The 72089-nt window shown below is 38.3% G+C and overlaps 1 long non-coding RNA gene across 1 annotated transcript; it reads right to left on the bottom strand.

The window, feature by feature from the left end:
• Positions 1-34521: 34521 nt before the first annotated feature.
• Positions 34522-40187, bottom strand: LOC103678377. The gene is made up of 3 exons (XR_572672.2): positions 39915-40187; positions 36438-36669; positions 34522-35000 (listed from the first exon to the last, which is right to left on the bottom strand). It is a non-coding gene; the product is annotated as an uncharacterized LOC103678377 (long non-coding RNA).
• Between the last annotated feature and the right edge of the window lie 31902 nt (positions 40188-72089).

The raw sequence follows: 72089 nt of genomic DNA, 5'->3' as shown, positions 1-72089 counted from the left end.
AAATGCTTTATAATTTTCATTACCCTCGTCTTTAACTTGTGAATTATTTATATGTTGTGGGCTGTCTTTTGTTTGTTGATTTTTAATTTTATTGACATATGAATAATATATTGTTGCAATATGAACATAACATTTATTCTATATTATATTATATTTATATTATAATATTATGATAGTGTAATATTATTATCAAATTTTTGCAATCTGAACAATACTATAAGAATCAGCAGGTGGAGAGGTATGAGAAGGTTATACATTTTCATTGTTTTGCAGGTATAGATATCTATAATATTATTTTTTTTAGCTTTATTGAAGCCTAAGGGACAAATAAAATTGTAGGCTATTTAAGTATACATAGTACTAGTATACATACACATTGTATATACATACACATTGAATCAGAGTAGTCCTCCATTGAGTTAATTAACAAATCCATCATCTCATACGTTTGCTTTTTTTTTTTTTTTTTGATTCCACATATAAGTGATACCATATGCAACATCTGTCTTTCACTTTATTTCATTTAGCGTAATGCCCTCCAGGTTCATCCGTGTCTCACAGAAGACAGGATTTCCTTCTTTTTTGAGGCTGAATAGTATTCTATTATGTATATCAGATTTTTTTATCCATTAATCTGTTGATGGGCCCTTAGGTTGTTTCCATACCCTGGCTATTGGGAATAATGTTGCAATGAATATGGGGTTACGTGTATCTCCACAAGAGGATAATTTCTGTTTCCTATGGAGAGAAATCCAGAAGGGGGATCACCAGATCATATGGTCGTTCCGTTTGGAATTTCCTGAGCAAACTGCATAGTGTTTTCCCCAGTGGCTGCCCCAGCTCACATTCCCATCGACAGTGGACGAGGGCTCTCTTTCTTCCGCATCCTCACCACCATCTGTTAACGTCTTGCCTTTTTGATAACAGACATGCTAATAGACATGAGGTGATGATATCTCATTGTGGCTTGGATTAGCATTTCCCTGACGATGAGTGATACTGAACATCTTTTCATGTACCTATTGGCCATTTGCATGCTATCTTTGAAAAATGTCAGTTTGGGTCCTTTACCCATTTTTCTTTTTAATTTGGGTTATTTGTTTTCTTGCTATTGAGGTGTGTGAGTTCCTTATGTATTTTAGATATCAGCCCCTAATCGGATATGTGGTTTGCAAATATGTTCTCCCTTTGTATAGATGACTTCTTAATTTGGTTGATGGTGTTCTTCTCTGTGAAGAAGCTTTTTAATTTGATGTGGTGTCACTTGTTTATTTTTACATCTGTTGCCTTTTTTTTTTTTTTTTTTGCTATCAAATCCCCCCTAACGTTGTTGTCAAGACTGATGTCAAGGAGTTTACCTGCTGCTTTTCTCAAGGAATATTATGGTTTCAGGCCTTACATTTAAGTCTTTAATTCACCTTGAGCTGATTTTTGTGTATGGTGTAAGAAAGTGGTCCAGTTTCATTCTGGTACATGTAGCTGTCCAGTTGTCCCAACACCATTTATTGTAGAGACTATCCTTCCCCTGTTGTATATTCTTGGCTCCTTTATTGTAAATTAATTGATGATATATGCATGGGTTTAGTTCTGGGTTCTGCATTCTGCTCCATTAATCTATATTTTACGCTCACTTTATGACATTACTGTGGTGATTACTATAGCTTTGTGTTATAGTTTGAAATCTTCTTTCTCAAGATTGCTTGAGCTATTCAGTCTTTTGCGGTTCCACACTAATATTAGATTTATTTATTTTTTTATATTTCTGTGAAAATGCCATTGGAATTTTGATAGGGACTGCATTGAATCTGCAGGTTGCTTTGGGTAGTATGGACATATTAACAAAATAGATTCTTCCAATTTATGAACATGAGACATCTTTCCCTCTATTTGTATCACCCTCAATTTCTTTCATCAGTGTCTTATAGTTTTCAAGGTATAGGTCTTTCACATCCTTGATTAAATTTATTCCTAAGTATTTTATTCTCTTGGATGCAACTGTAAATAAGATTGTTTACTTAATTTCTCTTTCTGGTAGTTCATCGTTAGTGTATAGAAACACAACTGGTTTTTGTATATTGATTTTGTGTCCTGTGACTTTCCTGAATTCATTTATCATTTCTAATAGGTTTTTGGTAGAATCTTTAGGGTTTTCTATATATAATATCATGTCATTTGCAAATAGTGACAGTTTTACTCATTCCTTACCAATTCGGATACCTTCAATTTCTTTTTCTTGCCTACTTGCTCTGCCTAGGACTTCCAGTGGTTTTGAGTAGACAAATAACAAAGTCCTTTTATAACAACTGCACAGCTAACATCATACCCGACAGTGAAAAGCTGAAAGCTTTTTGGCAAGATTGGGCACCTTAGATACCCTAAACACTTAAGACTCCTACGTGCTGGCACCTACCTGTATTTCTACAGTGTTGAACTCTTGAATGAAATTGTTGGATTGAAAGGACATTTTGTATTTTTAATTTTAACATATGTTATCATTTTTTTTTTCCTAAAAAGACTGTAATGCTTCACATTTCGTCTTTCTTTGGATAAGCATGCTCTTTTGTCTATAATCCTGACAAGGAGGTCTTTTCTTTTTAATTTTTGCCAGTTTATTGTGTATAAATAGTCACTTTTTTGTTAACTTATATATTTTTATTGATCAGACTACTAGAAAATATGAAAATGTTTTAGTGTATTTCTTTTCTATAAGGTTTTAGTTTTCTGTGGATTCTTTAGTTATGGTTTTATCCATTTTCTATTGAACTATTTGTTTTTCTATTTTTAAGAAATGATAAATATTAACTCTGCATGTCATCAGATTAGAAATAGTTTCATAGAGTAGTTTTTTTTAATATGAGATAAACTGTATTTATTTGTAATACTTTCTAGTCTTCCAGAACCAATCATAATGGTCACCCAACCACTAATGTCTTGGTATGTATAGTCTTCTAGATTTCTTATAAAATTTTTAGTTTTTTCTTTGTTTGTTCATTTGTTTTTCATTCTAGGCTTTGGTCCATCTGGAATATATTTTTGTATATGGTGTAAGATGGGGTTTCATTTTTATTTCCTTCCAGATGGTTGGCCAGTTGTGCCTGTGTTGTTTGTTTAAAAAAAATTGTCTTTTTGTCATTGAATTAATTATTGCTTTTCTCTGTATTAAAACTCTACAAGCTAAAATCCTCGTTCTATGCCTATTTCACTAACCTATGTGCCTTTTCCTACAACCATCTCATATTTACTTCATTTAGTGACAATATGCCCTATGTGATATGATAGGCTATTTTCCGTGTGTGTGTGTGTGTGTGTGTGTGTGTGTGTACATGCATGTTTGGCTGTTCTGACCCATTTTTCATTGTTGATGTTCCGCCGTCTAGTCTCTTCTCTGGTAAATGGCCCTATTCAGTTTTCTACTCTGTCATTTTTGGCTAACTGTATTAATCAAGTAGCATTCTCTTTTTAGCCTATCTTTCTATACTTGGTTTTGTTTCTTTTCTCATACTTAATCTTATCCACTTTGGCTATCCCCTTCTAGATAATCAGACTTCCAGGGGCTTATCTATTTTACTGGGTTTTCTCCTAGGAGAATGGACTTATTGATCCACACTTTAAATGTTTTTGATTGTTTTCTATTTCATTAACTTAAATTTCTCTCTATTAATTCTTACCTCCTACATTTTTATTTTCTAATTTTTTAAAATGCATATTTAGTTCCCTTCTTTTCTTTAATTTTAAAGGCATTTAAATCTCTTTATTTCCTTCTGAGAAAAGAAGGAAATACTTAGGTATTGTTTTGCTATGTTACATAGATATTCTTTTGAAGTGTCCTTTTCCTTGCTTTCTAGATAGTTTTTTTTTTATTTCACCTTGAATTCTTAGATTCAGGATTTCTTAATTACTATTCATATTTACCTTAAAAACTGGTTATCTTGACTTTATTCTTTCCGTTTTATTGTATTTTATCTTTTATTATGTATTGCTTTTTTTCCTCCCCTCTTTCTTTCCTTGTTTCTTGCTCAGTTGACCAAGTTCCTTCCATGCTTCCCTTGTTCATTTGGGAATTCTACTGAAACCTTCCAATCAAAAGAGTTACTATTCTTATAATCAGACACTTTAGTTTACTGAAACTAAAATAGTTACGATTTTTCCACCAACCTGCACTTACATCCCCACAGAGGCCAAAGCCAGGATGTTTTTTTCTGTTTCAAAAGTCCTTAAAATCTTCCAGGAAATATTTTCCCCCAGCAAATGGGGTCTAAGTATAAGATTCGTAGACAACACTTTCTCCACTTCACTCCTCTCCATGTTGCTATTTCATTTTTTGTTACTCACAGTCTTCCAGTATTAGAGATGAAAAGCCTGCTAATGGCCTGTTTTGGGTCCCCCCCCTCTTTGGGGGATATTTTATTAATTATGCTTGGATAATTGCCACTTACAAAAAACTGTACTTAGAGTCAGAAATTTTATTGGGATTTTCCTAGATGTGTCTTTTTCTTATCCAGATAGCTTGGTGCAAAATCAGAACTTTTTATTTCAAGGACATTTGATTTTTCTTATTTGTTTCAGTAATGCTTTTTTCCATAATTGCTTTTGTTCCCCCCTTCTGGAACTACTATTTTTATTTATTTCCTATCCACTATAATTTTCATTACACTGTATTTTTGCTCTGCTTTGAGCTAGGTTGGCACTTGGTCTCCCAGGCCTCTCATGCGTAATAACCAACCTCAATTTTGACTCATCTAATAAGTTACTGTGGGCAGTTGCATTGCTGCTGGCCACTATTCATTCTTCATTCTTTACAAGAGGATGATACAGTCCTGTCCCACAGCATTCGGGTTTGGTTATGCGGCATGTTTGCTGGATGATGATGAATTCATGGGACAGCGCTGTGTCTGAGCCTCGCCCGTGAGGGGAATGGGCTTCACTAGCACCCAGCACTCTGGCCCAGCCCTTCTGAAGGGCATTTTTCAGAGCAGCACCTGCTTCTTCTGCTTGGGCTACAAAAGGAAAATACAGGGGGAAGACGGCTGCAGCTCCCCTGCAGAGGAGTCCATGTAATAGGAGCCAGAAACAAATCTTTGTGACTTGGAAGCCATGGAGGCTTTTGGGGGGTGGGGGTGTGGAAGGCTTGCAACCGCATGCTTGATCAATGAATTCTTCTCTTCCAAATGTACACAGCTGCAGGTAATAACATAAGTAAATGCTGTACCACTTCATGCTTTGGCCCCTTTACCACTGGATATAGAACCAGTGATGCCTTTAAATCTAAACAGAGAATCAATTCTAGAAAACTCTGGAATAATTTGGAGAAACTATCAGTTTCAGATTCAGCTCTTCTGGAGCCACGGCCAGTACCAAATTCTGTATCACGGTTTGTTCAGGGAAGTAGAAACTCCAGGGATGATATCTAACCAAGGATTGATTTGTGGGGATTTGACTTTATGAAACTATGAGAGTGTCTGAAGCTATGACTCCCAAGTCTAGATGTGGGGCCCACCACCGGTAGGGCAGGCAGCTCTGAAGGAAAGATGGGTGTGAAGTGGAGAGTGGGGAGTGGACAAGGATCAGTGGCGAACTGGGAGGATAAGCTGGAATCCATAAGGATGGATTGGAACTCACACTGGTCTCTAACAGTCTACTTTGGTGGCGTTGGACCAGCAGAAGGAGCACGGACGTTTCAAAATGGTGGTAAATCTATAAGTGGTTCAGGAATCTGAGAAAATGGAAGAATATATCCAACTGAATCTGGAAGTGCTAAGGCTTTGGCTGTTGTCCCCTTTCACAGGGTGAGCCAAGTGGTAAGTGACACAGTGCCCGAGAGGACATGGCTGTGTTTCACTGCTGTCCTCCAAATCTCACATAAAACATCTCTTGTCTTACGGCTCACACGAATCTGGAACTATGCAGAGAAGGGAATTCTGGAAACGTAATTCCAGCTCAGCTAAAGGTGGACAACCATATGGCTGATGAAAACGTCTCAAATAGTTAATAAATGAAGGAATGCACGAATGAGCAACTGTCCACATTGAAGATTTAACCACAGGGCACTTTGGATGTGTAAATGATCAATTATCTTCTTTTCCTCAGGAAAATTTAAACTTTCTTTTGCTGGGAAATGTATTTATTACCATTTTGTTTGTTCATTTGTTAGCATCAAGTCTCTCACCTAACTCCTTCCGTAAAGCGTCATCTCAGCCCATCGGGTAGAACTTACACTTGCATCTGTCTCAACCCATTTGTCTGTGTCAAGGAAGCTGTATTGCCATAGATTAAGCAAGCATCACTTTCTTGATGTTTTGATTATTCTAAATGTCTATCTCAACATGCAAGAGTAATCAAGTAGCATTTATAGAAAGGGTTCGGGAAGAGATACAAGATAATAAAAACTGCATCTTGTTTAATGGAGCGTGTGATGTTCACTTCTTTAGATAATGAAAAAGAGAAGACAAGGATAGATAAGGAAAATAAAGATTAGCTGCTTTCCCTCATCCCAAACCTCAATCGTAATACATTTATAATAAGCCACCATCTATCAGAGTAAAGGTAAATATGGAAAAATTAAGAATGAACTGATAGCGTTTTATTAATATGAAATGATTTTCCAGTATGGTCCAATTTGGATATAGGAGGTTAATTCATTAAGAGTAATTAGAAAAGTGATTCACATTGAATTGTTCTGTGCCAAAATAGAGTGTGTGTGATCCCAGTGTGTCGGGGACTCTCTTACTAGCTGTGGTTCTCAATCTAGCATGGGAAAGAATCACGAGGAGGGCTTGTTAAAGCGTACATTACCGGACCCTGCTCCCAGAGTTTCTGATTCACTGGGTCTGGGATGGGGCCAAGAATTTGCATTTCTGACAAGGTCCCGGATGATGCTGATATCGCTTGTCTGAGGACTGAACTTTGAGAAACACTGCTAGACAAAAACCACTGAAAGGGGGTGGATAGTCCGTATTTTATTTGTCAGGATTGCTTTAAGGTATGTCTTGCAGGTACCTGCAATTAACTCCACAATTAAAGTGCTTATTATCACAAATGGCTAAACACTAAGCTATATGTCAAATCATTGCTTAGCACAACCTTAAGTTAAAGCATCCACTGTATGTCTTGTTATCCAGCCAATACAGAGAGTTGAGCCAGGCATTTAAAACCCTGTTTAAATAGACACAGTTACTATATCTAATCAACACAGCAGTGGGGCTTGCCAAAAACCTATAAAACTAATGGATTTGCAAGAAAATTACATCACCTTCAAATCAATGCTGGTAACACAGGTGGCATTTGTAAAAAGTAAAGAAATTGACATTAACACAGCCCATCTCTGCTGCCTGCCAATGAGTATTCCAGCTTTGTTAAGGAAAGATGGTCTCCCTTCCAAGAATTATATTTAAATATTCCAACTTAAATCATTCTAAAATGGTGTAGTAGAAAAATCTGTCTACTGATAGGTTGGGAATATTTGGGTCGGAGGACCATAGGGCTGTCCTTATCCAGCAATGGGTGAATGCTTTTTAAAATATGTGGGGTTTTTTTTCCCCCTGTTGAAATGATAAATAAAAGAATGAACGTCTAACTCAAACATCCCTTGCTCCATCACCAAAGAGCCCCACAGAAATTGCCGAGCACAGTTTAATGAGAAAGCAACTGAGGACATGCATAACCTCTGCTCTGGGGACCTGCATTGCTTAGCAGGTGGAATTAAAATTCTGATAAGTGATATAAGAGGTTTGTAAGGGAGGAAATTGGTGTGTGGTCACATTGTCTGCCTTAATCCTCTTCACTTTGCACTACCCAGGTTGTTGTTAAAACCAATCCGCGAGGAATCATTTTCACCTTGAACACTACAGATGTTCATGTGAAGCTTAGAAATAAAGCTCTCTGGAAAACGCTATCCCGGATAATCCTGGAGAAATAGGAAGCACGTGGGGAAAGTGCACGCATGCGCGCGCGCGCACTCACACGTGCATGCTTGAGCACCACCATCATAAAACAGCAATATAAAATTAGCATATTTCCTAGGAAGAGATATTGTGATATTGTACGCTATGATTTAATCAGCTACAAATCTATTCAAGCATAAAAAAACTCATATTCCACTGACTGAGCTGCTTAAATGTTCTACCTACGTGACTAGATATTGACATAGAAATATTTGGATCACTTGGGTTTAGAAATACCTGTGCATTCTGCTACGGACATTTTGTTACCTCCTTCAAAAAAATAATAATTAGAGGGAGAAATTCACGAGCATGAGCCAACAATGGAAGGACCAAGTAGTGACACTAATCCTATTGGGTCCGGGTCCCACTTACGATATCCATTTACCTTAATTACTTTCCTTATTCCAAATACAGCCACACTGGAGGTTAGGGCTTTACCACAAGAATTTCGTAGACATATACATTCAGCCCATAACAGGCATAATGCCCATTAACAATGAATTTACTCAGCATTCACCTGTATGTTTCTCCGAATGTAATCATGCAAAGAAAAGACAAACTATGAATTTTAAACACATTTTATTTTCATCATTATGTTTCTTTACTGGGCTTCTAAGGTTGCTATTTGGAAACTAAATGTGTAAGTGTAGCTTTTGAGGAAATGTTGCTTCCTGCTTTAGACTGCATCATTTGGTTCTCCCACTGGCCCAGAGAGGATGCTGGCATCATCTCCATGTCATACCGGAGAAAACAGTCGCAATTCTCGCAACCAAACTCCTTCAGAACTTGAAAAAAAGAAGGGGTGGGGCATCGGATCTTTCACAGATTTCTCCTTGGGCATCATCTGAGCTAGAGAAACTCCCTTTTTCCAAATTAGGTACTAATACTTTTTTGACATAGAAACACAAAATACTTGGCTTCTTTTCTGGTCCAAGTATCTTCCAATTGTGTTATCTATGAAAGAGGCAGATGATATCACCACAAAAACAATCAAGTGAATTAGGACCATTTTCTCACTTCAAACCCAAAGCAAGCACCCTGCCACTCACCCATTTCCCGTCTCTGATTTCAGATTCACCTTCCAGTCACTCTCTCCTTATGTCTTAGCCTTTGATATGCCGTTTATTCCAATGACTCACATTCTTCTCAATTAACCAATTTCCACACACACAAAACGATGGGCATCCTCATGTCCAATACCGTCCTTTTCTCATGTAAGTTGGGTGTCACTTGGCCCCTGAGGTGGGGGTGATGATTAGGAAGCCTTTACCCCAGAGCTGCTGCCTAAACCAGGCAGTTTGTGCACTGCAATGTCAGGCGCCACCCTCCTCCTCTATCTGCGATCTGAACGGTGCCCTCTGGAACAGCACACGGTCACTGTTGCAGCCTTCTGAAAAGAACATGTGAAAAGATGGCGGAGAAAGGTGGAATAAAACACTACTGGACAAATCTCAAAAACCAATATTTGTTAGGTTCATATATGTTATTGCTTTCATTTATTGATGCAATTATATTTAATAGTGTGCTACAGATTTCCCAGTTATTGATCCCACAGATAATCCTTCTGCACACGTATATGTTGGTGCTCTCAGAATGAGGAAAGCAGTAACTTCGAAGTACAGATGGAAAACTTTGAACATGGGGCATAAAGCATATATAACAGAACATCAAGTGTATGACTGAGCTAACATTTTTCTGGTGGTGAGTGTGTCAACACAAAGCAGATCAAAGACTAAAAGACAGAGTGATAATGGTTTTCATCAGCTATATTCACACAATTCAAGTAAAGGCACAGATGGAAAACATTCCAATTGCAAAATGTTAACAGGCGGTATTGAGAGGAGAAAGAACAATTAAGTCGAGCAATGAGCTATTTATGATTTCAGCTGCCTTGAATCTTGAATTTTCTTTACTACCATGTGGCTGTGGTTATTTCTTGAATGAGTTTTGGCCTAGTGTATCCTAATGACAGGTTTTCAGTTTGATGAAAAAATGACACTTTTTTGGTAAAATAATAATAATAATAATAATGTGTTGCTATCAATATAGGGGACTTTTAGTATCTTTTCATGTTCCCTGATGTCCTTCTACTCCACTTTTTTTTTGTACAATGGCTGTGAATCCATCATCTTAGCCAAATGTAATGGTAAATGAGCCAGAGTGATACGACAAAACCAACAGGAAGTTCTAGTTCTAATATATCAGATTTTAAGCTTCTGGAGGGCAGGGGCCAATCACTTTATTTAACTCCCAGCATCTAGCATACTGCCTCTCAAACAGGGGAAAAGATGCTTTTTTAAATAAATGAATGAATATATAACATAAACACGTTTAACCAATATTCAAATAAACAGAACATTATCAAACATACGAAGCAATAAAATTGTTCCAAATTTAATTTTTATTCTGTGATTCAGAAAGAACTATGGTCTTATCTCTAGTCTTCCATCAATGGTATGAGTCACGGTAGCAATCAGATCTGGATTATTTTAGCTTTTGGTTATTGGTACTCTTGAATGGCACTGTAAAATTTAAGTTATCTTCTGATGGTCTTTAAAGAGCATTAAAAGCCTTTAAATCCCTCCCCTTTCCTGTAAAATGGCTAAGAATGCCTTTCTTTGTTTTTTAACATGGCCTGGGATTTGAGGAATGTCTCTAGCAGTAATTAATAAAGATGGAGCACAAGGCAACCTTTCTCCTAGAAGCCGTTGTAAATAGATCATTACTAAGCTTTTGGTTTCCCACAAAAACTCTTCTCTCATCAAAAGAGTTATCAATCCGTATCCACAATGAATATCTACCAAGCCCAGACTGACGTTTTTTATTTGTTTGGAGTTTTTTTTTTGGGGGGGGGGTCAATTTAAGCTATATGTATAGAAGGGCGAGAACTGTCAGTTAAAAAGGAGGCTAGCCTACAGGGAGGCTCTCTCATGCTGAAGAAGGCCTGTTTCAGCAGCTCTCTTCACGGTCCATCCAACCGGAATAGCCTATCAGCAGCTGGGCCTATTTGGTAGGTCCTTTTACTTCTAGGACCTTCACTTAACAAGAGCTGAAGGGATTATTTTAATATGGAGTTTACAATAACCAATAAAGGACTAATATGGGGGAAAGAAAATTACCTTGTGGAATAAACAATTTACGACATACTCATTCACTCCATAAATATTTATGGAGAATTGTCCATATGCCAAGAAATGTGCACCTAAACATTGTGCCATTAGCCCCTGTGCCCATACATTAAATAAAAAATGAGCAACGTGTGGGCATAATTGCAACCCAGGGTATGGGACTGCTTCCTTACTGTGGTGTTTGCAGACTTAATCTAGAAGCAGTGGGACAAGGGGTCCTGACTAGTGTGTCCATTCAGATCTTCCTTCATCATTACAATTCTATGGCTCTAGTTTCTACAGTTGTCTGTGCAAGACTGGCTGTGTTGTGGTGTGAAATCTTCTAAGATAACGATGGAGTGTTCTCGATCTCTGCCAACTACAGCTCTTTAAGTCTCATCCATATGTCCTCTGTGCGTCTACTGGTGACAGTTCTTTGCTTGTACCACTCCTGATCCCTAATTACCACTGCCTAAATCTAAGCAATGTTTGTAACCATTAAAAGGTACAAAATCTTTGCGGTGGCTTGAAATGTTTGTCAATATGTCCCAACTTCAAGTGGGTGTTGGGGAGAGATTTAGAAGCCTCTCCAAAGTAAGAGGAAATAAAAATAACTTCTGAGATGAAAGCTCAGGTCATTTGCCCTCATGTTTTAGCTTTGATCCAGGAGAAAATTCTCTTCATTCTTCACCCCTTCCCAACACCATGGTCACCCTCCACTATTGCAGCAGAAGTCAAGAGATGGATTGGACCAGTTTGACACTTCATATTTTTCTGCTCATGTACAAGGCAAAGCCCCTTTTCTGGTGAACTTCTCTTTACTGGTTAAGGCCAAGTTTCTTCTCTGTAAAACTATCAGTAGGTTGTAAAGTCTTTATTGTTTTACACAGTATTCATTCATATTACTGCAAAAGTACTTATCATATCCCACTGTAACTTAATTTTGAGTGTCTTCTCCAAGACATTATAACCCTCTTGAAGGCAGAAGGGATGTTTTTGTATTTGCACTCCTATTGCCCAGGTCGGTGACAGATAAATTGTAAGTATCAGTAATAAATATTTAGAAAAGTAATAAGCAAGTTAATTAAAAATACAACTTTTTGGAAAAAAAAATCTGTCTTCCTGGGTTTTGCAGCTTAACCGTTTCATGCCTTTTACATATGGGATACATTAGTAACTAGAAGCAAAAGGCAAACACTTATTTTTAATTAAAAAATCATGATGTGATGAAAGTTAAGAGGAAATCATATTTTTATTTTGAATAGCTTTGTAGCACTCAGGATACAGGCAAAGTTCAGATCATGAAAAGTCTTGGTATTTTCCACTTGGCATTCAAGCAAATGTGAAGACTAGATAACCGAGTGGCCCCACTTCCCTCTGCTTCTTTTGACAAATTTAGCCAGACCACACTGTCATGGATCCACACTGAACAATCTAGGGTAACCAGAGGGCTAATGCAAACGGCCAACTGCTTGACCGAAAATTAGTAAATGTAGACTACGCTGCTATCCCACTGATAGCCATTACGAGCTGATTAGGTCAAATGCAGACCTTCCTAGAAGAGTGATATTTCCCACTGCATTCCTCATTCTTACAATGTGTTGAAAGACACCTGACTTCACATTTGCATCCTACTTAACACGGTGATTTAGTAGTCGGAAACAAAGAGCCAGTATAATATTGCTTGCAACTTGGGATAAATATTTTCTGCAAATGTGAAATCATGCTTCATGTGGGAGGAGGATATTTTAGAATAACGTCAACTGAGTTATGTTGGCTGATATTCACTTTGTTTTCAACTTGGGCATAAACAAATGAACAGACTTATTCCTTCTGTCACCATTACCCTGACACAAGTCATAATGCTCCAGAAAGAACTTAGCACTTGGAAGAGTGTATTTTAGAATAGGAACATTATACCTTATTTTTATTTTATAAAATTTTTTTATAACCATTGGAGTTTTGGGGACCATGTGGCTCTGGAGGCATATGAACGTATCGAAAGCTCTTCACGTCATGGGCACTGACTGGGACATACTTTCATTCATGATTCAGTCAACAAATGCCAAAAAAAAAAAAAAATCTTAAATCTTAATCACCTTTGGCTATCTTTTATGGAATTCTCTGGATTGATGCTCTAACTATATTCTAAACCTCTTTTCACCGCCTCTGGATTCTGAAGGGAATGTTCAAGCACTTTTGGACTGAAGAGTGTTTGCCACTCATTCGTGGCCATTTTTCATAATCCTCTCTTTATACTTTATATTGAAACTGTTCTCCATCCTATGTCCATATTACAGACTGCTAAGGAAAAGAATAGGCTAGTCCTGGGAAAAGGGATCATCTTCAAACTGGGAGGCTTCTTGCTACTAATATTTGAAACAGTAAGAATAAAGTTTCAAGGAATGCACACAAAAGAAGAATGGATGAAAGACAAAGCTAGGATGAAGCATAATCCCAGAGCAGTATAAGATTGAGATTTGCAAGGACAACAGAGGGGTTAGCAAGCAGGACTGTGGATTCACATCATCTGCCTTCCAATCCCTACTTTGCTTCTCTGTGTGCGTCAGTTTTCACATAGGTAAAATAGAGATGACAATAATAATGTCTTGTAGTTGTTAGAAGAAATTAAATAAATTCATGCAAAGTAATAAAAATGTAACCCAGGGGTGCCTGAGTGGCTCAGTAAGTTAAGCATCTGACTCTTGATTTCCCCTCAGGTCCTGATCTCAGGTTCCTTAGATCAAGCCCTGCATCAGGCTCTGCACTCAGCATGGTGTCTGCTTATCCTTCTCCCTATACTCCTTCCGCTACTGTCAATCTTTCTTAAATACATACATACATACATACATACATACATACATACATACATAAAATCTTTTAAAAATGTGCCTGAGAAAAATATTAAGACCTTAATTAATATGTTTATTATCAGTTTAAAGAGCTAGGTAAGAAATACAATGTACTACTTGCTATTTGGCAAATGCATATCATTGAACAAAAAGATTAAAAATACGTGAAAGCACATACATGAGAAAGTATAATCACAATTATAATAATGCATTTTAGATACTTGACCTGTATTCACTTAAAAACTATTATTGAGCATTTACTATGGACCAGGCATCGTGAGCTACTAAAAGACATGGTCCCTATCTCCTACCAAGCAGCTTATGGAGAAGGGAAAAGACGAACACCAAGAACAGTGCTGTGAGGAAATGCTCTGTCAGAGACAAGAGAGGAAGGGACTGTACAGGCAAGTTAGCATGTGTTCCAGACTGTAGGGTAGAAAGGCAAGAAATGACAAAGAGCCTTTACTGTCATATTAAGTGGTTCGATTTTTAACCTTACTAGTAGGAAACATTTTAAGACTGTTTTTCACCTCATGGTCTACACTGGGGGAAAGGAATAAAGGAACATATAGGTGAAGATAGGAAAACCGCTCAGTTTGCCATTTCAGGAATTCATACTCTGGGAGGGAGCCGATTGGTCTGAACTAAGACAGTAGAGTTGAGACAACGAACATTTGGGAGACATTAAAATGGAAGAATTGGTCGCCAATTGGATTGAAAACTTAAGGGGGAGGGAGAAGTTCAGAATATATCCCTGAGTTACCTGATTGAGTTAACTGGACGGTTGAACGTGTCACTAATCAAGAGGAAGAACATGGGAGGATTAGGTAGATTTAGGTAAAATGGTACTGTTTCCGGATTTGCGTCTAGTTAGACAGATTCATATGTAAATTTTTGCAAAATAAGCTTAGTTGACAGGAAAATATACTTGTTTATTACACAGAAGAGAGCTCTGCAGTTGGGACTTACCTCATAAAAATGGTAGTTGTAGCCATTGAGAGCCATATTTTCACCCAAAGGGAGTGGGTGGAACGGGACAAAAATAAAGTCTCATGGTGAAATCCTGAGGAATGCCAACATCTCACAGGTAGGAATGGGAATGCACTGAGACTTGTCAAGAATGACTGCAGGAAAACTGAGACAAAGTGGTGTCACTGATGCACGTTCTTTGTCATCAGCATCTGCAAAGTCATGGACAGTTTGGATGGAGTGTCAGGTGGGGTGGCAGAAGTGTGTGTTCACAGGGAAGGGGCGGCAGTGTGGAAGAGCTAGAGTGCAGGTTGCTCTTTCGAGAAGTTTGGCAGCGTAGGGAGGGAGATGTGTGGCCAAGTGAGGTTTTTTTGCTTTCTTCGGGCAGTTAGATTTAAATTTGAGCACGTTTGGCTGCTAGAAGGCAAAGGCTGTCTGAGCAGAGTGGACAGTGTTTGCAGTAAAATGCAATGGGATCCAGAAAATAGAGGTACAGATATAGGAAAGGAAAGCATGACGGTTTAGGATACAGTTTGTAGTGTTCTTGACTGACGTTCTCTATGAAAAAGGGAACGATGCTTATCTCTGGAGAATGATGATGAAGGAATGACGCAGAGGGTTTGAAAGGAGGGTTGACCGCAATAGTTGGTGTAAAGATTAGGAAAAAGAACCGATGAGGAAAGGATCACTGGTTGGCATCCCAAGCCCAGCTGAGATGGTTTTGTAATGGTGGCACCATTCCTTGGGCTAGACTAGAACGCAGATCTCACTTGCAGGCTTGGAGGTCTAAGAAGGTACAATAAGGCAGTGCTATTTGCAAGCTATGTGTGTCCAGGGATAGCTGGGGAATGGGCCTGCTTTGATTGGCAGACTCCATACCCTGCTGTAAACACCTGGAGGTAAGTGGTTAAGAATTTGGGTATTGCTCTTGCAGAGGGAACTGCAGACACCCCTGAGTGATCTCAGAAGATCCATAGCTGGGTATACCTTGGCTACGCCTTCCAAAGCCATCGGCACACAAGACTTCCTTGAGAAACATCCATTATTCCTGACTTAAAGAGATGCCGCTTTTGAAGTTAGGTAAAGACCATGAAGTCTTACCCGCCGTGAGTTGTTTACAAGCATCATATTGTGACATTCAATCTAATTATATCTTTACATTTGGGGAGGAAGCCTTATAAAAACATCATAATCACTTACAGCCTTGTCCCATGATATGTCTGTCCTTCAGTCAGAGAAGTCTGGATGTTCATATATACCAGGCAATATGTTTTGTTTTCTGTTATTAAAGCATTTTTCAGATTCATATTTTTGTCACATTTTCTTAAACACATTTATAACATTTCTTGCAGTCACCATTTTTCTTTCTCAACAAAAGGCAGCATCCTCAAGGGAGACAGGAGCAGAGTACTAAGGAGCAGAGGAATCCTAAGATAGAGTCCCAGTCCGACCACTTATTAATGTGTGTCATCTAACCAGCCAGGTGACCCCTTAAGCCTTGGCTTTCTTCCTTGTTCAAAAAAAAAAAAAAAAAAAGGTTTGACTAGATATCATGATGGTTTCTAGTTCTAAAAATCTTGTATGAGATAGAAATTTCGCTTTGCCCATTTGAACTGTAGCATTAGAAGTCCAACAACCAGGAACACCTGCCATCAGGGTAGGTAGCGGACCGTGGCCGTGTATTCCAGAAGCCCAGTACTGACACCAGAGTTTTACACGGCAGCAGCATAATCGTTCCTACCAGCATGTTCCATTAAAGCTTGACTTACTGCCAGGGGATTCACCTGCTGACACAGTAAAACTTCTAACTGGAAGCATTAACATTGCCATGTCAGGTGGGGGAAAATTGTTCATAAATTCCACGAACGTGCGCTGCTTTATTTGGGGTCCTGGTTGCAAACTCATTATTTATGCTGTGTACAGTAGGCCATCAACATATCCCACTGGGAAATTAGTTTGCAATTTAGAATCGTTTCAAAGTACAAGTGATTCTCAAGTCATTTTCCGAGGTTAAATGAGAACTCTTATTGCTTTCCGTGGGCTCAGAGGGAATTTTGACTCTACGTGTTCCCTCCTCCCTCCAGCTCTGCTGTACTCCCTTGATTTTTCTTCCTTATGTGTGTGCTTCCATGCTACATCTTTTTTTTTTTTTCTCCCAATTTTTGAAAGCCAGTAAATGGAATGATATTTGTTGCCTTTTCTCGCTTGCTGGAACGGTGGAAGTACCTCACTCCTGATTACTGCTTTTATTCGTCTGAAACTCCTAGGGGGTCGCCGTGTGCTCTCTAGATGGGATCCCTCCCTAACCCAGGACTGATTTTGGAAGATTGGGTGGCATCCACTCTAAGAGGCAGTGAATCCGAGCCATCATCCCTGAGCGTGTTTCAGCCTTCTCACTCCAGGGGCCAGGCTGTGGAGGAGGGATGTGGCAGATGGGCTGAGGGCAGGAGGGTGTCTAGTAACTCCAGGTAATGGGAATCATAGGTTCAACTTTGCTTATGAGCCCAAAAGCACAGAGCAGATTATTAAGATAAAAAGGTTCCACTGACCCTTTCCACTTTCATACACCCCTCTGGCTGTTCAATTCTTTCTTTTAGAACTTCCTTAAGCATTTTTTTCTAAACTTGATTTCACTGGTAAAATGTGGGCATACTCTCCCCCTGCCTCCAGTCTTACCCTAACCTGGGAAAACTAGCCTCCAACCTCCTGGTAGGTAATTTATAACCTGAAATTATCCTTAGGGAATAAATAGCATTATTTTAAGTGTATCGGTTTACCCTTTATCATTCCCAGAAAGTAAAAAATAATCCATAGGGTGAAGATCTTGTAGGATTGTTTTTCCTTTCCTCTGTTCCCAGCAAGTGTCTGAAATTATTAGATATAATAAACCAAGATCAAACAGAAAATAAACCAGTGTTGTCAAGCCACATCAAGTGGCTCTCTTCTCCCCCTGGCAAGAAGCACTAGAATTTATCTGAAACCAGGATTTCAACATCTCTAATGCATTGGGGGAGTGCTTCCATAGGCACAGGCTCGAAAGTATACAAACCAAAGGAGATTAAGTGTTTAGTTTCAAAACACATGAAATCACTAGTTTAAACATAGAAACTACACACAAAGAGCGCAAAGAAACAATGAAAGCAAGAGATCAACAGAGTAAATATCACCTAGAAAATACTAACAGTCTTAAAGGTCAGAAATCCTTAGTCAAACAAGCAGACCCATTCATTAAAAACAATCAGTTAGGGGATAAGCTGAGAACAGCACACTGCAAATTCCCTTTAAAAGCAGAAGTTATTCAGCAAAAAGCTATTAGCTACGTGCCCTCGAGGTAACTAAATAGAGCAGGAAATAAACAGAAACTGAAACCCAAAGAAGAAGGAGCCAAAATATAGGTGAAATTGGGAACTGCTTAAGGCAAAACTTCAAAAGCACAGGAGGAAGGCTTTTGTTGTGTGGGTATCCATTCCGAAGGATGCTTCGGGGTTGGCCAAGCTCTTTCGTACTGCACGGAGGAAGAACCAAACTATTCCCTCAATTCAGTGTCCTGAGTCAGGCTTCACGGTTGACATTGGCTTTACATGCTTTCCTTGATCATTCGAGTCTTTTTCTATCACTATTTGAATGTGAAAATACTTCAAAAATATTCCCCCTTTTCCTTCAAGCCCTGAAAGAGGAAAGGTTTGAGGTTAGATTGGTTTGCTGGTGTTTGGGGTGTGTTTTTGTTTTTGTTTTTCAACTCATCTTGGCCCTTGCTCAGTGAAATCATGCTAGATATGATACCTGGCATAGACAACATCTTTGAACCTTTACGAACGCTCAAGTTAGATGGTATTTGTAAAGACATTTCTCATGTGTCCGGCAAGTCCTTTTCCTAGGCTTTCATGTCACGATTTTTGCTTTTAGGTAGCATACTAGTTATTTATCATGAAAGTCCCAAGTCTTCTCATGGGTGTGGAGATAGGCCGAACCCATTAAAACCTTTCAGCTCACAAGGATAGTGTCTTATTATTAAGGCAACTTCAGAGATGCCCACATGTTGAATGTTTCATGAGAAAGTAAGTAGTTTATAAATAAGTGTCCTACAGGGTAGCAGATTTTTTAAAAAAAAAACGCAGTAAGGCCTGCTCTCAGGACTTTTCCATTTTCATTTACATTTTTGGAGCAAGGGAAGAATTAGTTCTCTAGAAGGAGGATCCCACTTCTAGCCTCTCAAACTTGTAACCTACTGTGGCTCTGTGACAGAGCTTTCCTTGGCAGGTCAATCATAAATTGCAAAAAATGGGAATAACTATTTCTTCCTTTCCTGCCTCCGCAAAATGTTCGGCTTTGTTTAAAAGCCTGATTCTCAACCATGTGCCAAAGGATGCTTTCTCTACCTAAAGTAGAATCTGAAAGATTATAGACCCAAATCCTTGAAAATAATTCCATAGAGGCAACATCCATGGTGGGCGAATGTTTTCTAGATCACTAAAACCTAGTGTAAAGGTACGCTTGCAGATGAACTTTTCTAAAACGTATTATTGAAATCACTAAAAACTCAATGACTGCGGAGGAACAGAAGAATTATTCTCATGTAGGTGGGTTGCACTGAGGCCGTAACAATGCTGCTGAAAGTCAGGAATCCTCTTCTTTAAGGTAAATATCCATCTAAATCTAAACGTAGGTGTAAGCCAGTGTAAGCTGACCTTTTTTTTTTTTAAGTTCATTAGCATTATTAGGCCATCCCTCTGACAACTCAAGCATTTTGTTGTCAGTTATGAATGTGTCATTTCTGGGGATTATTGATTTTCACAGGAGATGTAATTCTACATTTTGTAAATTGGCTTAATTGTCCTGACATCTTCCACCAATGGGAAAGGAAGAAAAGAGGACACACACATCCTCGATCTAAAGCAGGGATTTCCATCAGCTGTGCATCCTTCTCTTGTCAATCCTGTGGTCAGGATCTGGAGCACAGACATTGTACACAAACTGCCTAATTGTGAGGTTCTCAGCAATCAAAGTGATTTTTTTTTTTTTTTAAGGACAACATAATTGGGCTCAAAACCTGCAATTCTAACGTACACACACATGGCCAAGGATCTGGAAGGAACGATGAGGTTGTAACATCTTTAGAGCAAATTGTTGAAATAGGGAGTTGAAAAAACACAGAACATCTTTTTCTTCATCTGGTGTTCACAAGTCTGTCCATGTCAGCAACTTGGTCTCAAGACAGTCAAAACAGAGCCCTTGAGTTGACCTCATTCCCTCAAAGCTTGCTGCTCTGCCACTCGGGGATCAACATTTTGGTGAATTTTTAAAAGTTTTATTTCTGAGGGCAGAGATCAGGGGAGACCGTAAATGCCCTGCCACACTGATTGGTGGGTTGCTTTCTTCCTTTTTCAAGTTTCGTGGAAACATGGTGGCCCTCCCTGTATAGATTTTCAAAGATCTTCTGTCTGCATGCCCTTGGAAAATGAAAAAAAGAAAAAAAGGGAAAGAAAAAGAAATAGCAAAGTCTCTGTGGCACGTAGCCAGAGTTGGCTTTAGAAAGTTGCTAATTTTGAACTCCCTTCTCCCCATTAAGACCGTGTAAGAATTATGCACACAAGGCTGAGGCTTTTCTCTGCTTAGAAAACATCTGCATTCAATTAGAAATATGCCTGAGTGTCGTGTTAATTCTGCAGAACCAAACAAAGTCATTTTTGTTTAAACTCTTTCCGTACTACGAGGATGAGAGGTTACAGGAGAAAAAGGAAAAAAAAACAAAAAACAAAAAACAAGCAGTAGAACAAAACTGCCATGTTGTCCCTAAAGGGACCTAAGAGGCAAATAAGAAGTTCCTTCTCCTTGAGAATATAGACTCTGCCATTTTTTTCCAGAATTTTCTTCTCTGCCATTTCTCTCTTGGGGATTGGAGGTGGGAGGAAGCCTACTCTTTCCTCTAAAAATGCACCTCTTGAAGCAATGGAAGTGATGAATCACTAAATTCTACACCTGAAACCAATTTTACCGTATATGTTAACTAACTAGAATTTAAATAAAAACTTGAAATAAAAAAAAAATAAAAAAATAAAAATAAAGCCATGGAACATTCTCCAGATTCCTCCAAAATGAATTTGCCCAAAGAGTTGATGTGTTTGGCAAATGAGCAGTAGCATTTTATTTTTAATTTTGTGGAAAGCCATACAAATCAAAAACTATATTTGCAGTCCATTGCATGCATTTCACATCACTTTCACAGTTACTAAATATAATCAGTGTGCTGACCTCAAATATACTAAAAACAACGATTTCTGTTGAGACCCCCATCTCGCGGTGAACATCGGTACCCATGCCTGCTTTTTGTTCCCATCAGTAACACTGTTTCTACTGGAGTTTGAGTTCATCGCTCTCAAAGAAGTCTTAGGCTAACCATAGATTTAGTTTCCACACAAGCGCACTGGAGCTTCACGTTGGTGAAGCTGATGGTCCCTAGAAAAGGAGACTTCATTTATTCCTTTGAGCTCTTAAAGTTAGGTCTTACTGTTTCTCAGGTAGGAAAGGCAGATGAAGACCCTACTTTTGTTGGATTGCGTGTTGAGGGATAGGACTCAGCCCTTAATCCCCAGCACCCAAGACTGCCTTCCGTTTCTTTCAAGCAGGTAAAAATATTTCAATCTCTGCTGTTTAATCCTTATCAAAATGCGAGCTGTGAAGAAATGTTTGCGGATGGACACTTGATGGGCATGCTAAATATTTATTCTTTCATGTATTTTGACTCTATCTTTGGATCAAACCAAAGAACTGGGCATTGTACCAAAATGTTTTGCCATCTTTTTGGTTTTCACTAAATTGTCCAGTAACTTTTTGCCAGTTGTCTGTATTGAAAACACCATAAGGAACAGCCCAAAAAAATGTGTCATTATACTTACCGTAGGATTATTTCTATTACATTTTTTGATACTTGTTTATGAGAAGCCATGAGAGAAATTTCTCGGATTTGGAGTTTGGGGTATTTTTTTCCTGAATTATGGTTTTCTCTGTTGTTTTTATTTTTGAGTCTTAGAAACACTGTGATTCTTGTAACTGATACTAGGTCCCTTTTTGCTTTAACTGCTAAAAGCTTTGAGGCCAAATTCGTGACTTGCCTTTAGTAACCACGGTGTGTCCATTCCATGTATTTATATTTCTATATATCAGGGGTTAATTAGAGCAGCGCCTGAGCAACCCCCTTACTCTGTCTCTCTCAACTGTTTTTTTAAATCTTTTTTATGTTTATCTTTGTAAACTCTGGCAATGCCTTTGTGGAAAAGAGTCAGAGAATTTATAAGTAAGTAAATAAGTAAATCTAGGTTAAGCCCTGATGTTGAAGTGCAAGACTATTGAACCGAAGCCTTACTTGTGAGTTCGTGCTATGTAATAGTTATACAAAACTATTTAATTTTTGTGTGATGTTTATACCAGACCACTTTTTGTTTCATGTCCAAAATGTTAAAGAGCGAATGAGATGAAAAAGTCAATTCTGAAGGCATAAGAAACTCAAGTACAACATCTGAAATGATTATATAATTGGCAAAAGGACATAAAAGAATAAGAAACAAATTAAGATTACTTGACTTTAAGGGGGGAAATGATGATAAAGAAATTAAATAATAGTATTCGAGATGTCAGCCATCGTGACAACTGTTGTCTATCTCTTTAGAAAATAAAGCCTATGTAAAAATAAGAGGAATTAAGCTTTGAAGTCTGAAATGCCATTCCATTCCATTGCAAAGATGGTGTTGTGTGCTTAAATAATATTTTACTTGAGAACTTTGTGCTGGAATTTGCCCATTACCTTCCGTGTTATCTCCGTTTGCTGGAGTCTTGCTAGTGTTGTCACCATGTTTATAAGCATGAAAGAAGTGTACGACTGAAGCACAAGGGAGTTAAAATGTTCACATTATTCTACTCGTCTTCAGATGTGAAAAGATAGGCCCAATCTCTTGACTATGGTCCAAACTGATTTTTCTTTAGTTTTTAGGAAGAAGAAGATGGCGATGTAAGCTCTAGCCTAAAGAGAAAAAAGAAGAAGAAAAATGATAAATATTAAATATACAGTCCATGTTTTTGTGTCTGCTCTACTGTCTTTATATATTATATATAATATATATACTGTCTATAATATATATATATATATATATATATATATATGCTGTCTTTAGATTTTAGAGTGCAGAGAGATAGATTCATATTATTGAAAATAAATAATAAGAGCAGAGATGAAGGTCAGGTCCATATTGCCATACCCTCTCTGAATTTCCCTCACAGAGGTATATTTTGATCCAACGGCAAGAGAGAGAAAGCCCAAGTGGCTGCTGGTGAAGCTGACATTAGTGATGAAACATGCAGAGGCCACAGAGTTCCCACCATTTTGTCCAATCACAAAGGACTATTCTATTTCTCACTAAAAATTCCTTCTGTCTTCCCACTGTCTCGTAATATTTCATTAAATATTGAAATGAAAAGGGAAAATGGAGTATCAGTTATTTAGCTCTTTCCAAAATCTGCAAGTACTGGTCCTATGCCACCCAAACTCCATTTCTATATGATATCAAAAAGGGATTTTTGCTAAAGAAATAATTGGTGTATAAGCAAAAAGCCATCACCTATCTTAACATGGAAAGTGGTGTTTAGTAGACAAGTATTTAAATTCATATCTTCCTGGAGACTGAGGTAACCACAAAAAACTATCACTTAAATGACTTATCCCACTTTATCTCCAACAACAATCTAGGAAGTATTACCTAGTAATTGTATATGTCCCTTTATATTTTTCAAGGAATACTAATATTTCATCCTGAATCCATCTTTTTTTTTTTTAAAGATTTTATTTATTTATTCGACAGAGATAGAGACAGCCAGCGAGAGAGGGAACACAAGCAGGGGGAGTGGGAGAGGAAGAAGCAGGCTCATAGCGGAGGAGCCTGATGTGGGGCTCGATCCCATAACGCCGGGATCACGCCCTGAGCCGAAGGCAGACGCTTAACCGCTGTGCCACTCAGGTGCCCCCATCCCGAATCCATCTTAACACAAAAATTTTTACAATTTATGGAGAAGGGTAAGAACAGTAGTGGGGGGAGAACACTGAGAGGCAAGAAGATATCAAATCTTTCATGTTTCCTATGTGAATTTTTTTTGTCATGAGTTGCCCTAAATTTGCCATTATTCCCCACGTTAGTACTACCTGGGTAAATTATGGCTTACATGGCCCTCCACTTGAAACGAAAAGTAGATTGCATGGCAGACTTGAATTATCCTCTAATATTGCATGATATATGATCTATCTGGATGGGAAACTATGGTATATATTTCATAGTTATGATTTCCAAGGTATCAAACTCCTCATTATCTTCCCGTGCTAGCCAGCTATAAATGCCAAAACACTCTAGCTTCTAGTATGCGCTTTTTGAAACTTATGGTCCTATGCTCTGTGTATGTTTAGCATTTTACGGTGCTGCATGATATAGAAATGTCATAATACTTTATCAAAACCCCAGCAAGACTATTGACAGTATAGGTTTCATTTAATTTCTGGATACAGCAGACGTTCTTTGGCATTTTCTGTATAATATAATAAACACCAAATGCAGTGCTTAAAATGAATATTTAAAAAATCAATCAGGCTTGAAATTTAATTTTATCTAATTGGCTTGCTATATTCTAACAAAATTGAATGACATAAAAGTTTCACCTACCCTATATAATTTCATATTTTCTCCAATCATAAAAATAGATTTTTTTCTCTTTTAACTTCCTTTGATATGATCTTTTAATTTACTAAGTTTACTTAACCCTCTCTTATATAGGCTGAAGAAAGTGTGTATCATCAACCCAGGGTAGTAATCACACGTGCAATATAATTTTACATCAGCCACTCTATTCATGCTTCGTTTCTGCTGTGAATCTCCAAGACAATTAAAGCACTTGAGGAGGACTTTGGTGCAGATGGCAAGAACTGGTTGTTTTTTATATACACATTCCTGGAATTGGCTGAGCTAGGAGATATGTACACCATCTCTTCTGCTCCCCTAGAACCTTCTGGAATTAGGCATCTCACCTTTGGTTCATTCTCAGACAGAAAGGAGCCATTAGCATGACTCACACCACAGAAAATATTACCAATGTCTCCAAGAACAAGTAGGTCTCAACGAAAAATATGAAAGCAACAACTGCAGGTGGCTTTTAAGCAGACCACGGAGGGAACTATATTTTTTACATGTAGTAAGTATGTCTGCTTGAAAAAATAAATCTGTGGAAGTAGAAGAATATCTACATACAAACCCCCAGAAGAGTATGAAGCTCATGTGTGTTTCTGATTAGCTAACATTTCTGATTTAGCATACTGACATGGCTGTGTTTCCTTAGCCAGCTGGGTTTATTGAGTTTTTTCTTAAAATTAAAAAAAAAAGACAAAAAGTGCATTTGCTGAAACCATTTTATTATTGCTATTTTACCATCATACCAAATAATTACTTTGCTGGTGTTTTCTCTTTTCATTTCTTTCAAATAGTAATATTACTATAAACTTATATCCAGAAACCACAAGGTAATGAAAATTCAAACATGTTGAGCCTGACCAATTATCAAACATTGCAAACCACAGTTAACATATTCAGGACAGGTAAGAAACATCTCCCTGCCAATCCTACTGTGTAAACACAGTAAACTCTTGGAATTCTCCTGCTTAATGTAGAAAATAAGTTTGAAAATGTCATTACCCAAGGATCTTTTTAAAATCCTGAGACTCAACACAGGGCTGAAAACTCTCCCAACCAATTCTCTATTATTGTCTAAGATGGTTCAGCCAGTTAATTGGTTGGCACAGGGAAACATGGGTCACCGTGTTTTCCTCAGAACGAAAATTTCTGTGATGAGCCAGACAAACTAAATGAGTTTATGGAACTAAAACGATAGCCTTAAGGTATGCTGGTTGTCCAAGCCTCTAATGGTATGACTAGACAAAACACTTTGAGAAACAAAGTCCATAGATCCCTCCCTCACCAAGATTTTGCCCTGACCAGTATCACTAACAATCCCGAGAGCCCATGTTTCTGGTTTATTTAATTAAGAAAATTCTTATTTAGCTCTAAGGACTTCGGTTGAAATTCTGCAACTGAAAATTATAGATAAAACGAAAAGGACTGTGCGCAGACAGTGTAAGAAAATTATTTTCTCTCCACTGACTTCATGTAGCTGTTTTTGGACTAACTGGGAATGTCTCAGTTTTACCCATGTATCTGATCCACGTTCAGATTAATCCTACTGTTGTGATTTATGATGCCCTCGGTTTCATATTTACTGCTAGCTCAGACTAATAAGCCCTCTCTGGACCAGTGCCATGACGCGAGGTCAACGCCCAGTTAATCACGCCACTGTGTTTCCATACATTTTGCCCTCTGAATTATCTACAATGATAATTGATTAAAAACACATCTTGTATGATGTCATTTTTTTAAAAGGAGCAAATTCAATTTTTCAAAGAAAGCTTGTTTTAGGTTTGTACAAGACTCTTGGAACATCTTAAATCATCTTATTAAATACGTTTGCATTCGTCTAAATATATATATATTTAGAATCAGCATTAATCACCATTAAAGTTTCTTCTTAGTCTCCACTTGTAAAACCACAGTGCTTTGAGTTCCAAATGTCAGCAAGAACTAGATCATATCATAGCATAAAGATAGAGAGAAGTATATGGACAATTTTATTTTTGACATAGTATTTCACACTACATAAATCTATTCTTCATATTCCACATTTTATTGAGAGTAACCATTTTTCTTTTTTTTGTAAATCACATTAAAATGTTCAGGATAACAGCATTACAATGTAGGATATTATATGTACTACTGATTTTTCAGTGTTGAGACTGATTTCTAGTAAATCTTTCCACATAATGCATAAATAGTGTATTCCCCCCCTTAAGAGAATGCCTTATCTTATTTTGCAATTTTCTACCATATTCAGCAGATCGTAGAAGGAGAAAGTCCATTTTGGACGCATCTTTTCCAAGTAATCCAGACCATTTCAAATGCTGCAGATGTATAAAGATACTGCCAAAATATGAAACCGGGAAACAAAAGGTTTTGTATCTATTTCTGATTTTCTACATCCTGACCTTAGGAGAGCTGCTTTGCTTTTGTGCCTATGTTCCTTAGAGTAAATATGACCTCTGTGTACTGACAACCCCAAATATATTACATTACGAAGATAATTATGAAGTTTAGCCACTGGCTGCCAGAAACGATCAGATCCACGAATACTGCGTGGCTGGTTTAACTACATTTATATTGTTTACATGGCACAAAATTAAAAGAACAAAGAGAACAAATCCATGTTCTATTGGCTTAGGGGTCTGCAGGAGTGCCTTGAGCGAATAGTTTTTAAATCAAACTGAAGAAATTCTTTTTGGAAAGGGGATTGAGTATGAGGAAGATGTGGGAGAAATTAAAAAGAGAAAATAGAGAAGTAGACCTATGCAGAGAGTACTGGGAAAAGTCCACCAGTAATGCAACATTGGCCCCACTATTGGCCTTCGTTTTCAAAATTTTTTTTGCTTTATGTCCATATTCAAACTCACCATTGCTTATTTTTGTAAAAACTATTAGCTCTGGGTAAGCCAGCAATCGTAGGCAAACCTTGATCGCTAGTATCAATGTATATTTTCCCTTGTTTGACTTTGTTTTATCTGCAAAATGACTGTTAGGTATTGATGACAAAAACTATCCTATGTTAATGGCTCCATGCACTCTACATTGCCATTTCTTTTTGTTTTTCCTTTCAAAGATCTGTTTTGTTTTACAGAGAGAGAGAGAGAGAGAGAGAGACAGCACAAGCAGGAGGGGTAGAGGGAGAAAGAGAGAGAATCTTAAGCAGACTCTGCAATGAGCTCGGAGCCTGATGTGGGGCTGATCTCATGACCCTGAAAAAACAACCTGAACCAAAACCAAGAGTTGGCTGCTTAACTGACTGTGCCAGCCAGGCATTCCTCCATTGCCATTTCTGTAGCAAACCCATTTCATATTATAAAGTCATTTAACTTGAGGCTCATAATATACAACTACATATACCATCATCTAATTGCTATCCTCTTTCTACGGAGTTCTCGGTTAGACCCCCATACTTACAGGGAACTGAGCAAATGTACCTCCAAGTTTCCGTCCTTCTCTCTGGATCTACAGTAACTCTTCAAATCTCAATTTACCATTTGGATCATTCAGTCAAAACCCTAGTTATTTCATCCCTGAGATGAATTACCTGAGACTTCAGTTTTAGTAAATCTGAGTTCTAAGATGATCTTTTCTGCTAATTCTATGGATTACTTGAGATTTGGAGGCCTTAGTTATTTCCTGATTAATAAGAGAATAGCTTGGGTTGGATGATCGCTAAAGTCCAGTCAATTTAAAGTTGTACTGATAACCTTCCTTGCCCAAATTTTCCTTCCTCCTTTTATCTCCATTTTGTCACACAATCCTATCAATCACCCCCAACTCCACCAGTATGAAAAACATAGCATTGTCTTTTCCCTTGTCTACAACCAATCCACCATTAGCTAGGTTGCATCTAATTTCATAGTATAGCTAATATCTGTTCCTAAAATATTATGATCCACTCTCATACTGGGTTCAAATATAAAGTCATTGTCCCCATCTCATGTCCCTGGCTAGCTCTGAGGAATACACTAATCCACATTGACCAACTGACCCATCCTCCATCCACCAGCAACCCACTCATTAACAGGTCCAACTTTAAGAGTCAGAGATATGTCTTCATAACTTCTGACCTTCAAGCCTGCCTCAGCATCTCCCATCTAATTGTCATTCCTCAATCCAACTTCCAGAATGTAGTTAAAGTGACAGATTTTTCCTCCTAAACCTTAATGAATACAACTGATAGTGAATACTCAAATTATCTGTTAGGTTTTGTTATTCAACTCAAGAATGTTAAGCAAACAGAGCTCATAGATCACCCTTTCAAGAATCTTGCCCAACTCTGGAGGAATCTCCAAGCTTTATTTCACTGGTCAATGACACATCACTGCCGCAGAAACCGTCATCCAATGTAAATGTGAATATTTTTTTTCTTTATTAAAGCAACATTTTAAATTCAACAAGTCATCAGTTTTGAAGCTTACTTTAAAGCATGGGTGAGCCCTGCACAGAACGAGCATGAGGATGGCTATGAATCCACTGATAAGGACTCAGGCCAGATGCTGCAAAAGAAGTTGAGTCAGCGGAACATCCCAGTCTCTGAGACTTTCTATTCTTTGCCATTAAAAATCTTGCTCAAACCAAATATTTTTCACCAGTCATTGGCATGGCTCTTTCTGCCAGTTTCTCAAGTTTCTGTTAGCAATTAGCTTGTATCAGTGGTTCCAAAGCCTGTTTATTTGAAAATCCCACAGCAATTTCCAAGTCCCCAGGGATCCAGTTTCACTTGTGGAACTAGAAACTTCGAATTAATGCAAACTTGGCCACCATCAATCTTCTCCACACTTCCAGAAATGACTCTAACTTCTTAAAAACTAGGGGTTCCATAGAGATTGGGTTAAATACTCCCAGGCAGCAAATGCAGGAAAGAATTTTTAAAGATTTCTTCTAGCTGGTGAACACATACACAGACTCATAGAATCTGTTCTCTCTGGAATATAAAGCCTCAGCAGCACATTCCCTCTTGTACAGCACTTTTGACCTCAGTGTAAACTCCACTGTATCTTTTTTGTTTTTATCATGTATGTGTGTGTGTGTTTTAATGTGTGTATTTGGGGATGAGTTTATGTGTATATGTATGTGTGCACGTGTGTGCGTGCATGTGCTTTAATTGGTTTTTTTTTTTTGAGAACTGTTATGCTTCAAGAAGCTTGCCAACCCCACCCACTCCTTTTCCTTTACAGTATTTTTTCCCCAAATCTAAAAGTCTGATAAAAATAAACTCTTGTCTCAAACCTAGTGTAACAATTTAAATTGGAGGTAAAACCAAGAATCTGAAATTCACCAACCCAGAGGTTGGGCCTCATTAGTTACCCAAATAAAACTGGGCTTCATGGTTGCTAAGTGGACCTGGCTTTCAAAGGAATATAGCCTGGAAAACAAAAATTAAAACCGGATCATCAACTATCTACATTGAATCACAGGACATACGAAAGTCCCAGTATAGGTACATGCAGTACTAATGCACGGGATATTATCCCCTCACTGTCGCCCCAAAAGTATTCACTGGAAATTCTGAAATTATCTTACCCACAATGCAACCCTGAAACAGAGGATTCTTACCTACAGCCAGTACAGGCATCCTTCTTTCTCTTTTCTCTCTCAGTTCTTGTTAAACTTATTCTAGTGCATGTTAACCAGGCCTCTATAACTTAATATTTTTTCCTTATTAACTAGAATATTACAAATAAATTTACTTCATCTTGACATGCCCCAAAAGTCTCATTCCATTACGCAATCATTGCAAAGTCCAAAATCTCATCTATGTCTCATCTCAAAAGTGCCAAATTTTGGGGCACCTGGGTGGCTCAGTTGGCTAATCATTCAACTTGATTTCAGCTCAGGTCATGATCTCAAGGTTGTGAGGTTGAAACCTGTGTTAGGCTCTGCACTCAGCAGGGTGTCTGTTTGAGATTCTCTCTCCCTCTCCTTCTGCCCACCAGCTGCCCACCCCCTGATGGCACACACGTGATCTCTCTCTCTTTCTCTCGCTCTCTCTCTCAAAAAAAAAAAAAAGTGCCAAATTTCATCATTTAAAACAAGTCTGGGTGTAATCTATCCTGAGGTACAATTTGTCTGGAAACTGAAGATATGTTATCTTTTGACAAAATACAAAAGGGCAGAGTGCACACAGGATAAGAGTTAGAGATATTCTTACTCAAAATGAGAGAAAATGGGACACACAAAAAAATAGGACTCACTAGACTAGTCCAAAGCACTTTCAAAATCTAGTCAACCAGACTCCATTGGGTTTCAAGTCCAAGGAGCAACACCACGTGGCCCAGCTTCACCTGTTGAGTAATTCTTACTTTTTCATGAAAATCAATGAACACAATACACTGTATCAATAGAATAACAAACAAAGCACACACGATTATCTCGACTGGAGCAGGACAAATATTTTGACAAAATTTAACACTGTGTCATGATAAAAATGCTTAAAAAACTAGACATAGAAGGAAACTTCAATTAAAAGGACTGTCTGTGGAAAAACCACAGCTAAGGCCATAGTTATTGAGGGAAGACCAAACACTGTTTCCCTAAGATCAGGAACAAGCCAAGATGTCCATTCTTGCCACTTCTTTAAGGCCAGAGCAATTAGACAAGAAAAAGAATAAAAGCTATTCTGATTGGGGAAAAGAAATGAATATCTCTATTTGCGGATGGTGTTCTCTTGTATGTAAAAATCCTAAGAAATCCTCTGAAAAATGATTAGAACTAATGAATGTATTCAGCAAGGTTTGGGGATACAAAGTCAGTGTACAAAAATCAATCGCAACTCTATACTAGCAATGAGTAATCTGAAAATAAAATTAAGAAAACAATTACATTTATAATAACATCAAAATGAATATAATACTCAGAAATAAATTTTTCTAAAGCAGTGCAAGGCTTATACACTAAAAATTACTAAACATCATCAAAAACAAAAACAATATAAATGATTGGAAATACATCCCATGCTCAGATTGGAAAACATAAAATGGTAATATTCTCCAAATTGATACACAGAGCCAGTACAATCCCTACCAAAAATCCCAGCTGATTTTTATTTTATTTTGTTTTGTTAATTTGTTCAAGAAATTGACAAACTGATCCCCAAATTTATATGGAAAATCAGGAATCCAAAATAGCTGAACTACCTTGAAAAAAAATGGAGGATTCACATTTTTTTTTTAAATTTTAGAAATTACTGTATAGCTACAGTAACCAAGACAGTGTCGTAGTAGGGAATAAAATTGAGAGTCTGGAAATAAAACCATACATTAATCATTAGTTCATTTTTGGCAAGAGAGCCAGAACAATTCAAGGAAGAAAAGTCTTCTTAATGAATCGTGCTGGGACACCTGTATATCCACAGGCAAGAGAATGAAGTTGCAACCCTTATTTCACACTATATACATAAATTAACTCATATTAGACCATAACCTCAAATTACAGAGATAAAACTATATAATTCTTAGCATAAAACATAAGAATGAATTTTCATGACTTTGGACTAGGATCATTAGATGTTAGATAGAACATCGAAAGTACTGTTGCAGGATGTGATAAATAAGACGGGACTGCCAGTTGAGTGGTGAACTGGACCCAGACACTTGGAGGCTCTTCACCCTCTTCCCTGTCCTTGGATCATGGGTTCCACTTACCTTTCCTGCTCGCAGAGGCTGCTCCACGGACATAACCTTGAAAGAGTTACCTGGTGTTAAAAACACATATATGGTATATGTAACTGAGCCCAGTTAGGACCTCTTTATAAACTTTTAAGATATGGTGGGCAGGTGCACCGTTCCACTGGTTTGCTGGGATGAGTCCCACAACGGGCTCCTTGCTCAGCGGGGAGCCTGCTGCTCCCTCTGCTTGCTGTTTCCGCTGCTTGTGTGCACGTGCTCTCTCTCTCTGATAAATAAATAAAATCTTTTAAAAAATGAAATGAAATGAAATGAAATAAAATAAAATAATATAAAATTTATATCTGAGGGGCTCCTGGGTGGCTCAGTCGGTTGAGCACCTGACTCTTGATTTAGGCTCAGGTCATGATCTCAGGGTCGTGAGATCGAGCCCTGCATTGGGTACACCCTCAGCAGAGAGTCCACTTCTCCCTCTCCCTCTCTCTCTCCCTCTGCCTTGCGGCGCACACGCTCGCGCACTCCCTCTCAAATAAATAAATAAATAAAATCTTAAAAAAAAAACCTGCAACAATAAAAAGATGACCCAATTTTGAAAAGGACAAAAGACTTGATTAGATATGTTTCAAAAACATGTAAGTGGCCAAGAAATACATTAAAACACACACACACACACACACACACACACACACAATGGTCATCATTAATGCAAGTCAAAACCACCGGAGATACACCTTCAGACCTACTGAGGACGGCTAAAGTTTTACAAGAGACAGATAATCACAAGCGGTAGCCAGGCTGCAGAGAAAGCCAAACCCTGTGCACTGCTAGCAGGAACCTAAAATGGAATACCTCTGTGGAAAACAGTTTAGTGGTTCCTCAAAAGGTTAAACATTGAGATACCACAAGACCTAGCAATCTCCACTGTACATATTTACACAAGAGAATTAAAAACATATGTTCGCATAAAAACTTGGACAGGAATATCCATGGCAGCATTATTCATAATAGTCAAAGAGTAGAAATAACCAAATATCCATCAACTGGAGAATGGATAAGCAAACTCATAAATTCACCCAGTGGAATATTATTTAGCCGTAATAATGAAGTAATGGCACTTTCTATGACATGGATGTCCCCTGTAAATGTCATGCTAAGTTTAAAAGCCAGACACATAAAGACCACCTATTGTATGATTTCAAGTATACGAAATGTTCAGAATCGGCAAATCCCATAAAGAAAGGAAGAAGATTAGTGTTTGCCGTAGTTTGAGGGTAGGGGGAAACAGACAGGGAATTTTGTTTGGGGTGATTAAAATGTCTAAAAATTATTAGAAGTGCTATAAAGCTCTATATTAAAAAGTACAGAATTGGACACTTTAGGATGGATTTCATGGTATGTGAATTACATCTTGAGGAAGCAATTTTTTAAAAAACTCAATCTTCCAAAGGATGTTATGCCCAGTTATGATGATTTCTGTCATTGTTGTGTGCATTCGGTATTGAGTATCTTGGTTTTGCTCCCCCAGAAGCCCCACACCCCCCGTTTGCACTGCTCTGTGCTTTCGAGGACACATTAACTGACTTCTTGTCCTCTGGCTTTTTGCCGAGTGAATCAGTGGAGACTCTAGACAAGGGATGGCAGAAGAGGAAGAGAGGAAGGTCGAGCAGGTGTCCTAGTTCACCCTGCTGGGCCTTGTGATTGTTCAGTCTTTCCACCAAAGGCCACAGCCTGCCAGAGGCTCTCTTTCTAGATCCATTTTCTGGGTTCTTGGTCATAGCTTGCTCCCATTACCTTGCGGCTTATGGATGGTAAGTTTCCTTAGGCTGCTTGCTCTGGAATACTGAAGCTAGCTTGGTGATGTCCCTACACCCGCCCGTGCATTTTAAACAGCACTCTTATTAAACGACCCCCTTCCGCCGCTCATCCTACCAATCCCTTGTTGATGTACTGTTTGGTTTAACTTGTTTTCATTTTGTTATATGCTTTAATTTCAGTCTCTCTGCTTTTTCATTTTCTTCTGTTTTAGTAGAGTATCCATTTCAACTTTGTTTTCAGCAGGGACTTTCCACGTAAGCATTCTATCTTTAACTCCATTTGAGATTAGCTTAATGTCTTAACAGCATATCTCATACTATATTAAACTATCAATTGTAGAACAAAATCATTTTTTAAAAGATTTTATTTATTTATTTGACAGAGATAGAGACAGCCAGCAAGAGAAGGAACACAAGCAGGGGGAGTGGGAGAGGAAGAGGCAGGCTCATAGCGGAGGAGCCTGATGTGGGGCTCGATCCCATAATGCCGGGATCACGCCCTGAGCCGAAGGCAGACGCTTAACCGCTGTGCCACCCAGGCACCCCAACAAAATTATTTTTGATCCCTCTTTCTTCAAGGCAGAAGGATTTGGCCCTTACCCACCTCTCTCCCTTTCTCTGTTGTAGTTAATTTACTTTGAGTTTGTGGAGTCTTTCTTCATTTTAAAAACATTTCATTTGTTTATTTATTTTATACTGGGTTTCACGGTCATTTATTATTGTTTCTTTAAACTCTTCGCTGCGCCTCATAATGATGTAACAGCAACAACTGAATGTCAGGAGGAGCTAGGTCATTCACATCAAAGGTCAAAGGGAAGGAAGGCATGCTTCATTTACCTTGGTTAAAATAATTTTTGATTGTCTTAATAAGTATAGTAAATCAAGGAAGAGGAAATAAGCTGACACCACTAGACAGCTGGGCCTTCGGAGATTTCTGAGATGGGCACATCTGGTAGGTAGTCAGATGAAGCCTAGAAATTCAAAGAGAAACTTCAGTTACTGTGTCATATTGTATTTCCAAGAGCAAGCATCCATTTTTCCTACATTGCAATGCAGCCACTTGGCTATTGTATATTTTATAATTTACTTCTTAAACTTCGTTCCACGAGCACCATGGACTGTAGTCAGTTTGGCCATTGGCCGCCATTACAAACACAGCATCGAACTGGGAACAAGGACAGATTCAGCCAAAGCCTGGAATCTCCGAGGCATAAATATCTATAACTTGAAGGCCAACATTTTTCTCCACCGCAACGTTTTCACAAAGTTGCCTTTTTAGCCCAAAAATTTAAATGATGACTTTTCTCTTCCTGCTTTGGTTTATTTTTGCTGTTTATGATATTCCTTGAGACATTCATTTTGAGTTGCTGTTCAAATTTTGTATGATTATTTATTTTCGGAGCCATCATCTTATCTCTCCCAATTCATTTAAGCTTTTTGAGACCACAGACCTTTTCATTCTATTTTATATACATCACACACCTAACAGCTCAATGCTGGAGACACAGAGATGTTCAATAAATATTTCTTATTTTGATTTATTAGAGCTCTTATTAGTTCTGTCTGCTTAGTCTGGTAGTGCATTCTCTTCTGTTTGGTATAAAGCAGACTGCACTTGATATACTTTGAAATGCAGTCCAGAATTAATAATCTCTGAGAAACCTGATATGCTTTTAAACTTCCCAGATCTCTTGTTAGAAAACTCAAGAGACTCTAAGCATCGACTTCTCATAATCTGTTACCTCATTTGGTGTACTTTCATATCTACAGCAACATCATGAGGTGAACAAGGGCTCCACAAATCTTTGGATTTGTTTAAAATTGGCATTTAATATGTATATTTTTTCTTTTTAAAAGCATTTGGGGAGAGTTCAGCTGCCAGGTCCCTCGAGCAAAATGGTTTTCTTGACACTGCTTCTGTGTTGTCTCAAGGCCATATATCTGGCCCTGTAACTTGAACACAGGAAAAGGAGGGGGAGGGAGAGAGACCTTCTGTTCATTCCCTGTGGCAATCCATTAGGATTCTAAATACTTGAATATTTTCAATTCATTAGGAGGCTTGGAGCTATTATGGAAGAAAACAATGTATAGAAATTTTAAAATAGTAAGTCAACCCCATATAAATCATGATGATGTTCCCAAGGATGGAGGTTTAAATCACATTCCCCCTTGATAAAGCTTTAATTGTATAAATAGCTCTGTGAAATCATTTCAACTGTTTTTTGCCCCCAATCTAAGGGTACATCTACACAGTTCATAAAAAATCATTGAAGAGTATTACTTTATCTCGGTATGTTTGAATATCCAGATGTTTGGCAGGAAGTAAAACAAACATCCAGATGATTGACTAGAATTTTAAATATTTCTTCCCAGTCTTGACCAAGAAGGAAAGAATGCAATTTACTTACCAGATAGTTCCATGTTTAATAATCCTATATTAATCAGAAAACCATCTTCGTGAAGAAAAGTAACTTAGAACTTTGTCTCAGATATTATTCCTAAAGGTACTGAAATGCAGAGCTGCTGTTGTCCTCCTGCCCCAGCATGGAGAGTGTCCTAGGAAGCCAGTCTCACATGTAGACTGGTGAAGGGGCGTTTCTTCTGTAGTTGCCGCATGTGTGCTCATGCTGAAATCACATCCTGTAGACGCCATGTTGATAAGTCCTATAGGAAAGTGCCTGGACACCCAGAGATAAGACTACCAAATGTATATGAATTCCAAATGCTAGTGTAGGGGAGGAAAATTTTTTTCTCTCCTCTTCCCGATTCTTTTGGCTGGTTTATTAATTAACAATTAATTAACATCCAAGACAGTTGAACAGGAGAAAAACAAATTTAATGTCACACACATGGGAGCCAGAAAGATATGAGGTTCAAGGGCAAAGTTGGGCAGTTGAGGCTTCCATGCCATCCTGAGCTAAGGAAAGAGGGGGATAGGAGTCTGGGGCTTCAAAGGGAAGGAGGGCAATTCACAGGAAGATGGGAAGAGCAAATGTTTGGTAAACAAATGTTTGCTATGCCAATGGGAGAGAGCGGGACACAGAAGAGGGCTTTGAACATACAGAGCCCTGTGGAGTTCCCCCCAGCTGACCACTCTGTAGTTGTCTGGTGATAGCTCTCCTCCTGGACCAGGCCCTCTAGCTAAATTCCTAGGGGCACTTAAGGGGGGAGGTTACAATCTCTTCCCAAGTCTTTTGGGCCTCTACTGTCTTCAGCTCAAAATAACCCACATGACAGCGTGGCACGTTCTGGGGTGGCATACTCTCATCCCCGTCAGTGGCAATCTCTGAGGTCATTTTGCTAGAAGTCGTTTTAAATAATTGGATGATTAATGGCCATAGCAATCCTAGGAACGACAAAAAGTCCATTTAAAAGACATTTTTGTTTGGAAAGAATTCTTCGTTTTTGTGAGCATTAAATTTCCTATTACTTTTTATATGTCGTCCAGCCCACTTTTACAATAATTGGGAGTATTAATTGACGGCACTGATAGGACTGTCATAAAATCTAATGACGACCGACATTCAAGACTGAATGTTATTTGTATCGTGAACTTTCTCCGGCTTGTCACTGTTCCTTCTCCGCCTGAAGCTGTAATTTTCCAGTGACCTTTGCCCAGACTGACCTATTGTTCACGGTTGTCACCAAAAAGGCCCTCATTCAGTTTATTTAGGGAATGATGGCAGGTAACTGTGAAATAACAAAAGAATGAATACCATTGATCACGGTGGATTTTTTTTTTCCACTGTTTTCAGCCACATGGTAAAAACAGGATGCTTCATTCTTGGGGACCAGTGGCTGGCATAACTTATCAAAGCTGCCTTTCCCCTTCCTCTGACTTTCCCCTTTGTTTCCTTGAGGGATGTAGAAATGACATCAAACTGTTCAAAATAGTTCTGACCTATTATGGATGACCAAAGAGATATTTGCTTTATTTTGGAGAAGAAATAATAGCTCTAACCTTTTGTTTTGTACAGAAAACAGACAAACAGGATATATTTTTTTTCACCGTCTCCAGGTTTTATCTCATCCTTTCCTGCTCTTTTGAAACAAAAGAAGTCAATTTTAAAAAGCAAAGAAGAATAAATAAATTTTAGAAAGAGAAGTTGCATTACAATTTCCCCTAGAAAAGTTCCAGTGACATCTTAGCCGCCATGACGGTAGACCTTGTTGTCCTAACAAATAAGGGAATCTAAATCATAACTATTTTAGGGACACAAGAAAAGGGAATGGAAATATCTCACATTTGTAAAATGAGTGGATTTCTTTAAAAAAAATAAATGTTAATATTTATCAGTGAGTTCAATTTGTACCAGGTAGTGTCTTCACTTTGCATCTTTGAGGACTGTCTTTCAAAGTTTCTCAGGCAGTAAGGTCAAGATCTCCTTATATTAAGAAAATTTCCTGGTAGCTATAACCTTGTTATTCAGTGGAACCAGTTCTGTAATACACTGCCCGACTTGAAACCCTCCTAAATCACATCACCCAGAAAAGCTGAGCTGTCCCAGAAAAGGCATCTAGTCATTTATAGGGGGGCAAACCCTCAATTCTGCCTTTGAGGCCCATCCTAAGTAACCCCCAAACATCCCTCTGCCTCCCGTGACAAGGCGAGTATCTGATTTCATGCATATGGGTTTAATCTCAACATTTTCCTTTACTGTAGTGCTGTCCAACTGAAATGTCTATAATGATGCAAAAAATAGTTCTTAATATTTGCACTGTCCAATATGGTAGTCTGTAGCTAATTATTACTATTAGGCACTTGAAATATAGCTAGTGCGTGTAAGAACTAGAATTTTTAATTTTCTGTAAGTTCCTTAGCTTAAATGTATGTATCTACAGGTGGCTAGTGACTATTATAGTGGATAATGCAGCTTCATAATTGCCTAGAATGTGTTTCTTGGTGCTGAATTCCTTAATGTATATTTAAGTAACAATATTTCTGATCCTTTATGCTGTTAAATGCAAAACAGGATAAGAAACATCTCAAACTGGGACAAGAATGTTGACTAGTTTTTGATAACGCTCCATGAAAAGCCTAAGTTTGGGCATTGCAAACGGAAGTCCCAAAGGCCATCTGTAGATTTATCATTGTACAGTCCAATTATTTTAGTTTTACATAAGTATAAACCATATGCAATGTTATAATAAGATATTGGCAGATATAATAATGTTTCAAAGAGCAATTTTCATAAGTTCTCAGAACTAGTCAACAAACACACTTATCTCTACATAAACAAGAGTAGATAGGAAAATTTGCTAGTGCTATTTATGTGATGTTTAATTGAATGTGTCAAGTGCAGCACATCTTAAAGATGGCACCAGCTTAAGATTGGGGAGAACATTTTTTGAATAAAGAGTACCCTGGACTATTCTTTTTTTTTTTTAATCTTAATTTTTTTTTTAAGATTTTATTTATTTGACAGAGATAGAGACAGCCAGCGAGAGAGGGAACACAAGCAGGGGGAGTGGGAGAGGAAGAAGCAGGCTCATAGAGGAAGAGCCCGATGTGGAGCTCGATCCCATAACGCCGGGCTCATGCCCTGAGCCGAAGGCAGACGCTTAACCGCTGTGCCACCCAGGCGCTCCACCCTGGACTTTTCTGAGCCTCCTCTTGCACACGTGTAAGGTATACATGAGTTTGGAGCTAGGAAATGGAGACTATATTTGAGGACATTTTCTGGAAGAGAGTGGTGTTTCTCTCCCAACCCGAAGGAGGGAAATGAGGATGTCCCTTACTTTAGGAGAATGAGGCTTTAAAGAAATCACCAAAATGAGCCCTGCCTCCTCAGCACGTCCCCTTTGCAAAAGGAAATTACAGAGGACTGGTGACCAAGTCAACCTAGAGATGCATAAAAAGCTGACAGAGAAAGGGTGGTACTCACCCGCAAAGACTTCACTGTGAAGGACGACTCCATGTTTCCCCTAGATAAACCCTTGAGTTCAAAAGGGCCATCTGGCAGAGGGACATCAGAAGTACCCCTGGAGTCCTAGGGCATTTGCCATGCTGCAGGGAACTAGGTTGGCAAGTTCCTTAGATGGGGCGTGGGGGAGGGGGGGCGTGGAGGAGGAGTGAAATGCAGGAGAAGCACTGAGGTCTCCAAAGAATTCACAAGTCTCAGGAGGAAATAAGTTTTAAACTCCTGCCAAGCCCTAGAACGCTGACACTAGCTCTGGGAGAGTTCTTGTTAATTGAAGGGCTTTCCTCTCAGCTTGCCTTGTGTCCCTGCGTCAGGGGGTCGGACACAGCAGGAACCATATGGAGGGGGGAAAGGTCAGGGAGCTGAGGAAGGAAGGAAGCTGCCACCAGTTCTTTCCCTCCAGGTCATCTTTCCCACCTGTGGAAGCCTGAGGGGAGGGGTGGGATAGGGGAGGGGTGGAGTGGGGGAGGGTGTGGGGCACGTAGTGCTTGGGGGGGGGTGCGTTGGGGGGGGGACGGGGAGAGGCCTTCGTACCAAACCAGGTTTGCATTTTGAGTCTTACAATGGGTGGGAAGTTTTAGTCCAGAAGCGGTTCAAGCCCTGGGTAAAATTTTTGCTATGCCAATATGGCGATATTGAAACAGATGGACACTTCAGTTTTTTGACCCAGGGCTTTGGGGGGAGGTGTTGTAGGAAGTAAAAAAAGGATATTTCTCCTTGCCGACAGGATTGGAGTCATTTCAAACTAGATATAAGACTTTAAACAAGGAGATTGTGCTAACAGTACAATTTAGGAGTACCTTAAATAACCAATAAATATTGGAAGATTCAAGACTCAAATGAGTTATTTCTGCATGTATATATTCCTTTTCCTTATTCATTAATACAACAGCATATATTAATTCCTGTCTTATACTATGTGAAAAGCTTTGTTCTAGAGCGAAGTTTTGCTGATAGGCTAAGCATATCCTGGTAACTTCCCAGAGGGAAATGAGAACAATACTCATGTATATAGGATCACCTGCTTCAGAGAGGAAGTGTATCTGACAAATGCAAACCAGGTCCTAAACCTGAAGCAAAGAAGGCAAATTTCCTTCAATGTAAATCTTCCGCACAGATATTAATGGCTTTATTTATAACGGATTGACGAATCACCAAACTTGCTTGAATGGACCTTACTACTCATTCAGCCCAACTTAGACAACGTAAAAATTACTGGACTTAATATATTTTTATTAAATTGACCTAAACTGAATAAGGAAACAGAGTTTAAATGTCTTAACAGTACTCAGAGATTGAACAAAGAGTTAAACCCAGGCCTTGTAACTTCCTATCCTGACGTGTCCTTCAGGAAACGCGCTTTGTCATCTGCCTCTATCCACTGGGTTCTTTAGCAATAATGTTTGTTCAACTTGACTGGGTCTCTCATGAGTATATGTGTCAACTGTGTGCCCCTTTTAAATATATATTCAGACCACTTGTCCATTAGAATGAATGAACTCTATAGAAATAATCCATTAAAATTATAGAAAATTTAGAATTGAAATATTATGTACTTGGATTTTCCCCTTCAATTTCTTAAAAAGCCAGTATTTAAAATACCCCAGAGGGGCGCCTGGGTGGTACAGCGGTTAAGCGTCTGCCTTCAGCTCAGGGCGTGATCCTGGCATTATGGGATCGAGCCCCACATCAGGCTCCTCCGCTAAGAGCCTGCTTCTTCCTCTCCCACTCTCCCTGCTTGTGTTCCCTCTCTCGCTGGCTATCTCTATCTCTGTCGAATAAATAAATAAAATCTTTAAAATAAAATAAAATAAAATACCCCAGAAAACAAACTGGTAGGATATAGCGAGCTAGAAATTTTAATCTTTTGTTTCTTATTTTTATTCTTTACTCACAAGCTGGGTGAGAGTTGGCAGCTGTTAGTCACATCACATTAATTTAAATTACTCTAGGTCATGAAGCATGTACCTACATAGACCATTAGCTGCCTTGATCAGCCATTGATGAAATGTTTTGATTGGTAATTCCTTTTACATGATGGGATTGGTTAGGAAATAAAACATTGATGAAATTGCTTCTTAAGCAACTTTGCCTCGCCTTAAAGAAAGCCAGAATGTGCCTGCTTTTTCTTTCCAAAAATGTTTACCTTATCTCAGCTAAGTTTGGAAGCAAACAGTGGAAATGCTGAATTTGCAAAACTATGAGTAGTCCTCTGATTTCTTTTCTTCTAGCTATGCCCTCTCTTATTTCTTATTATCGAACATTTTTTCCCTGACTTTATTTTGGTAAATTTTAGTTTTAAGGTGAATAAATATTCTGTTTCTCTTAATCTTAAATTTTGTGGAGACTGGTTATTTCTTATTATCACATTCCTTGACTAAATTACTGGGGATGGTTCCAGAGAAGGAAGCATAGGAACTCCAAAATACCTAATTTCAACATTATTTCAGTACTAAGACTAGAAGAATCCTTTTTGCTTTCATGGATGCTATAGGTGGTGATAAACTTTTTCAGAAAAAGCCATAAACTATCCACTTTTTCAGTAGTGGGCAGAAATTTTCTGTCTTCTCAACATCCAGTCAACCATATTTTGGGTTCATAGAGTATAGAAAAGGATGATAAAAGTGACTTTATATGAAGGACTAGCTTGAAGCCTTCCGTTGTCCTCAGAGGTATGTGTCCAATCATAAATTCATCTGTGCTAAAGATCCCTGTGACATGTTATGTATTCTTCTTATTTAATCACTGACACCGGTTTCTAAATTTGAAGGTACGAATCCACTAAGTATCTTCTAGTTTAAGGAATTTTATTTTCTAAAGATGGACTGTATTATATTGAAAGGACCAATAAAACATAAGCCATTTTTAGTAGGTAGGTCATGAGAATTTTTCTGCATAAAAACATAAGTGGCAATCTAGTCCAAGTTTTCTGTGATGGTTCCAGTTTCAAATACCTGGTCCTATTTTGTATACTTATAAATAATTTCACTAACCAGAAAAATAGGATACTATGTCATACCCTGTGTGTGTGTGTGTGTGCTGTTTTTGATTGGGGAAGTTTACCATAATTGACAGAATACACTCAAAATATAGATCCACCCTCCTATTAAGACTCAATCTGCTCAGTGGATGGCCAGCAAATCTACCTGGTTGAACATGATAGCAATAACCAGAGACCTCTCCGGATGGAGAAGCCTCTGTTCTCCGTCGTTTCCATCTGTCAACGGGGAAAAATGCTTATATGCCCAATGCTCATTCACTAGAGATTTTTCTGACAGCTTATTTTTTTATAGTTCTGCGCCTAGACGCTGAATCTGAGAGAGTTTATTACTTTGAAAATTGATTTTGCTCTTAAATATCGTATGCCTCGGTCTACTAGAAAGAAGCCTGCAGGCACGAAGGCGAATATAAGCACAGTATCTGGATGGTTCTGTGCATTTACCCATTGTAGCTCTACATTGCCTTAGTAGCTCTTATCTTTCCTCCCCCAGGCCCAGCCAGAGCCACCACCTACAGCCACACTGGGAGCTCCATTTGCAGAGACTGTAACGTGAATTGTCCGCAAGGTAAGCAATGTAGAGCCATTGCGGCCACACTGCCAGGAGAACGCCATAATGCCGCTATGCTGCTCAAATCCTGCCGCACGTGGTCACTCCACTTAGATCTGTCCCTATTCTCCATTGCCCTACATGTCAAAGAAAATGCTCTCCTTCATTTTCTCTGCTACCCACATGGAAAATTCTTTCCTTAGCCAAAGTTATCTCAAGTCTTTAATATGAGGAAAATATTCTACTTTCCAGCAGACATAAATGAATTAATGACCGACTCTCCTCTATGAGCCCAAAGTGATCTTTAACTGGTAGAAGTTCCAAAGCATGCAAAGTGTTTCATTTCGGATTGTTTGAGGGAAACATTTGGGGAGCAGAAGGCCTTTGGACTCTACCCCCTGCCATTTTTACTACTCTGGCTTCAGCTTTCTCATGCTGATAAAGGAATAAAATCACTTCAGGGGAAATCATTGACTTTACAAGAAGCTCATTGAAGAGTACGGATGATAGTATATGCTAGATTTAGAAAATTCTTACTACTATCATCCCCCTTATGTGCAGTCCTGTCTTCTGTGTTTTCAGTTACCTGGAGTCAACCACAGCAAAGCAAAGGATCCTCCCTCTGAGGAATCATCAGAAGGTCAATAGTAGCTTCATGCTACATTATATGCCTGCGTCATTCACCTCACTTCATGTCATCATGCAGGCACGTTACATCTCACATCCTCACAAGAATAAGGGGGAATATAGGATAATAAGATATTTTGAAAGAGAGACCACATTCACATAACTTTTTTACAGTATATTATTATAATTGTTCTATTTTATTATTAGTTACCATTGTTCATCCCTCCTGTGACTAATTTATAAATTAAACTTTATCCTAGGCATGTATATATATATAGGACAAAAAGCACAATATATATAGGGTCCTATACAATTCTTGGATTCTGGCATCTGCTGGAGGTCTCGGAAATGTATGCCCTGCAGGTAAGGAGATGGGGGAATCTACTATACTTCATATTTTCCTAGAATTTACCCTATTACTGCATTTCTAAAATATTCTATGATTATAACGGCCATGTTTAGTTTAATTTTGTACAATAGACACTTGTTAAGTTTTTAACATGTGCCACATAATAGAAATTCATAATGAAAATAAGATAAAATCCTGCCATTGAGGAGCATATATCTAACTGGAAGGGTAGAAATAACTCAAGAGTCCTGTTAGGTATGCCTAGCTAGCTCAGGAGGTAGAGTGTATAACTCTTGATCTCCAGGTTGTAAGTTTGAGCCCCACATTGGGTGTAGAGATCACTTAAAAATAAAATATTAAAAAATAAATAAATAAAGAGTCATAATAAAGCTATGCCATGCAATGGAGCACAGAGTCAGACAACTATTCCAGCCAAGGAAAGAAACTTGTGTGATAGAGTTAGGGAAGAACGAATTTTACAGAATGAGGATGAGTTACTACATGAAAACACAAGTAGAAGTGAATACTTCATACACTCAGAATAGTAGGATGAAAGGTGAGAAGATATAAAATCTTCCTGAATGAGAGAACCCATATGTTTTTGTTTTGTGGTTCTGCCCAAACATAAAATATGAATCAAGGAGGAACTGGTGATGGAGGCTAGTTCAACGATAGTGGTTGTTGTATGCCAAACTGACTTTTAAGCAAAGAGGTTCAAGACCAGCTTTACAATTCAGATAAACCACATGTTGAGAGATGTTGGCATCGGGAAAGGAGAAAATGATGGAAATAGGGAGACCAGTGAGCAGGTGATTTCAAAAGACTAGGGGAGAGACAATGACCTTCTGAATTGGGGGAGTAGCAACTGGAAAGGAGAGGAGGAGAGAGAATATAAAAATAATAATAATTGGGTTGGAAGATCCCACAAGAGTTTCTTGGATTTGGATGCTGAGGAAGAGAGAGGGTCTGCAGGAACTGCAAGTTGATTTGTGATAATCTGAGCTGTGATGGCTGAGCCAAGAGTGGTAAGTGTCGTAGGGATGGAAGGAGACAGGAATAGGGGCTCAGTTCCAGAAATGTTGAATTCCTGGCTTTTGCATTTCAAAGTCTTAAACACAGGGGATAACAAACAGCTAAAGATATACATATATATTTTAACTGGGAATCATCAATGTATGGGTAGTAATTAAAACGATGAGACTGCATGGGATCTTGAGGATTCGTTTATAGAGTAAGAAGATTTGAGGCAGACTGGAGGTCAATCAGGGTCTATGTTTGGAGACGTGAAAAAGCCAGGATGGAAAAGAGTCGTCCTAAGGAGAAGCGATTTCAGAGAAGATGATGTTAAACAAACACATCAGAGATGACCGATGCCACATTGTTGATATGCTTGAGGGCTTTATTCAGATAAAATAATGATGTCTTGAGTCTGACACAAAAACCTGGGCAAGCCCCGGTTTGAAACAGCAGCCCACAGCCATTATTAATTGGAGGGATCATCAATACCATCTCCCTTTCATCTTCCCAACAGCTCTGAGTTCTGTATCACACAGTTTATAGAAGAGAAAAAACTGAAGCCCACAGAAGTGAGGGATTTTCTTGGGAGACTCAACGATGAGAAGTTTCTGGAACTGTGTTTTGGTCTTTGTCACTCTAGAATCTCAGTTTTTAACCAATGGGGTGTTTTGCTTCCTTTCCTAGTTTTTAATCCACATTGTTTCTATTTTATGGAATAATAATCAGTTCAGATACGTGGAATACCATTCAGCTGTTGAGTGATGTCCTAAATTCCTTTCACTGGAGTTTAGAAAATGCCTCTACTATCGTAAACAGTTCTGTGGCCATGCAGCTCGGGATCATAAACCACTTCTTTCCTTTGAATTGACCTTGGCTCCCTGTGTTTCTTTAAATAGAGCACAGACAAGAGAAGCACTGTCACCCTTGAGAAAGTTCTGTGTGACATAGAACAGAAGGTGCTTAGGAAGAGAAGTAATTAAGTGATCTGAGTTACAGCAAGCTCTGAGGAATGAGAACTGTGAATTTCACTTGAAGATCCAAAGTCCTAGTCTAAAGTCACCAGAAATCTCAATGTGGAGACATTTTCTGTAGGTAAACAAAGAATCTGTTGAACCCAGGAGGCACATGGATAAACTCCAAGGTGAGGGGAAGGGAGAAGAGAGAGCCATGACTCTCGGCAAATGTACCCAAATATTTGTGAAAGCATATGTATTTCGGGACAGACTATGAATTGCCTTTATTAGCTATTCAGAGTGGTCTAAGACAAACATTTTTAAGAATGCTAGTATTATATATTTATTTTTATATTATTGTGAAAAACTTTCAACATACACAGAAGTAGAGATAATGGTAACATGAATTCTCATGTACATGGCACCCCATTTCCAAAGTATCAACATTTTGTCAATTCTATGTTGTTATCTATCCCTCAGCACTTTTGGTTGTATTTTCCAGGAAATCACACACACTGCTCATAGTGCACAACAGTTCTTTAGCGTGTATCTCTGGTTTGTCTGCCCTCCCACCCATTCTGCGAGTCAACATGGAGTCTTCTGGAGACTCCATTCTCCTCCCATATGCAATGGTCAAATACTCTGAGATATAAGGGTTACTGGACAGTCAAGACTTTCCAAACACCACCTCCCAATAATTTCTCTATTCTTCTCTCATGAGAATATTCTAGAACCTTCTGCTCTGAACAACTTTGTCCCTGAAATAGGGCATAAGTGTTTGTATGTTGAGGAGTAGGATTATTCACGATCCCTTAGAATGACTTTATTCTGTAGCTCACCTCTCTACATCTAACCACTCCTTAGAGTCCAGCTGAAATTTTATTGTGCTTCTGCAGAATATCTTAGATATCTCAGTAAGGGATTAGACTCTATGGGATCCTCAGAGACCTGTGTATTCTGCATACACATTTGTCATTCTGACAGCTCAACCACAAAATTCTTCCTGCGTTGTAGATAAACTTTTACACACCCTCTAGTCAGAAACCAGCTGACTTTTATGTCCACTTTCTGTTTTCTGGCAAGCTCACTATCCTCTGGTACACAACAGTCAAATATGACTCCATGGGTATTTTGCCTGTAGGTTCGTCAGCCTAAATAAACTGAGTAAAATCTGGAGGTCCACAGAAGCCTCCATGTTGGCCCTGGGTTCCAACTACGTAATAGACAGGAAAAGATACAACAGCTACCTGATGCAGAAATAATTGCAGACTGTGTTTCTGATATGTTTCTTAATTCCCGTAACAATGTAATAAGGCAGAGATTATTACTGTTATCATTAGCATTTCCATCATTATTGTTATGGGAATTTTTTACTTGAAAAGACTGACACCCAGAGGGAATAAAAATCTTAGGCAGAGTTGCATGACCTATCAAAGGAAGATGCAGAACTTTAAAATTAGCTCTATCTGCTTAAAAAAATTTCCTTCCTTCCCTTAACACAAGGAGTCTTCAAAGATTCTGTGATGACCCTACACGTTTCTCCTAGACCTAATCCAAACCACCCATGATCCTTTCGTTCTATCCCAGATCCACCTGCTTCCCGGGCCAATAATCGTGTTTGAGTCAACTGAATAATCAATATTTTTAATTGCGTGTACCTTTGGTCAGATGAAAGTGATCAAATCATCAGTTCTGAAACCCCCTTTGCAGACGAAGTCACTGACTGACAGCACCACCTACACCTCAACGGAAGCGTTCCCTCGCTCGGTGTCTTTCTCTCTCTGGACGCTAAATAGATTTCTCAGTGACCTATGGATAATTACCAGCTTTACCGCAGGGTCTATTCTGAGAACTTCATTGGTCAAATGGAAAACAACCAGAAGCCAGCCCGTATCAGTTTAGTTCCTGACAGAAATAGGTTCAGGATAGTCCTCTTGTCCAACACAAGCAGAATAAACAGGTGGAACCTCCTACTTCCCGGAGTATAAACTTGATTACCGGCCCTTTAAAAGTATTTTGACCCAACCAGCCGTAAATGGGGTGGTGACGGTTTACATATTAATTTGCAGAATTTGGTCCAGTTACAAATGAATACGGCAAAGTATTTTCTGACAACTTATTAAAAATTTAAGTATGATTCCAAAGCCCGAGGCTACTTGATTTTTTAAAGTAAAATTTTCTTCTGAAATAGCAACACATGAGAGCTGTCAAACACCCGGAGCCATAATAGCTTTAGGCGACTTTCCAAAAATAAAATACCAGTCTCTATCAGTCAGCAAAGTGCCGGTGCCTTGCTGTACAGGGCTTCCTTTAAAGGTTGATAACTCCTGCTGTTGAAATTTGCCTGCAGCTTGGCTAGAAAAGACCGGCTCTGCTTTAACAATATGAAACAAATTATGCCCTGTCCACCCAGGCGGCCAAACAAGAGTGGACGGCCTGCTTTTGATAAGCAGATGGGTAAGAACATGACTTACCCTTTCCAAAGCAGCAATGGAATCATAATGAAACTATCTCAGCATGAAATGTTTCCTTACCTTGTTTCCTCCTCTTGAAAAAACGGACAGAAGCAAAGAAATTCAGTGTTCATTAAACACCTACTCTGTGCTAGTGTTTTACAGCCTGTCCCGTTCCGGTGGAGCGGCTGATGCTAGGAAGGGATTTCTCCAGGTTTGGTAGCCTGTTTGAGATGGGGAAGGGGAGATGAAATTAAAAGAGACAAAAATAAGTGCCTTCCTTGAGAATTGTCTCTCTTATTTTAAGAAAATACGCTTTTTAATTTTAGATTGGTGCCTTTCAATCAGAGTGGTACCAGCCACCCAGGGAACATTCACAGATGTGGGTATTGGGGAGGGTGGGGTACATTCTTGGTTTTCCTACTTACAGGAAGGTCCTGACAGAGCCAGTGTCAGTAGTACCACTCCCCACCCAAGTGAGAAATGCTGATATCCACCAGTTGGTGGGTATTTATTTATTTATTTATTTTTAAAGATTTTATTTATTTATTTCACAGAGAGAGAGCAAGAGAGCACAAGCAGGGGGAGCAGCAGGCAGAGGAAGAAGCAGGTTCCCCCCTGAGCAGGGAGCCCAATGCGGAATTCCATCCCAGGACCCTGGGATCAGGACCTGAGCTGAAGGCAGAGGCTTAACCACTGAGCCACCCAGTGCCCCTGGTGGGTATTTATTTTATGTAAACAGGAAATGAAAGGACATCTTCAACATTATTCTTATTAATATTGATATGACAATTATCACACATTTGTAATCATATTAATAGTACTTTAACATAAATATGTAAAAAAGGAATAAAAAGGATTAATGGTATTTTCTTCCCCCCACAAATTAAATAAACTCGGGGATCTGTTGGTACTCCTGTTGCTGCTATCTTCTCAGTGTTTGAGATAGTCTCAGAAAATTAAGTGTCCCCCCCGCACTTGAAGAAATTATAGTTCTTCTAAAAGATACATGGTTTGTGATTCAGCTGTCGCTTCCAGAAGGTAAGTTTCTTGCTTATGTGTGGTATAGCTTACAAATTATCATCTTTATTTCATTTATTATTTTTATGAAAAAATAGTCATGCTGTATAATGATATTCAGAAATAGGTTATAATAAGTTCAGTTATCCATAAAATAATGTATATCCAACCCTGAAGAAAGTCGCGTTTCCTTCTGCGTGTGTGAATAAGTCCTCCTGTTGTCCAGTGTCACTGATAAATTCGTACTGGCCTTGGAAAGGAAACTTAGAATTGAGCTGGTGTGAATGTAAGGAAAGGAAGCCATGTCAGATCAACCTGGAATGGCTAAGTGCTTACTTAGGCTCTCTTTGATTTCACAAACACCCCTTCCTGGTTGCATAAACCACCAATTCAGCCTTGGCATACTGCCCATTAGACTAGCCAAGTGGAAGGTGTTTTGCTAATTTCCTCTCTCTTCATTTATCTTTTCGGGTGTTTTTCAACCAAACTATGAGAAGTTCCACACCAGGCTATTCCAGGCCACAGAACATCTTCAGCAACTTACAACCAATGGTATCATCTATTTCTCAATGAAGATTTTCTTGCCTGCTTTCCTTTCAACTTTCCTGTTCACTGTTTTTCTATATGATTCCCTCTCAACGTATGTTGATAAAGCAAGTAACAAATTCATAACTGACTTTATTCCTTCAGGTTCTCTAGCTTTCCTGGAAGAATGAAAAGATGAAGATATTGGGCACTAAAGAAAATCCTTCTCTAAACACTTAAAAATTACCCAGAATATATCAACATTGTTTAACTGGACTCTTCCTGCTGTCTATTAAGGGCTTGGAAAATTGCATAAAATCAGTGGGAATTGGTAGCAAGACCTAAATATGGGGGTTAATATGTAGGGTGTGTGAAGAAGGGTGTGATGGAGGGCATTAATGCCTAGGGAAGATAAAACCACAAACCAGGAGCCAAAGTCTACAATGAATATGGAGGAGAGACCTGGAAGTCAGTAAATGACTATGACTAAGGATAGTGGAGAGAACATCAATGGCAGGCACAGTCTTATAAGAGAGTATGTCAACAGTCAGTCTAGGAGAAGATACCGGAACTCCAAGTCTGCTAACTCTGGTTCTGGCTGCTGTAGGTGGCAGAACTTGAGGAAAGCCATCACCCTATAAAAAGCCTGTTGAGTGAAATGAGTGATCCACTATGATCAAAAGGTACAAACTCCCATGATAAGTTCTGGGGATGTAATGTACAGCGTGGTGACTGTAGTTTATAAAATTAAAATAAAATTTGAAGTTTCTAACTTTTGATCATTTGATCACCCGCTTCCCACACCCTGCCATCTCTGGCAGCCACAAATCTATTCTCTGTATCTATGGGCCTGGTTTTCTTTTAGATTCCACATATAAGTGAGATCCTACAGTATTTGTCTTTTCCTGTCTGATTTATTTCACTTGGGATAATGCCCTCAAGGTCCATCCATGTTGTTGCAAATGTCAGGATTTCATTCTTTTTTGTGGCTGAATGACATTCCATGATATATCTCATGTTCTAGATGACTGTATATGGTTATATGTATCTCATGTTGAAGTTTGAACCTATATCAAAATATTCAGAAAAGTATAGCATCCACCAGAAGCTTTAGTGACTATAAATTGGAAAGATAGCACGTACCTTTTTCTCTCACTTACACAAAACAAGTGAGATGCAAAACTATTAGCAATAAAACCATACTTTGTCTCTTCTCTATGAATTAGAAACTGCACTTGCCCTCCATGTAGTTGAAGTTCAAAGCCCTGGACAAATCATACCATGCACTTTTCTCTGTTAACTCCCCTACCACCCATCTCATTATTATGTTAAACTAGAAGATAGGAAGAGAAAAGTAGAGTGGAGCTTGAACCTCAATCTACTGGTTTACTTTACTCAAGGGACATCATTGAGCTGTAGAAACCAAGTTCAAGACCAATTACATCATTGTGCTAGAACATATTATAAAAGAAGGCATATATTTAAAGGCCCCAATGATTCACGTGCATCATTTTGAATGTCTTTGTCCTTGAATTTTAAGTTGAACTCTTTGCTTTAGTTCCTGTTTGTTGTTGTTGTTATTTTGTTGTTGTTTTTGTTTTTAGGTAATACGTGTGTCTGTGTGTGTGTCTGTTTATTTTCCAATGTTTTGTTTGGGTTTTGGTTCAAATGATGGGATACCCTCTGGAATATTGTTTGGCTTCTCACAGAGAAGAGCAGATCAGATCTGAGTCAGATTGCACCAACCCCAGTTGTAGAGCACCTGCAGTGTGCTGACTACATGTTCATTTATGTGAGTCCCACCAAATCTATGTGATGAGTTTTACTTATGTGCATGAATACTTTCCTTGAAGTAGCTGGTAAACTAAAGAACAGGGAGTCCATTGTCTTTTTCACTACAGCAAACCTGACCAGGCATTAAGTCTTCAGCCCATTTGTGTTTTTTCAGTATTAAAATTGTTTGGAAGAATCGTAACGTTTTGGAAGCAGTGAATTCAATGGCACGTGTGAGGAGATAGACGTGTGTGCATACACTCGTGCACACCTCCCCCTGGCTGTTGTGGCTGCTGGTGTGGTGGCTGAAGGGGAATGTGGTCAAAAGCGTATGAATCGTTTTTAAGAATAATCCCTTTGAAACAGGGAATGTTATACTTGTTCTTGTTTTCTCTCTTTTTCTCTTTCTTTTAAACAAAGAAAGAATTGTTTATAGCAGCTCAGATAGACTTTGTAACACATCATTAAAATGATCCGACCCGGGCCATTCCCAGGGGGCAATTTTCTAGGTAGTGATGGAATTGTGACACACAGGAGCCAGACGGGTTATTCTGGTGATTCAGCTTGCTTTGGAGGGCCTCGTATACACACGGTTTTCTCTGAAGACAAAATTAACATTGTTTTTACTTCTTTTTCAAAATTAGTAATTTTAAAAGCACCCGCAATATAAAGAGAAATAGCCCAGCAACTCCAAATGAATGGGCATATCCCAATACGTATTTCTCTCTGCATCACAGGATCTAAATAATTGTCTGCTAAATGGCAGTGATAACTTTAAAGTGCATGTAGACCTAGTTTAATTTTTCCAACATATCACCAACCTTAAGAGCATAGATTATATTTTAAAAAAAATGATTTGGAGGGAAGAACAGTTACTATTCAATGTGTCATCTCTAAGTTCATTCTAAATGCCAGTTTTTCATCATCGTGCAATAATAAAAGAACATTCACCTAGACATTTAGCATTGCTACTTTAACTCCCACATCTCCTGTCTCTGATGTTTGAAAAAAAAAAAAAACAAACTGCAAATATACAGTACCTTGTGTATATTCTTTTTTCTCTTCCTGCCAACAGATGGATTCTCCCTTCTGTTCCTAGACAACAGAGATGTCATCAGCTGTTATGAGAAAAGACAGGTTCCTAAATTCAGACCTTGAAGGAGAAAATCGTTTTACTTCACCTTTAGTAAGGATTTCATTTGTAAATGTTCCTGTCAATTGAAACATACTGAAGAAGACAATGACTGAGCATTGCAGCAAAACGACGTGGCAGAAGGAAATGAGGCAGTGGCAGAGCCTGGACATGCTGGGATTTGCTATCTGCTTAGACATGAATCCTTTCAAGATCATAAATCTCTCCTGCAATCTCATCCTTGGGTAAAGGTCACCTACCTTTTTGTATTCAAACTAACCCACTTTCCATTAAAAAAAAAAATGGAGTTCAATCACAAAATGAATGAGAATGTGTTGGAATATGACTCAATTAATTTCACAAAAGAAAGTGGATATAAAATCATAAAACCTACTAAGAGAGAGAGAGAGAGAGAGATTGAGAGGTCAAAGGCAGCTATCCAAAATCAACTTTAGTTTTCTCAAGATTTTGTTCTTAACAGTTCCTACTTTCCTATTTCCACTGGCACATGAAGAATTTAGGGCAAAGAAAGAAGCCCAAAGGGCAACAAGTGATCCCCTGAAACATAGAAAAGGTGGGATCGAGAGGACCTTCTGATTTTAGAAAGAAGAGCCTTATCCTGAAATCCTGGGAATCCAGTAGCCCCCTTATCTGCTGTTTCATTTTGCAGTTCCAGGTTTCTCCTAGTCAACCACTGTCCAGAAGTAGATGATCTTCCTTCTGACATTTGGTCAGAAGGTCGATAGTAGCCTAATGCCAAGTCACAACACCTGGGCCAATTCAACTCACTTCTCATCATGGTAACATTGCATCATCTCACATCATCATAAAGACAAGGGTGAGGATAGTACCATATTTTGAAGGAGAGAGAGAGAGAGACCACATTCACTAGCTTTTATTATAATGGAGGGTTACAGTTGTTCTATCTCATTACTAGTTATTGTTGTTAATCTTCTGTGTGTAATTTATAAATTAGACTTTATCACAGCTGTGTATGTATAGGAAAAAACAGCATATGTAGTGTTCAGTACTATCATGGTTTCAGAAGCCCATTGGGGGTCTTGGAACGTATCCCACACAAATAATGGGGACAACTGTATTTCTCTGGTCCTTTCTTATTTTAACATATGTACATAGTCTTTTGGCTGTTGCAGCTGATACAAGTTTTGAGAGTCTTCCGTGGTCTTTGTAAGATATGATGCTGCTGAGGAATACTTCTTAGTCTACACATAAACAGTTAATTTTCTTAGACCCCTGTGCTAAGATTTAGTATGTTTTTACTAAAATTCACCTTGTTTTGCTGAGCCCAGTTGCTGTATAATGCAATTTGTTGGTACTTCCAATTTCATGGCATACACAGTATAAGTTTACTAAGAGATGAGGAAAAGGCAGAGGATGAAATGAAATATTTCAAACTACATTTGTATTGGGCTTTGAAAGATAAGAAAGATGTTGAGAAACGAACATCACAGAGAAGGTTATTTTTTTCCTTATCCTATTGTATACTTTGCTTCTAGCTGCTTACCACCTCCTCCAATATCCACCAAAATATATCTTCCACATAATGGCCCTATTTGTGAGACAAGAAAAATAAAAACATTAAATGTCAAACCACCACACGAAAGAGTTATCTTTATAATTTTACAATATGTAGTCAGCTGTAGAGAATTTGAGAAATTCAAAACAAAAGGAAGAAAATTAATTTATGAAGCAAAAGTCTCATCTGTAAAAATTACATAATGGTAAAAAAAAAAAAGAGGTTCTCACAAGAATGATATCACTCACCCATTGCTAACCCCTACCCAATGTATTGAGAAATGTGAGGGTTTAGGAGAGAGGATTGATGTCAAGACAAATGGAAATAGTTCTTGATGCAAATTGGTGCAGCCACTTTGGAAAACAGTTTGGAGGTTCCTCAAAAGCTGAAGATAGAACTAGGATCCAGCAATTTCATTACTAGGTATTTACCCAAAGAATACAAAAATATTAATTCAAAGGTATGTATGCACCCTGGTATCTATAGCAGCATTATCTACAATAGTCCAATTACAGAAGCAGTTCAAGTGTCCATCGACTGCGAATGGATAAGGAAGAGGTGGGGTGTGTGTGTGTGTGTGTGTGTGTATACATACACATGTGTATATATATATATATATATATATATATACACACACACACACATATATAATGGAATATGACCCAGCCATAGCAAACAATGAAATCTGCCATTTGCAATGACATGGATGGAGCTAGAGAGTATAATGCTAAGGGAAATAAGTCAGTCAGGGAAAGACAAATACCATACAATTTCACTCATATATGGAATTTAAGAAACAAAAATGAGCAAAGGGAAAAAAGAGAGAATGAGAGAAGCAAACCATGAAACAGACTCTTAACTACAGAGAACACACTGATGGTTACTAGAGGGGAGGGAGGTGGGGGGATGGGGGAAATAGGTGATGGGGATTAAGGAGTGCACCTGTTGTGATGAGCACCAGCTGTCCTATGGAAGTGTTGAATCCCTAGATTGTATACCTGAAACTAATATTACACTGTATGTTAACTAACTGAATTTAATTAAAAACTTTAAAAATTTGGGGAAAAAAAGGAAGATAGTGCTTACCTTTGATATCCATGACAAAGGATGATATAACATCTCGCAAATTTTTCGGTAGAACCAAAAAAGAATTATCCTGCCCAAATGCCAATAGCAGCCCCACTGTGAAATAATGGTAGTAGTTAAATGACTTCGTCAAAAATCAGACAAGGTATGGCAGAGCCAGGACTCAAACTGCCTCCATGTTTGTACAGAATGTTCATTTCTTGAAGCTTTACAATTTTTTCTATTTGAACAGAGAGGTGTTTTATAAACATTGTTTGTAAGAAGTAGATATATTTTCAATTTTCAGTTTTGTTTTTATTTTCCATGTTGCTTATTTGGCATTTAACTTGTGCTAGATAGTTGTATCTTATTCTGTGAGCAGGAATTCAGATAATGTCAGAAGCTGAAAGTGCTAGAAGTTGTGTATTTGGGCATGGAACTTCTCAAGGGTATACATAAATGTCATTTCACCAAGTAAACTCTAAGAACTGTCGGGTCAAGTCCATGTCTACTGTTTCGTTATAAATTTAGTTCCAAAGGCAATGTTCTATGAGATATAGATACTTACTGTTTGATTTTGAGGAAATTAAAAGCAAAGTGTTTATATGTGTGGGTTGGGAGGCCATTTTATTAGTAAAGTGTATTTATTACCAATATTCCTAAGAAGATGATGTCACTAGACAGGATTTGGGGGGAAATATTCCTAGAATCAAGCCTTACAAATAACAATGTTGAGGCAATCCTAGAAGACCTGAAATACTTGGATTCTGCAGATTTCTTTAAAAAATATTGAAAATGCACATAAGTCCATAATCACTTCAAAACAAAAAGTTAAAACACATGCACATCAACAAGATAATTGACTTCTTTTTAAATATATATTTTGGCTTATAAACACGCTTGTAAGTGTACTCCATACATTGGAATTCATGGTTTGTTTGAGTAACTACCAAAGATTTGAAAGTGGGGCTGTATTTTGCCCATGGATTAGTTTATTAGGTGACACTGAGCAAATCCTTCATCTTTCCTGTATGTCAGTGTCTTCACCTCCACTAATACATCTTGGGATCCAGAGACAAGGCAGTTAATTTAGGCCTGCAGATGATAACAAAGACCATAATACTTTTTAAGAAAAGAGGAACCACACTTTTTGTTTTCTTATCTATAATGTACCTTTGGGTAATCTTAAGAAGTTGGCATTTTCTTATTTCAAGCTATTGTGTTTTTCTTTATTTTTGTCTTCATTTGAGGTGTTAACACAAATTTAAGTGGCTGGGAAGATTTCTTCTAGATCAGTTCTGCAACAATTCTCTTACTTCATGTTCGATGCTCCTTCGTCCTCAAGTTTTCCAGAGACACTTGGAGACCAAAGTCATACATTTGGGAAGTATGTCACTTCTTTCTTGGTGAAGATGTCCCATTACTTACCTAAATCCATGCTCCGTTGCTCAAAATTAATTTACAAGGTGAACCAAACAGAAAATTAAGAAGATGAATTAGACAACAAAGCAAATACTATATAAAGTTCTCAGCATTTCAGCTAGCTACAAAGGTCTCTCTACAAAACATAAATTATACAGAACCTTTATTTATCATCTTTTCTCTCGTTCTTATTTCCCATTTAAAATTAATGTTATACAGTTGTGTTAGTTCTTTAAAAATAGCCTCTGGTACCCTTATGGTTTTTTTTTTTTTTCTTTCTAAACCACACCAATTATAAAAATAAACTAACAAAATCACACTGAAGAAAGAGGAAAGCCCCAAATGTATTGAAAGATGTAATTTAACAAGGCCAGAACGATATCTTGATCCCCTGGGATAGCTTTGCCTTCACTGCAGAGAGAACAGCTGTGAAGGCAAGGATGATGGTGAACTGGAGGAAGACGAATCTTACATCTGTGATGTCTTGAGCATTTGGAGCTCCACTTAACAGGAGAAAGTAACAGCAGGTGAATGACTCAGAGTGGCGTTGTTTCCTGTGAAATCTTGGTTATGGTTCCCACTCTACTTCTATGGAAACCCATCAGGACTATTCAGCTATAGCCACCAGGACAAAATCTTTCATTTTTTTGCATTCAAAGCTGGTATAGGCAGCTCAGATGGCATATTTATTTCAGGTGACTTTTTTTTTTTAAAGATTTTATTTATTTATTTGACAGAGAGAGAGAGACAGCCAGCAAGAGAGGGAACACAAGCAGGGGGAGTGGGAGAGGAAGAAGCAGGCTCCCAGCGGAGGAGCCTGATGTGGGGCTCGATCCCAGAACGCCGGGATCACGCCCTGAGCCAAAGGCAGACGCTTAAGGACTGCGCCACCCAGGCGCCCCTCAGGTGACCTCTGATCCTAGGAGGAGTGCCTAAGTGCTAATGGCTTTGTGCATCATGCTCTGTGTGTGGTTGCTGGTGAGGGGCAATCACTCAATATGTGAATAATCCCATTTCAAACACAGGACAGAAGTCGGAACTCAGACGGGAAAAACAATTCCTTGCCCTTAAAACAAAGCTGTCAGGAAAGCATAGAGTACCGAGTCCTGTGGAATAGACAGGAAACCTATTTTAGGGGTAAGAAAAAAAAAAAAGCTACATAAGAGCATCCAGTTGAGTCCAGGATCTAGAGCAATATATTCAAATCTAAGGGTAAAAAGTAATAAGGAAGTAAACGATAAATGTGAAGTTCCCCTTCTCTATAATTTCGCCTGCAGGTAGCCCAGCGTAAAAAGATTCTTTGAGTTAATTATGAACTTTGGGCATGTGAAGTCTCAATACAGTATTTATTATATTCTTGTTTAAAAAAAACAAAGCTTGTGGACTGAACATTTGAAATAGGCTTTAAAATATGATACATTCATTTTAATGTATGTATAATGTTGAACAGAAAAAAGCTCTGAATTGTACATTTGTTGACTTTCTTTTTTTATTTCATATCTATGTATTTTAAGGGTTTGAATTTTAAAAAAGATGTGTACATCTACTAATACAACTGACTACTTTGTGAAAGTCAACTTAGTTCCATAGCTATTTCCTCTCATAAAGCAAAATATAGGAAGCTGAATGGTACTTATTATTGAATGCGTCAGAGGGCTGAGCAACCAGTTGCTTTATAATTAACCCAAATCTCTGGCCAATATCAGAAGTCCTCAATTATGTCCGAATGGATGATATGATAACGGCAGGTTCTGCCAACGTTGAAATTCAAAAGTAGACAGGGTTCTGTGGTGGCTGCTTCAGAGAACTTAGCAATGAAAATACACTCAGTCCTTGACCTTAAGACTCTTGGAAGCTCAGAGACTTTAGGACTCTCCAATTAACCAGAGTGGAAGATTTGGGAGAAAACTAGAATGTATCCATTTCCTTTTCAAATAAGAATGTATGTTCAATGACTACTATTTTGGAGCATTTGGTTACCTTTTCACTGGGTATTTGGTTAAATTTTCCCCTTGAAATTCTGCAGAAACATTCTCTACAACCACCACCTCCTTAACACCCTGATCACTTTAAGCCTCTATCACTTCAAACTATAATTCCTTCTTGAGTTTTTTTCACAGTCATCTCTTACATCAGGCTATCTTGAAAACTGCTTCCATTTGAATGCCTTATTAATTTAAAAATGTCAAAGTATGGGGTGCCTGGGTGGCTCAGTCGGTTAAGTGGCTGCTTTCGGTTCAGGTCATGATCCCAGGGTGCTGGGATCAAGCCCCGCATTGGGCTCCCTGCTCAATGCGGAGTCTGCTTCTCCTTCTCCCTCTTTCTCCCCTCCCCCTCCTCATGTTCTCTCTCTTGCTCACTCTCTCTTAAATAAATGAATAAATACATACATACATTAAAAATATTTGGTTTATTTCTATTCAAACGTCTCTAATAATAAATCTACATTTACAGAGATATTTTACAAAATTGAGATTGTTTTGAATATACTGCAATCTGATTTTGCTTTAATTTAGCAATGTATCAAATGCATTTTTGTGCGTTATTATTTGAGACATTTTTTTTTAAGATTTTATTTATTTATGTGACAGACAGCCAGCGAGAGAGTGAACACAGCAGGGTAGAGGCAGAGGAAGAAGCAGGCTCCCAGCCGAGGAGCCCGATGTGGGACTCGATCCCAGAGCGCTGGGATCACGCCCTGAGGCCAAGGCAGAGGCTTAACGACTGCACTACCCAGGCGCCCCAAGACATGTTTTAATGACTTTAAATGATCTCAGCATATGGATACACTAAGTTACTTAAATATTATTGTTTATACATACAGGTTGATTCAAATTTTTACTATTACAAAGAACACAGCAATAATCGTACATGTACATAAATTTCTAATTTTTTAATAAGTTCTCCTAAGTGGAACTATTGGGTCTAAGGTTATGAATATATATATACATTTAAGTTTTTATCTAATGCCGTATGAAACAGAAAATAATCATGCCCAGTGTTTGGATGAGCTCAGTACCTTTGCCCAGGCACTGATCAAGCAAAGACATTTGGCTTTTGAATCATTGGGCATCTGTGCTCTTTCCTCATGTTTTGAAGTGCTCCTGTTTTTTAACTTTGTTTGCTTTCTAGGTGTTTCTCTGTGCTACGACTCTATTTGAAGCAGTTGGTGTGCAAGATGATGGTGGGACCAAAATATGGTGAAGAAAATAGTGCAGAGAGGAAACGCTTTCTTTTTTTTTAAGTTTTATTTATTTTATTTATTTATTTATTTATTTGAGAGAGAAGGAGAGAACTGGTGCAGGGGGAGAGGGCCAGAGGGAGAAGCAGAGTAGGGAGCCTGACACAGGTCTCCATTCCAGGACCCCAAGATCATGACCTGAGCCAAAGGCAGATACTTAACCGACTGAGCCACCAAGGAGCCCCTGAGGAAGCACTTTCTATGGCAACGCCTTTAGGCCCCACCTGTACCATCCACCACCTTTATGGGTCTTTTCCTTCCTTAGGTGAGTAAAATAAGCCTTCATTGCATTACATTTTTTATAAAAAGTGTATTCATGTACTTCCCGGTTTTCATTGATTACATATGTAACTTTCTCAATTTTTGTCAGCAAAAATTGGGATAGAATTAAATATATCATATTTTCCCCAATAAAATAATAGGAATGTGCTTTCATTTTAATGCTTTTCGATGGAGCAGTGAGGTATTCAGAAGCAAATTAATGTTGTTATTGAGGACTGATGTGGAGAATCATGTGGGATAAAAGCAGATTAGAGAACACTTATGATCATAATTGAGTGTATTTATATATATATTATATATATTTAATCTGAAAGTATATAAAACACGAAGTAACCAATGCTTTATTTTAGGTATGTTTAAAAAAAATGGTTTTAAAAAAATGCATGGTGCTAGATTTGGCCTAAGTTGTACAGATGTGTAGGACTCTAGCTGTCGTCCCGAATGTAGAGTTTGTACAGTTGTGAAAGCAGGACACCCACTGGGTCATCTTCAGGGTACAGATGGGGCCCAGACCAAATATTCGGGCTGCAACCAAATTATTTTCTTTCTTGACGTTTCTCATTCTAAAATTTTCCAAATAATAATTCTAAGGTTTAACAAGGATTTACTGGCTCTCTCAGTGAAAAATCTTACAGAAAAAAAAACATGACTTTTTCCACCCCTACTCCCCCATGAAAGTGTTTCAATTTATAGATTCAATATCCATCTGGAGCTTCCCATATTTGCTTTTGTCCTTGATGATAGGAAGAATATTATCATTATCTCTGCAGGCACAGATGTAGTCTAAGGTTAGAACTTTCCTTGAACAAATGCAAGGGAATTAAAAGCATTGTCTCTCCTGTTGAAAATATCAAAGCTTCATTTTTTTAATAAAAGTGAGTGATGGTTAACAACGATAACACTTCTGAGTTCGTATATGTGATGTTTAAATCAATTGAAATTCCCTAAGTTTAATGCAATAGTGAAACATTTCATTCTAGTTAAATTCTTTTGAAATAAATACAGAGGCATATTTTCTTGGTCATTTTGTTTGCCCCCAATGCACATTTTAAATAACTTATTTAATTTTGAAAGACTCAAAAAGTCACTTAACTCTTTTAAATGTGATTTTACTACTTTTATTTCTTAGAATCCACAAAGGGTTAGATCTTTATAGCCTGTCCTTTATTTTTGAATACTGCCATTTGAATGCCAACAATAAACTAGGTAAGATTAAAGTAAGCTTAATCTGGAGCTTATAGTTCTAGGTCAGAAGTCCAAAATGGGTCTCAAGAAGTCAAAATTCTGGCTTTGGCGGGACTGCATTCCTTCTGAAGGCTCTAGGCTAGGCAAATTCCTCGTTTTGCCCTTTCCAACTCCTAGAGACTGCCCTTATTTCTTCGCTTCAGCTCAGAAGCCAGCATCTGTGTCACTCCTAACTTCTCTGCTCTTGTCACATCTCCTCCTCTGTCTCTGACTTTTCTGCCCCCCTTTACACTCATAAAATATTTGCTTATGACAAATCAGGGCCATCCAGGGAATCCAGGATAATCTCCCCCACACACACAAGACTCTTAATTTAATAATCTGCAAGGTCCCTTTTATCATATATGATAAAACATTCATGGATTCTAGAAATTATGACATAGACATCTTTGGGGATATTATTATTCTTATACGTCAGAATTTTTTTCTCATTATGAACCAACAATGTGCATCTGTTGTTTTTCTGTCAAAATGGGATTTTTTCCCCAAGTACTCTGAATATTTTCTGACTGATTGCTATTTCACTCTAAGTTGAAGAACTAAAATTTCAGAAACATCAGAGATATCAGTGTTACATACATGGATCATTTGAACGTAAAATTGTCACAATGGATATGGATAAAGATTCTTTATTAACAGTTTTGATAAGCATAATATTCTAGTGACCTTTGACATACCACTTAATTCTGGAAATTTTGACTTTTGTGTGCCCTTCTCACTCAAGGAAAGAAGAAGAGAGGAAGGCTTGAGCACTGGCCTGTTACTGTGAATCAAAAGTGTCTTTGGAACAATAGCCAGTTAAGAGAGCTGAGAGTTGGTAATGGCCTCCCCTATTGGCCTTGAATGATCACCACGGGGTGTTTTTCTCTAACTGTCTTAAAGGGTAAGTCAGAGTTTATCAGTCTCATTAATCCAGGCTTCCACTGGGGCCTGGCCAAAAAGGTTTAGAATGTGATCAGTATGCAGCTTTCATGACCTTTCTTTTGAGCAAGGATCTTAGCAAGGGAAGGAGACCTCTTGTAAGACTCAACCTCCACGGGAGGTGGTTTTCTCATTCCTATATGGGGATGAAAGGCACCACATCGAAGTCAATTCAACAGAGACAGCAAAAAGGTCACTGTATCCTCACGTCAGGTATGCTCAATAGACAGAGTGGGTCTGGTGTTAATTTTCTGTTCCTGATCTATCTAGTTATTTAAAGTCAGTGAAATTTTATTAACAAGCATGGTGATATCTTTGTCACTTTTTCTACGAGATAGTGTTGATCAAGAGTCAAAGAGGAAAGACTGGCATTGGGTAATGATTTAATGTCTTAAATTCACTGAAGGTGCCTTTTTTAAATACTTGGTGTTTTTAATTGGGACAGACAGTAAAAGAGGAGTGGGAAAATCCAAGTCCTTTGGGGGTATATTTGAAGGTCAGAAGTGCAGAATGTAACCAAGAAGTTTTCTGTATTTTTGATTCCATATGTCCCAGACACTAGCATAGTTTAAAAGAACAAATTATTGATTCTGGTGAAGAAGACTCCAAGGATATAGAATGAAATACAAACAAAAATGCCCTTTTTTGAAAGGGGGTAGATGGGAGTGGGAGGGTGGGAACCCACTTCTTTGAACCTGTGCTTTCAGTGCTTCATGAAAACATAAAGTAAGTGAAGTCAAATAGTTGTATCATATGTGAACCCTTGGAACTTCTGTGAATCTTTGTGGCATTTAGCATCAACTGGAGCAAATAAAAGATGCCAAGAAGCTGTATTGCTTGCATTTAGGTTTTACTTCTCAGTATATTGGGGGGGAATGATTTCAGTGTTCAGGATGACCTTCTAACGATTGCATTCGTGTCCGTAGGAGACCAATAAGCAAGTGTTCATTACTTTGATAGTACTCTAACTTTAACAAGAAGTGTGGTTATGTGAGCTCGCATCACTTGGGGCAAACCAACAGGCCTCGCTGTGTGGATATGAATAAGCTATCATCATTGAATGCTAGTATGTTTTCTTAGTTTATCACACATACACACACCTTAATTTTGGAGCATTTGGGGAATTGTCTAAGTGACTACAAGTTTGAGTGCTCCATTTATGATCAACAGCCAAATTACTCTAAATAGTGATCATAAAATATAGAAGGTGTTATTCTTATTTTCTAAGAGTTTCAAGAGGGAAGAAAGCTTGTATATTCCTATATTCTCTTACGTACACTAAATGTATATTTTACTTTAGAGAAGTTATGATGAATGAGATTAAGTTTAATAAGGAATTCTATTTTAAAGCAGCAAAAATATAACCAGGAACGTCCACACAATCCTCTCAGTGTCCTGAAATCTTTCATGACCCTAGCTGCTGGCCCTGTCCCGTTTTGTCTTCTGGGTTGAAACGTCTCAGATTCTCTAAGAGTCTTGCCTCGTGATTTTTGCATGCTCATTATTTACCACTCTTTCTTCTAACCATCTCAATTCTAGTGATGAAACCACTTCTATTCCCTCTGTCTTGGCCATTCTAACAAGGACAACCAATAGTCTAGCTCCATGGAGATTTGGGGCCAGACAACCTGGCTAGTCTACTCTGTGACTATAGTAATAGATTCGGGAATGGGTGCCTGGCCCATGTAAATAGGATTTTTTTTTTCCCTGAAATTACTGGGTAAGAAGCAGTAAAGTGTTGGTAAATGGATGTAGGATGGTGGGGCTGGTGAGTAGTGGAGAGATAAGGAGCCCTGATTTGTAGTAATTGCTGATTTCCCATGGAGAAAATACTCCTAGTTTGGACGATTTTAAGCTACTGAGTTGACACCACTAAATGCAAAGTTTTCTTTATCGTCCTTCAAAACTGATGGGCAGGACTACACCCTGAGGAATAAGATGTGATTTCCTCTTAGACTATCATACTAATGTCCTATTCATAACACCTTCTGTGCGTGCAGAGCCTTCTAAGTAAAATGTCCCTGCCCACATGCCCAGAGGAAGAGGAAGCACTGTGTAAAGCAAATAAATTTCTTCTTTTCTCTATATAAATAATTGGGCAGGAGTTGGTATTGACCAAAGGTAATCAACCTACTAGCTATACAGAACCTATGATACAGGAGGCTAGTCCAACAAAATTCACTTTCTCTGGGATTTTAGTTAAGAAGCACAAAGAAAATCCAGCAATTGGTATCCATTGCTCAAGGTCAAAAGAGGCATAAAAAAAGAAGTCCTAAGGCAGCGTCGAGGCCTTAAGGTAGGGAATATGGCAAACCAAAGTTATAAAAGAATAGAAACTCAGAAAAAAAAACCAAAGACTCAAAATAAAGAGTGTCATTTACCTCAAGAGTTACAGATAGAATGGCTGGCTCCTAGAACTGTTCCAATTCCAGTCAATAGTCTTGTTCCAGAACTGGACCACATAGATCCTTAAGAGAAGCTCTCTTTATGTTAGGGCCACTCTAATGAGTCTGTTTACTTGTGACAAAAAGACTTTAAGTAAAACATAAATTTGTACCAGGAATCAGGTGTAAGCAAGTGAAAATGGTGGGGTAATTGGAATTATTTAGTGCCTGACTGTAGCTTGACACAGCTAACCAAGTCTTCACCTATGATTTCTGGAGAACAGGAGTATCAAGACTTCTAACTCTTAAGAAAAGGTAGGTAGCAAGCCGATATCCTTGGAGTCACTCATCCTGTTAAATATCTTACCATCCAAAAATAAATGGCCTTGTAATACCAACCATGGAAGCCTCATGTTTCAAGATTAGTTCACTATTCTAGAAAATGAATTGCATGTTCAGGACCAGAGACGAATGATACAGAGCTCCAAGTACTGAGAAGTGAAGGTTCCCTCTCATTTCTCTCTTCCATAAAAGGTAACTGTTATGACAATGGTGGGTTTTTACTATTTTGTATCAATTACTTAGTGGTGTTTGTGTAAGTTACAAGTGCAGAGAGGAAATAGAAACTGATAGCATTTCAATGGTCCTATTTAAAATAGTAGGTAACATTTCTTGTTCCTATAGTGTTTGACGTACTTGAGATAATACTGATTCAATTAATCTGCTCCAAAATCTTAAAGGGTGGGTGAGAAACATATTTGTCTTGTAGATTAGGAGACTGAAGAATAACGAGATTACAACAATTGCCCAGATAGTAAGTATCAGAGCCGGATTTCATAGTCTAGCCTCAGATCAATGACTTTAATCATTACCCCATCAACTCTAAGATCATCAAGCAATTTTTGATACGCCCTCTTGACATTGTCTCTAGAGGCAGTAGATGATGTTGACACCAGATTAACAGCATCCTATTTGTAAGATGTTGGTGTATGTACAATGTGTGTGATAGATGGAATGTGTTAGATGGGGGCAACTTTGAAATTGTGTGGGTGGGCTGTAGGCAGTTTACTGGTTACCAAAAGCAAAATTCTGTTTTGCATGCCAAGTACTGTGTTCATGGTGGATACACTTCTTAGCAGGACGAGCTGCCTCAGAAACATCTCACTGCACTGCTTTTTACCTCCTTAGCCATCTCCAACCAAACCGAGAGGTAGGACACTTGACTCAAGGGCAGTCAACCCAAAAGCTGATGAGGAAGCTGTGATGTGGCCTGGCTCACCAAAGATGAGCTCGCCAAGTGAGATTCTCTTAAAGTAGGCAATTCTAGCAGAATGAGTCATTTAGCAGCAGAAACCAAAGTTAAATATTGTAGAAATCAGCCTGGAAAGACCATGATGGACTTTGCCAAAGTTATGAGGTCATAGAAACTATGAGTAAGCGGAGCAATTAGGTAGAGAAAAAAATATAAAATGAAGACTAAGGAAACTTTTTTCTCCCAAAGGACATTAAAAGTGGGCATGTGGAGAGTACTTACGCCATAATGTGGGCACAGCAGGGTGTATAGTAAAGACCTCCAGACTATTGCTATTGAGGTCTCTAGAAATATTGTGTATCCAGAAATGCCTTTCTTTTCAAGACTCTATTGGGAGGTGGCCATTAGCAGTAGATCCTCTTCCCTTTTATTTGAGTTTCTTCATTTGTTTGTTTCTTGTAAATGAGAACTACTACCTAAGATAATAAAAACGGGCTCAGCATTGTTCAGAACTGCTTTTATTGTCTTAGGCAGTAGCTTCTGCTACTCATTATTGCATGGCTTCTCATGAAGAATTAGCAACTCTGGGATATAGTCGGGAACGCATTGGGCATTTCTTTGAATGGCACTGGTATGTGACAGTATTTAAAGAACATTCTTTGTTATCCACTACTGTGAATGTGTCTGGACTTCAAAGAACAGAAAGCTAACCACATTAAAATAATTATTAGCTGCAGAAATAATAAAGAAACGTGTCTCTTGCAGGAACTAGATCTCAGATTTGGAATTAAAAGAGAAAAAATTCTTATGACACTCTATTTATGGAGAAAACTGGAAAAATATTTGGACTGATTTTAATCTTTTCCTCAATTCCAACCTCTCCACGGTAAATTAAATAATTAAGCAGGATCATTCATCTATTTTGCCAAAAAGTATGCAACTGATATCTTATTTTTCTTACTGCTTCAGATGAATTTCCTAAATACCATTACTAAATACCAATACCAATGTGTTACATACTAAATTCTTTGTTGACCTTGATTTTTCTCCTTTTTGGAAGCTACACCCATGCCATTCTCTCCAGATTTTTTATTATTATTATTATTAATTTTTTTTTTTTTTACATCTGGCAGTTAGCTGGTTATCTGTAGCATTCCTTTAGAGTTACCATACTAACCATGTCTAAGCATACCACCTGGAATTTGTTTTCATTCTGTTTTAGAGTTTGTGATTAACAGCAGACACACCTCAGTTAGGAGTTAGGAGCAATATAAATATGTAGTGGTTTGAAAATTATAAAATATTTTAGGTCAAATTTCTTGTTTTCTACTGCAATAGCTAAGTTTTGAAATGACAAGTCATTTATTACTACCTTTTTTTTTTAGGTGTATTGCTAAGAATGATTTCTATTGCAGTTGACACAAACCCAAACACAAGTGGGCAAAGTAATAAAGAAAATATTGGATGACTGGAAACATCAAATGGTAGATCTGGCTTTAGGCAGTTTCTAAGGGGATGTGGCATCTCTTATGCTGGAATTTTCTGGGTCTGTCCTCCATGTGTTGGCTTTCTATGCAGGTGAGTTTCCCACATGGCAGCTAAAATTTCCAGCAAGCAATGGTCTTGCATCTGCTTGTCTGACCATCAGCTTGACCTGACCAAAAGGCTTTCCTTCCCCTAGCATTGCACTGAAGTCCTAGATCATTCTCTCACTAGACCAAGTTAGGTCAAGTGTGGACTCCTAGAAGAGTAGTCCAATGTCATACTCTGAGTAGGCCTGGATTAGGTCCCTGTCACTGAACCAGTTATTGTGAATAGGAATGGATTTAAGCTGAGTTGATGAAGTTAATACCTGGGGGACATGGGGAGAGGGAGGGTGGTCCCATGTTCATTGCACAGCTCATGCCCTGTTGGAGAGGGGTAGCACTGTGCTGAGTGGCTACTTCTATGATGTATACTGTGACCAAAAGTGGGATCTGGGAATGTCGTTGAGATTTCTGTCCCCCATTTTGAAGTAGTAAGACCCTGTGCAAGTCACTTCACATTCTTAAGACTTTCTGCACTCATAAAGAAGTTTATAATACTATTATCTATATCTTGGCAAGAAAAGAATAAATGTCCCCTGCAAAATGAGGAAACACTGCCTGTATGTTTCTCCTTCACTCCCACGCTCTCACCACACCTCATTGTGATGCCAGATGTGTGCATTTCCCCCACATTGTAACATTCTCTTGTACCAGCTGGTGGCCTCTGAATCAATCCAATTTGGACACTATCTGGAGTTCATATGAGATCCCCCCTGCAGACCCCAACTACAAGTCACATATTGTCACCTGTGCTTCTGACAGTGTAAATCAGGGTCCCACGATCCCCTCTCTGGCTTCAAATTTGCTAGAATTACTCAAAATACTCAGGAAAACACTTACATTTATGGTTTATTACTAAGACTATAACAAAGGTTAGAGATAGACAACCAACTGTTGGGATACCTGGAACAAGGTATGTGGGAAAGGTGTGGAGGTTCCATGCTCTCTCTGGGTACCACCCTTCCCACACCTCCACATGTTCATGAGCCTGGAAGCTCTTCAAACCCATATACTACTTAGATTTTAGGAGGCCTCATCAATAGGCATGACGGATAATTAACCCAATGTCCAACCCCTCTCCTCTTCCCTGAGGATGGGGGATGGGGCTGAAAGTTCCAAATTTCGAATCATGGCTTGGTCTTTGTAGAGACCAGCCCCCATCCTAAAGCTACCTAGGACCCAGCAAGAGCTGCCTTATGAGATCAAAAGACACTTTCATCACCCAGGAAAATACAAGTATTCCAAGAACTGTCAGGAACCAGGGTCAAAGAGAAAATACAGATATCCCCTGCTTTTTAAAAGTTCACTTTTAGGAAAAGACCTACATTAGTATATTTTTGCTAACCAAAGGAAATCAAAGAGGATTTTTGCTTTTCCAAAAAAAGGTGAAAAGTGAAAATATCAATTGGCGTCTGTTCTGCAGCTAGCTGATGTATGCGCGCATGCTCTGAGCAGCCAGAGTGGCCAATGGATCTCCTTTCTGGGGATCACACTCATATCATCATCAAGCTGCCCTAGCTTTGAACAGTGACTGTGAGCATCTGGGCTTTATCTCGGTTTACTTTGTGCATCCGTTAGCAAGATGGATCCTAAGGTCTCAGAAAAGCCTAAGAGAGCTTATTTTTTTGGATCTGGGAACACTCAAAAAATTTTCACATAAATTAGTGATAATTGCTTTTTCTCTTGAAACCATTTCAGATACATAGGAATGTTCTACTTTTGGATAGCAGGGGGAAACTTGCATTAGAACAAAAGCTGTTCTTAGTGGTTTTATCACTTAGGAAATTACAAGGGTTTTAGGACCTCTGTGCTAGAAATGGGGGCCAGAGACCAATATATGTATTTTCTATTATTTCACACCTGCCAAGTAATTTTGTAAACCATTATGCACTATAAAAAGAATTTGTTAGTTTACTGTAGTCGATGTCGTGGCTATCTATATAAATGAAGATTTCTTTAAACTTAGAGGTACACAAATACATTGGATAGTTAATAAAAAACTCTGAAGCTTTAAGAATTTCTTCTAAGCGAATCAAGTGCTTGTGTACACATTCAATTTCGCCAGGATTTTTTGTGTGTTTTGTAACAAAGTGCAGAGATTTATAATAGCAATTACTAGATACAGATGATTCTGTAGTCAAAATATTTGGGAAATGTTAAATTAAACAAAAATAAATTGGTTTCTTTGCAATAAGACTTTTGGAATCTTTAATTTGCTAATAATAAATATGAATCTTTAGGAGTGATTCTATTGCAGAATTTGTCATGTAAATCCCATCACAAAGCCATTGAGGAAGGAGAAACATTAGAAAAGAGGGTCTCAACTGGGGTTCCCCCCCCATGTTCCCACCCAAGGGACATTTGGCAATGTCTAGGGACATTTTTAATTGCCACACATGAGTGAGTCCTATTGTCATCTCGTGGGTGGAGTTTGGGAAAGCTTTTAAACATCCTACAACGCACAGGACAGCCCTCTACAACCAATAATTATCCAGCCCCAAACGTCCACAGTTGAGAAAGCCTGCGTTATGAAATTAGCTTTGGTAAACACTGATTTGTGTGGCTGATGACAGATTTTCTAACTCCAAAGAAAAGTATCCAGTTTCCAAATGGCTCACCATCAACTTGACCTTTATTTAGTATGAAGACACATACCCTAGTAACTGCACCAGAAGCAGAGCAAGGTTAAATCCTAAATTAGGTACAAAATACACCTAGCAGCATTGCTGTTCTACGTTCTATTTACTAACATGATTGGAAATTTTATCATTAGTCTGAAACCTTTATCTATCATCACATATTTTTATATGAAATCAGTCCGATCATGCCTGTCAGAAAGCAGCAGCTACAGTAGTTCGTGGTATAACCACTGACAGCTTATATTTGAAAACCACTTGATCCTTTCTAGGCAACTCTTACATCTCTGTTCCTATTCTTTTCATCATCATCCTTGATGTGACTTCCCCTAAAGAGGAGATTTGTAATCGTTTTGTACAATTCGGCGGAGTCCTGAATATATGATAGAATGGTTCAAAGACGAAGTTTTCCTTAGTCCTGTAAACTCCTATTTGATAGTCTTTGTTGATTGCTCTTGCTCCAGACTTTTGTCTATATTTAATAAAAAAATTAGTTAATAATACATAATATTAAGAGTAAATACCTTGACATTAAGAGTAAATAAACTGCCGTTAAAACAAAGTTCTCTAGGATCCAATCTATTAGGTCAAAATAATAAAACTTTAAGAACCAGAAAAGAATAAAATAAAATAAAACTTGAAGAACCAGAAAGGTGAATGAGTTCAGGGGAGATGAGTCAGAACTGAAATCTGGAAAACTCTATGTGGGTAGATGTCCCTGCCTTTAAAATCCACTGATACTATAATATTACGGTGAGTTTGTGATTACTGGGCCAAAATCTGGCTGGCTTATCTAGGAAATTCCTGCTTTAACATGATATGAACCCAAAGCCCTGAAGACAGAAAAGCAAACAACAAGAAAATAACATTAATAAAGCCCCACGACACCTCAGTTTTTGTCCTTACCCTTCCAAAGTCAGATCACACAGAAACATTTTACACATAAGGCAGCTGAAGCCTAAAGTACTTGACCAACTGACATGTCACAGGCAGGTCTCACACACCCTGCTGATAATCAGTCACAGTTCTTTCCATAAATATATCTGTCTTCGTTATGGAATTCCTAGAGCACAAGTCTGACTGAACTCATGACATTTTTTAAGAAAGCTGTTCATCTCTCCTGCTCATTTTACAAAGTGAGTAAATACATGTCAAATACGATCATTAACCA

This window comes from Ursus maritimus, unplaced genomic scaffold, assembly GCF_017311325.1.
Source record: "Ursus maritimus isolate PB19 unplaced genomic scaffold, ASM1731132v1 scaffold_30, whole genome shotgun sequence".
In the NCBI taxonomy this organism is placed as follows: Eukaryota; Metazoa; Chordata; class Mammalia; order Carnivora; family Ursidae; genus Ursus; species Ursus maritimus.
This window is presented reverse-complemented; position numbering and strand designations above follow the sequence as displayed.